Source organism: Metarhizium robertsii, assembly GCF_000187425.2.
Source record: "Metarhizium robertsii ARSEF 23 chromosome Unknown MAA_Scf_2, whole genome shotgun sequence".
NCBI lineage: Eukaryota > Fungi > Ascomycota > Sordariomycetes > Hypocreales > Clavicipitaceae > Metarhizium > Metarhizium robertsii.
In genome coordinates this window covers 554,420-622,330 of record NW_011942160.1, presented here as the reverse complement: position 1 = coordinate 622,330, position 67,911 = coordinate 554,420, and the positions used below count along the sequence as shown (strand labels likewise).

General features: G+C 51.4%; 19 protein-coding genes across 19 annotated transcripts in view; 9 read left to right on the top strand and 10 right to left on the bottom strand.

The window, feature by feature from the left end:
- Positions 1–276, top strand: part of MAA_07158 (haloacid dehalogenase) — a gene marked incomplete at both ends in the record, with an annotated part of 962 nt that extends 686 nt beyond the window's left edge. The window contains one exon of the mRNA XM_007825156.1: positions 1–276. This exon is cut by the window's left edge and continues 390 nt beyond it. Coding sequence (XP_007823347.1) covers positions 1–276 — 276 coding nt within the window.
- Positions 277–870: 594 nt separating this feature from the next.
- On the top strand, positions 871–1,902 carry MAA_07157 (thioredoxin reductase GliT; the record flags this gene model as incomplete). The annotated part of the gene is made up of 2 exons (XM_007825155.1): positions 871–1,271; positions 1,347–1,902. 2 exons carry the CDS (start codon positions 871–873, stop codon positions 1,900–1,902), a joined length of 957 nt encoding a protein of 318 aa, XP_007823346.1.
- A 379-nt stretch (positions 1,903–2,281) lies between these two features.
- MAA_07156 (Major facilitator superfamily domain, general substrate transporter) lies at positions 2,282–4,062 on the bottom strand (the record flags this gene model as incomplete). The annotated part of the gene is made up of 4 exons (XM_007825154.2): positions 2,282–3,198; positions 3,283–3,695; positions 3,752–3,813; positions 3,886–4,062. The coding sequence occupies 4 exons, from the start codon at positions 4,060–4,062 to the stop codon at positions 2,282–2,284; spliced, it is 1,569 nt and encodes a 522-aa protein (XP_007823345.2).
- Positions 4,063–9,390: 5,328 nt separating this feature from the next.
- MAA_07155 (catalytic protein) lies at positions 9,391–10,646 on the top strand (the record flags this gene model as incomplete). Its single annotated transcript, XM_007825153.1, has 3 exons — positions 9,391–9,591; positions 9,667–10,375; positions 10,432–10,646. 3 exons carry the CDS (start codon positions 9,391–9,393, stop codon positions 10,644–10,646), a joined length of 1,125 nt encoding a protein of 374 aa, XP_007823344.1.
- Positions 10,647–12,581: 1,935 nt separating this feature from the next.
- On the top strand, positions 12,582–13,122 carry MAA_07154 (DUF1348-domain-containing protein; the record flags this gene model as incomplete). Its single annotated transcript, XM_007825152.1, has 2 exons — positions 12,582–12,673; positions 12,750–13,122. The coding sequence occupies 2 exons, from the start codon at positions 12,582–12,584 to the stop codon at positions 13,120–13,122; spliced, it is 465 nt and encodes a 154-aa protein (XP_007823343.1).
- A 2,437-nt stretch (positions 13,123–15,559) lies between these two features.
- MAA_07153 (uncharacterized protein) lies at positions 15,560–16,564 on the bottom strand (the record flags this gene model as incomplete). Its single annotated transcript, XM_007825151.1, has 1 exon — positions 15,560–16,564. One exon carries the CDS (start codon positions 16,562–16,564, stop codon positions 15,560–15,562), a length of 1,005 nt encoding a protein of 334 aa, XP_007823342.1.
- Positions 16,565–19,278: 2,714 nt separating this feature from the next.
- MAA_07152 (isoflavone reductase) lies at positions 19,279–20,199 on the bottom strand (the record flags this gene model as incomplete). Its single annotated transcript, XM_007825150.2, has 1 exon — positions 19,279–20,199. The coding sequence occupies one exon, from the start codon at positions 20,197–20,199 to the stop codon at positions 19,279–19,281; it is 921 nt and encodes a 306-aa protein (XP_007823341.2).
- Positions 20,200–21,028: 829 nt separating this feature from the next.
- Positions 21,029–22,427, bottom strand: MAA_07151 (Peptidase A1; the record flags this gene model as incomplete). Its single annotated transcript, XM_007825149.1, has 3 exons — positions 21,029–21,899; positions 21,959–22,088; positions 22,151–22,427. The coding sequence occupies 3 exons, from the start codon at positions 22,425–22,427 to the stop codon at positions 21,029–21,031; spliced, it is 1,278 nt and encodes a 425-aa protein (XP_007823340.1).
- Positions 22,428–23,831: 1,404 nt separating this feature from the next.
- MAA_07150 (serine/threonine-protein kinase RIO1) lies at positions 23,832–25,569 on the top strand (the record flags this gene model as incomplete). Its single annotated transcript, XM_007825148.1, has 2 exons — positions 23,832–25,397; positions 25,462–25,569. 2 exons carry the CDS (start codon positions 23,832–23,834, stop codon positions 25,567–25,569), a joined length of 1,674 nt encoding a protein of 557 aa, XP_007823339.1.
- A 419-nt stretch (positions 25,570–25,988) lies between these two features.
- On the bottom strand, positions 25,989–28,651 carry MAA_07149 (Fungal specific transcription factor; the record flags this gene model as incomplete). Its single annotated transcript, XM_007825147.2, has 8 exons — positions 25,989–26,086; positions 26,136–26,248; positions 26,272–27,198; positions 27,253–27,504; positions 27,558–27,845; positions 27,898–28,147; positions 28,204–28,421; positions 28,548–28,651. The coding sequence occupies 8 exons, from the start codon at positions 28,649–28,651 to the stop codon at positions 25,989–25,991; spliced, it is 2,250 nt and encodes a 749-aa protein (XP_007823338.2).
- A 1,850-nt stretch (positions 28,652–30,501) lies between these two features.
- On the top strand, positions 30,502–32,796 carry MAA_10780 (rna-dependent rna polymerase; the record flags this gene model as incomplete). Its single annotated transcript, XM_011412699.1, has 2 exons — positions 30,502–30,592; positions 30,653–32,796. The coding sequence occupies 2 exons, from the start codon at positions 30,502–30,504 to the stop codon at positions 32,794–32,796; spliced, it is 2,235 nt and encodes a 744-aa protein (XP_011411001.1).
- A 446-nt stretch (positions 32,797–33,242) lies between these two features.
- On the bottom strand, positions 33,243–37,088 carry MAA_07148 (Acyl carrier protein-like protein; the record flags this gene model as incomplete). The annotated part of the gene is made up of 1 exon (XM_007825146.1): positions 33,243–37,088. One exon carries the CDS (start codon positions 37,086–37,088, stop codon positions 33,243–33,245), a length of 3,846 nt encoding a protein of 1,281 aa, XP_007823337.1.
- A 1,973-nt stretch (positions 37,089–39,061) lies between these two features.
- Positions 39,062–40,594, bottom strand: MAA_07147 (amino acid transporter; the record flags this gene model as incomplete). Its single annotated transcript, XM_007825145.1, has 1 exon — positions 39,062–40,594. One exon carries the CDS (start codon positions 40,592–40,594, stop codon positions 39,062–39,064), a length of 1,533 nt encoding a protein of 510 aa, XP_007823336.1.
- A 3,784-nt stretch (positions 40,595–44,378) lies between these two features.
- Positions 44,379–44,864, bottom strand: MAA_07146 (uncharacterized protein; the record flags this gene model as incomplete). Its single annotated transcript, XM_007825144.1, has 1 exon — positions 44,379–44,864. The coding sequence occupies one exon, from the start codon at positions 44,862–44,864 to the stop codon at positions 44,379–44,381; it is 486 nt and encodes a 161-aa protein (XP_007823335.1).
- Positions 44,865–46,117: 1,253 nt separating this feature from the next.
- On the top strand, positions 46,118–47,227 carry MAA_07145 (uncharacterized protein; the record flags this gene model as incomplete). Its single annotated transcript, XM_007825143.1, has 1 exon — positions 46,118–47,227. One exon carries the CDS (start codon positions 46,118–46,120, stop codon positions 47,225–47,227), a length of 1,110 nt encoding a protein of 369 aa, XP_007823334.1.
- Positions 47,228–48,899: 1,672 nt separating this feature from the next.
- Positions 48,900–50,743, top strand: MAA_07144 (Choline transporter-like protein; the record flags this gene model as incomplete). The annotated part of the gene is made up of 3 exons (XM_007825142.1): positions 48,900–49,253; positions 49,339–50,361; positions 50,423–50,743. The coding sequence occupies 3 exons, from the start codon at positions 48,900–48,902 to the stop codon at positions 50,741–50,743; spliced, it is 1,698 nt and encodes a 565-aa protein (XP_007823333.1).
- A 9,668-nt stretch (positions 50,744–60,411) lies between these two features.
- On the top strand, positions 60,412–61,617 carry MAA_07143 (DUF946 domain-containing protein; the record flags this gene model as incomplete). Its single annotated transcript, XM_007825141.1, has 1 exon — positions 60,412–61,617. One exon carries the CDS (start codon positions 60,412–60,414, stop codon positions 61,615–61,617), a length of 1,206 nt encoding a protein of 401 aa, XP_007823332.1.
- A 3,975-nt stretch (positions 61,618–65,592) lies between these two features.
- MAA_07142 (acetyltransferase) lies at positions 65,593–66,268 on the bottom strand (the record flags this gene model as incomplete). Its single annotated transcript, XM_007825140.2, has 2 exons — positions 65,593–65,701; positions 65,757–66,268. The coding sequence occupies 2 exons, from the start codon at positions 66,266–66,268 to the stop codon at positions 65,593–65,595; spliced, it is 621 nt and encodes a 206-aa protein (XP_007823331.2).
- Positions 66,269–67,114: 846 nt separating this feature from the next.
- The window catches only part of MAA_07141 (uncharacterized protein), a gene marked incomplete at both ends in the record, with an annotated part of 954 nt that continues 157 nt past the window's right edge, over positions 67,115–67,911 (bottom strand). Inside the window, one exon of the mRNA XM_007825139.1 lies at positions 67,115–67,911. This exon is cut by the window's right edge and continues 157 nt beyond it. Within this exon, the coding sequence (XP_007823330.1) occupies positions 67,115–67,911 (797 nt within the window).

Genomic DNA, 67,911 nt, shown 5'->3' with positions numbered 1-67,911 from the left:
CGTGTCATCGCCAGCCGGTCTGGGCGAGCCCCGACCTCCGCTGAGCTGGAGAGCTGGCAGAAAATCTACGTCGGTGACGAGTATGCCAGGGATGTTGTGGGCGCTACGAATGCAGGCTGGAATCCGGTACTGCTTGATGTCGAGGGGAGGGCCATGGAGATTCCCAAGTTGGAGGACTGCCCTGCCAAAAGCGTCAATGCCCTGTTTACCGAACTTGAGGTTGTCAGGGTGCGTTCGTTGCGAGACTTGGCCGCGTGGATGACGGGCGTGGAATGAGAGACGAAATGATGATTCATTGCATGTGCACTTATGAAGAGGGAGAGTTCATAGCCAGGGTGAGGATACAAGAGCGTTGCGACTTTGTCGATATTGCACGGCATGGCTTGCTGGCATACGGTCGGTAGGGTTGGGCAGGTGAACCCGTATCCTGAATCATACTAACTTCTGTTTTACGCACTAATCGCGTAAAATGCTTTTTTACTGGAGAACAGTGGAATATTCTTTAGATACGCGATGAGAAGCACCTCGACCAGCTGAAGCGCACTGACTGACGAAGCTGACAGAAGAGATTGTGTCATACTTCCGTTTGCCCTGTGACTCATCTGCGGTTACTCTTTGAGCCGCAATCAGATCTGATACGAGCGAGAAAAGCAACCTTGTCGGCCAGTCCAACGCGCCATGGCCTCGCCGGAGACTTGTCCCGGAGACTTTTAACAAGTGGCCCACATTTCCCGGTCCGGCGCGGAAAAAGAGGCCGAGAGGCTCCCGCCGCCGTCCTCGATAAAAGCCGCGCTTCACGGCTAGCAATGCAGGATTCTCCAAACTCGTTCTTCATACCTGACCACCAACTGCCACTCGTTTTTGCCAGAAATGAGCCCCAAGTTGTACGACGTTCTCATTATTGGCGGCGGCCCAGCCGGCCTATCCATGGCCATAGCTTTGGCGAGACAGGCCTACTCTGCGTTGGTTCTAGATTCTGGAGAGTACCGCAACGCAAGGGCAACACACATGCACAACGTGCCTGGCTTTGATCATGTGAATCCCGTCGATTTCAGGACAAAAGTCTGCGAGGACCTGAGGAAGAGATATGAGCATATCGAGTTCAAGGCGGCCACGATCAAGGAGGTGCGCAAGTTGGACAGCGGCATCTTCGAGGCAATTGACGACCAGGGAGACAAGTACACCGGAAAGAAACTCGGCTTGGGTACCGGAGTGAGGGATGTGCCCCCCACAGATATCGAGGGCTACGATGCCTGCTGGGCACGCGGCGTGTAAGGAACCCCCGTGTGGTTAAAACTCATTCGATACCCCGGTGTACTTGATACTGATTTCCGATTATTTGCCAGGTTTCACTGCTTGTTTTGCCACGGGTTCGAAGAACGTGGTGCCGAATCAGTCGGGGTTTTGGCATCGGGCATGCTGACGGCCGCGGAGATGATTGCGCACGCAACACTCATGGCTAAGCGCCTCGCCAAAAGCACCACGGTCTACACCAACGGGAATCCTTCTCTACTGGAGCAAGTCAGATCGATGCTGCACAGCAGCAAGATCACGTACGAGGACAGAAAAGTCGCAAGACTGGAACTGGAGAATGGTTCGGGACCGGGTGTGATTGTTCATTTTGCAGACGGTACCAGCAAGAGGGAGGGCTTTATTACAAACCATCCCCTGGTTGAACAGCAGTCGCCGTTTGCGGCGCAGTTGGGGTTGGAATGCGCGCCGACAGGGGATATTGTGGTTACGGCTCCGTTTAATGAGACGAGTGTGGAGGGATGCTTCGCCGCGGGAGATGCGGCCACCATGATGAAGAGCGCTGTACAGGCTATTCAGATGGGTATGTTTGCGGGTGTTGGATTGGTGTCTCAGTTGCACCATGATTTGGACGAGAAGGATGAGCTCTGATGGACTCGATGGAATGGATTTGTGTTGGGACATGTTTGAATAGGATGGCAAGGACAACTTGCCGGGCAAAGGTTATTGTAGACTCTTGTATGTCCATGTTTGTTATCTGCCTATGGAGACTCGCAGATGGCTGTTATCATGATTGCTTGCGTGATAGCATGTCACTTTGGTCTATATACATTGTATCCACTCCGTATACGATGTAAATGGAACTGGTTTCTCTACTATAAACAAGTGCGAGTAATCAAATCACCAGTACCCGGTTCATGGGGATATCAGTCTGCAATCTATTGACCATCTACAACTACCTAGGTATTCAGGGCAACAGCAGCCAAGCGTATCTTCGTTCAAGCCCCAATTTGAGGCCAAACACGCATCCTTAAGAAGCCCGCTTCCCATACGACTCAAAGGGCAGCAAGAATGCACATACCGCCAACCCCCCGTACAAGGCGGCACAAATAAAGACGGGCGCGACAGTCGCCGGGTTCGCATACGTCGCCACAACAGCAGACATGGCCCCAGTCAATCGACAAAAGGCGACGGCAATGCCATTCCCCGTAGCACGATGAGCAGAAGGCAGCGTCTCCGCCGTGTACCCATACAAGACGCCATAGTAAATCTCGAGCGTGAAGGAGATGACGCAGCTATACGCAACACTGGCCTCCTGAGACGCAACCTGCGAGTACGCAAAGAAGAAGGCCATTGTGGCCACGGCGCCAACCACCATGGTGTACCGGCGTCCCAAGACGCGGCAATTCGCCATGTGGCCGCCTAGCACGGGGCCAGGGATGCCGCATACCTGGACGAGAGCATAGTTGCGCCACGTCTGGTACGTGCCCGCGACGCCAAACTGCACGCCCCTGCTGGCGAGGTAGTAGGGCAGGAAGACGTTGAACAGGGGATACGCCAGGCCGATGATGGCCCACGACAGCCAGAGCAGCACGGTAGTCTGGGCCATCTTGCCGGTGGCGAACAGGGCGCGGGCGTGGATGGCAAACTCGCCCAGGGAGAAGCGGCTGCGGGCGTGGGCGAAGCCGACGGCGCCGCAGGCCTCGAGCTGCTCGACGCCGAGGGAGCAGGGCCGCCCGTACCGCGCCGCCAGCTCCCCGAGCACGCGGACCACCTCGGCGTCCTTGCCCTGTCCCAGGAGGAACTTGGGCGTTTCGCGGAGCCGGATCACGGTGACGCGGAGCGCGCTGAGGAGCAGGATGAGCCCGCCCATGGTGTACATGAGGTATCGCCACCCGCGGTTGTCCCCTCTCGCGCAGTCGCTTGCGGCCGCGCAGGAGAAGGCGGCTGTGTATCCAACCTCAAGGGCAAGGGTCAGAAAGGGGCCAAGGCAGAGAAAACATTAACGAGGGGGGGCTGCGGAACGCTCACGCATATAGCCCCAGGCGACTAGGCCGGCAATCGTGCATCCTACTCCCCACCAGGCCGACAGCCAGCTGACCGTCCACTGCTTGCTCGAGGGGAGGTGCTCGAGGAAGACGGCCGTGTCGAGAATCAGGTTGCCGCCGGCGCCGAAGGCGGCCGCGGCGATGAAGAAGCCGAGCGAGGCCCAGGTGGGCGCGGCGCCGGCGGCCACGGTGAAGACGGAGCAGATGAGGAGGGAGGTGTTGAAGGCCGTCTTGCGGCCGATGATGTCGGCGAAGAGGCCCCAGAAGAGGGCGCCGACGAGCATGCCCGTGTACAGGGCGATGGTGAGGCCCTTGGGGTAGGAGGGCTGGAACTCGAGCACGGCCTGGACGGATATGATGCCCTGGAGGCTGAGCTGGAGCGCGTCCACGGAGAAGCTGCGCGTCGTGAGGATTGGGGACTTGAGCTTGGGAGTCGAGGGGGCGTGACGTACCCGAAGCCGCTGAGGAAGAAGAGTTTCCAGTGGTAGTTTGTCCATCCGATCTCGTCGAGGGTCTTGTTGCGGATGGGTGCGTGAGCACACCGTGCCAGGTTTTAAGCTGTGGGATTATTTGGGGGGACACTCACATTGTTCACCAGGTGCATCTTCTTGTCCATTCCGGGATCCAAGTCCTGCCGCGCAAGAATATCCTCGGCCGACGCATCTCGTTTGTCGGATTCGTGGTGGTTGTTCTTGCTCGTTATTGGCGAGGCACTTCTCTCGGCGTCCGTCTCCGGGGTTGATTGATCTTGGAGGCATGCCATGCTGTCTTTTGGGTGTATGAGCCCACGATGGTCTGCTGTTGCCATTTGTCCAAGCCTTGGAGTATACCTTGATGCCGACGGGGAAAATAACGACTAAATGAAAGAGATACGTGAGGTTAAGTAGACAATCGATGGAGCCGGGGTTTCTCGATGGTGCAGATCAAGAGTCAAGACTCAAGACGCAAGAGGCTACTGGAGGCTAATTTTCCCCGAATGACAGACCTCCCAAGGTCTTACTTTGCAAGCGATGCACCTCGTCGATTTTTAGCAAATATATCGGTATCCACTTCCTTAGAAACTTTTAAACGAGTTGTCTTGGGAGCGAATTCTTCCCCCACAGCGACCGCTTGCTTTTATAGCAAAAGCAAGTAGTACGCCGCGAATACTGACGTGGCCAGTGAGACCGTGCGCTGAAAGACTCTACATACATATGTAATGATTATGCCGGTCGCCTAAAAGGCAGAAAGACACACTGAATGTTGCATGTACTCCGTATGGATATCCAATAACCGCTGCATCGGTTTGCGTTGGTGGCACAGGCCATCGACTGGCTTGATCAATGGCAGTCTGGTTCAATAATTCGGACCAAAGGAAGCTTCGCCTCCTAAGCCCGGGTTGCCATTTCAGTTTTCGGAAGATGAATATTTTGACCTCATCTTCTCACCCCGAGTGTTCCCATACCTAGGTAGATAGGTGTGTGACGTGTAGCCCGATCGCGAAACTTAAAGACAAACCCTCCATCTTTATATATTAGCAATACATTATGGATCGTGTTTTTGTCCAACGGTGCTGAGCAGAGTTGGGCTTTGGACCTGACAGCCGAACGTCAATGGTATTGACAATTTTCTAGTTTCCACCGCCAACAATGTCGTGCCAACTAACCATATCAAGGACGCAATCGACTGCGCTGTATGCCGATTCAGATAGCAGGACCCAGACAAGCCAGTCATTTTGGAACTATTGATATACGGCTCAACACGGCTCAACCCCAAGATCAAAACCCGCGTCATGAACATGATCCTCCACCATTGAACTTTGCCTGAGGAAATAGCCCAAGTCAACGTCATCCGTGGAGACACTCGCCGCGGCAGCAGACTTCCTCACCAGAAAGAAGATTGATATATCCAAGTGGACATCATCCCCTCCCATAACCAGACGATATGGCACATTCTCAACGCTACAGCCGCCCAAGTCAGAACGACACTGAGCATGGGAGGAGGCGCCATCACGGCAGCACGTACGGGCATCACAAGTTCACAGCGGTGACTGATTTTCGTATAAGCAAAGTTGCCGTCGGCCGTCACGTTTGCTTGGCAGGACATCGAGGCTATTGTTGGACGTCCAATTCTCGCACAGGATCGTTGAGACGCAGGGAGCGGATGCTCGGGAAATTGTCTCATGGCAACAACTACAGAGATCTCATCCACAGGGCGATGAGGTTTGGACCACCTGGTCAGAAACTGAGGCCCGCTGGGGCTTTAATGGACATTGTTGGCGGCGAGGTATTCCACAATAAATGTCACTTGGGGAATACAAGTGTCGCGGTGTGAGTACGCATTTCCAAGTTTCAGTCGGGGACATGCCGTGTTATTGGGTAAATGGGGGAAAATGACGGGACAAGTTGCTCCTATACACAATCATGGTGCAAGAAAGGCAGGCAAGAAAGGATTGCTGTCCCCTCGGCCACACACTATGAGAAGCAGGCCATCTTCCGACCCAAGCTCTAGAAACTGACGAGTAGTCTGCAGCGATGCACCAGCAGAGTGTTTCAGTCGTTGCTCGTCGTGAGCAATGGCATGAACGGTGCAATAATCCCACCCCGTTTCTTGACTTAGTTGGAAGGGCCCCAGGTGCGAATGAGGCCTGCCGCGATATCGGCAGCAAACACGGGCGCTGAAGGCGGCAGTTCGCCCAACGTCGCTGTGTGACAGTGGTCCGTAAACGCGTGCGAAATTGCCACGGCGTCAATGAAGGATTCCGGGCCCGAAGCCGGCCCTTGCTCCCTTCCAGACTGGATCAGATGGCGGCCGAGCCGGCGAGGGTTTGGCCCGAGCGGATGGTCATGGACTCATGGCCGTTGGCTTGCTGTGGGACGACTTTCAATGTCTCGAAGGGGTCTGGCAAGGACGTGCCACTGAGTACTGAACCACGGCGCGACATGACTGGTGCGGCGTCAGCTGAAGGAGCCATGTCGGCGATTTGAATCGTTGGCGGCGACGGACTGAGTGATGGTGGCGCCGTCGTGCATTTTGTCATATTTCTGCCGAGTGGTGGTTGCCTCGTCCGTTACGAAGTACTCGTTCACTGTTGACGGAATCTACTGACTAGAATTCAGGTTCAGGTTGGCAAACTAGTACCGGCTTGTTCTGGTCCTTTGCTGCAAGGAGTCGGAGCACCGTAGTCTAAGGGACAACCATTTCCTGCGCAGGACGCGCGAGACCCTTGGGGTTTCTAGAGCCCGTCCGCTTCTGTCAAATTCTGCCAGAGTTTTGTCATCAGATGGCATCTGGGTTTGTGGGTTCTCATCTGAGTTACACACGAGTTTGCATATGGAACTCTGCATATGCATGCATGGAACCCTGTAGGCTGATGATGGTTTCCGGTTCCGCTCAACAGGTCGTCAGGAGAGGGGTTCAATAGAATCAGACGAGACGACTGGGCCTTGCATGGTCAGAGAACGAGGGGAGACGAATGATTCCAATACAACGGTGAGAGAAAGAACCCTTGTGATGAATCAGACTATGCGACTGATGAAGTTGGTCCCTCTTCTTCAACCACAGCACAGCAGACATGACCCTTGTTACACGCCAGCCGCAGGAGCAGCACAAGGGCTGATGTGGTTCGGATGCCTTTTTCCGTTGTCTCAGTTGTTGAAAATAACGACAGAGTGCGGAGTAGCCCAACTACCTAGGTCCTCCGTATTGTACATCTTCCTTGTGCGAGGAGAAGAGAAAGCAACGGCTAGATGCCTGCAGATGGCGGCGACCCATTGAATACAATGTCATTGAACTGGATGATTGATCACAAATATCAATTGATCGTTGTGAGAACTAGTTGCAAGACTGAGAAGCTGGCAGTGTGCGATGTAGTGGGCATCGCGCGAGGCTAAAACCCGCATCACGTGACCACCCTTTACAGTCGGAGCTTCCTTCCTTCCAAGGTTCTTACGTGGTGGTTTCTTGTTCGTCTGCCTTGATTCCCACGCTCTTCGAATTGAGGGGAGAAAAAGCAAGATAATTCCGCGTCGGTGCAATTGAACACGGTAGCTGGCGAGACCACAGTTTATTCCGACTTCGTCATGATGAACGCATTCTCCCCCGATGCAAAAAATGTTGATTACTTTACAGGACACCATCCGGGTGCCGGATTTGTCTCCTGCCGGCGGACTATTCTGCAGGTTCCACCACCTCAGCCTTGTCTATGACCTCAGACGCGAATTTTGGCATATGTGCCCTGTACAATACTCTGTAGTTTTCGTCAACAGCGCACCATTCATTCGATGTTGCCCGCCAAGCTCTGTATTGCACTAGAACCTGTGCAATGCCGTGACCGGTGGCGTCAACATGCCAACGGCAGAGGAATCAGTACCGCTCTACCCATTCACGCCAGCACCAAGCCGGATGAAGCCATAGTCGCGCTTCTATGATGTCCTTTATCCAACAGCTATAGCTTTGTTTTGTCATCTCCAGGCCGGTATTCTGTTTTGCGGGAGCCCGGCAACAACGACAACGACACCGTCACCAGCGTCGTGGAGCAGCCTCGTTGGAGTCGTTAGCCATCCAAGGCACGACGACGACGATAAGATTTGGAATTCATTAGCGCACCTCGAAGCTTTGATCCGTGCGTGCGCCGTCCCCGAAGCAAAGACCAACTGCGAAGCAGCTGTGCAGTCGCGCTTTCAAGCTTTGCTCTGGGCCACCGCGCAGGCCTAGGCGATGAAGATGAAGTGCAGATCTTGATCTCGACAAGGCCGCAATTCGACCAAGTGAGACAACACTAATGCAGTCTGTTGACCACAGCGCTCGGAGCGCGCAGGACCCTGGTTCCCCAATCCCTTGTCCAACCGCTACCTGCTGGGTTCGTCGAATATTCGTCCGAGGGTCCCGCAACGCAAATTGCAAGGCTGGCAACTGTGAAGGTTCAAGCGCAGTTTCTAAGCAAGGAGAGGCACGTATTGTACGGATAGATGATGGACTCGCGGAGCTCATGGGCCGTTGGCGTGACGGCGCAAGGCGCTTGCGGCAAAACGGGACCTTGTTTACAACCAGGCGCAACCCCCATTTTGCAATTTTTCGTTTTAGCCCATAACTCGAGCGTCTTCCCCAGCTTTGGGCCCGACTTGACGTATCCGGGGCCTCGGCTGCTCTCCACCTTGTCGTCCGGGATCCACGGCTGTTGGCTCTGATCGTGATCTGCCGGGTACATGCCGATATTCAACCTGCAGTTCGCCCGATGGCTATGGGCGAGCTTGCATTTGTCATTATGAATTTATGACATCTCCATAGCAAGTCGGCCCGCGCAGCGTAGTGATCAGATGACGGGGCGGTATACTGTATGTATTACTCTAGTAACTACCGAGTATCAAAGTGCCAACGCAACACACAGACCTTTTCGTCGCGCAGACTGCAGACTGCAGCAATCTCCGGTTCAACTCGACAGGGGGGCCGCAGGGGACTGACTGCACAGAGCTCTTCACGAACAATAGCTTGGTACCCAGGCGGATGTTCTGGCCGGCGGGCAGGCACCTTGCTGGCCCCGTTTCGACAGGGTCAAGTCAAGACTTTCTTTGCCGAAGCTCTCTTCTCGATTCCATTATACCTGCCGAGTAGAGCGTCTAGCTTCTCGGAGCCTTCTCAGCCGGGTGTCCTGTACCCGTCGTTGACAAGCCCCAAGTTGTTGTGGAGTCTCGTGTCGTAGACATCGCAAGAAGGTGCAAACCACACGACGTCCAGGTGCATGTTGGGTCGCACTTTTCTGCTGCCAAGCGTGGTTCGGCGTTTGTCGTCGTGTCCACTTGGTGTAGATGATGGCAACAGGACGAACGGTTGACTCTTCATGGCCCCATCAGACCCGGCATGACTCTATGACGACTATATCAGATCCAAGTCACGGCAGCCACGACCATCGTTTACTAGTAGTATATATGAAGACCATGTCTGCAGCTTGATTCACACCCTTGTCCCAGATCTCATCCCCCTTTCCAGTTCTCCAGTACCATTAGTATATTTGTTTTTTTCTTGTTTTTTTGAGTCAGCTGCCACTCCGTACTGAGACTCAGAGCCGTCGTCTGGAAAAAATTCACCCAGTACACATACACACCACACAACCATGTTGAAGCCGGGACTGATCTTGATACTGGCCGCCGTGGCTTCGGCCCGTCAGTGCCAGAATATCACAGTCCCAGTCTCCATCAGCTCGCGCAATGGTGTTTTCGACATGGCCGCCCCTTCCACCGACATCGACGTCACCAACTTGTTCTTGAGAATGGCGTGGCCTGGGAACAACGGCACCGCCAACGTGCTGAAAGGAGTGAGAGCTACCAGTTGACATTTACAAGTCAAGTGCCCAACGCCCGTCGCCATCACTAACCAATGTCCGGTACAGTACCAGACGGTGTCGGGAAACTACACGCTCGCCGCCACGTATTGCGAGCCCGACAACGGCCCCGGCCACGCGCTCCAGATCCTCACGCACGGCGTTGGCTTCGACCGGAGCTACTGGGACTTTCCCTTTGCCAACTACAACTACAGCTACGTGAACCGGGCCCTCGACGCCGGCTACTCAACCCTCACCTGGGACCGCCTGGGCATCGGCCACTCCTCCCACGGCGATCCTGTCAACGAGATTCAAATCTTTCTCGAAATCGCGGCCCTCAAGGCCCTGACGGACACGGCGCGGGACGGACAGCTGAGCGGCATCGCGCACAAGTTCAACAAGACCGTCCACCTGGGACACTCGTTCGGCTCGGCCATGACCTACGCTCTCACGGCCCTGCACCCCGACATCACCGACGCCATCGTCCTCACCGGCTTCAGCCAGGTGCCCCAGTTCATGGCCTACTTTGCGCTCGGCGCAAACTTTGCCCCCGTCGCCGACAACCGCCTCCTCGCCAGGCAATACGCCGCCGGCTACATTGCGCCCAGGGACAGCATCGGCGTCCACATCAACTTCTTTGGCCCGGGCGACTTTGACCCCGAGGTGCTCAAGGTGGCTACCCAGACGGGCCAGCCCGCCGCCGTGGGAGAGCTGCTGACCGTCGGCTCCGTGCCCAAGTCGAGCGAGTTTCCCGGCCCCGTCATGATCATCACCGGTGGTAAGTGTTGATAGACTCTGTCCCCTGTACATTTCAGCAGCTGACACGTTTGGCAGATCGCGACATCCCCTTCTGCGGCGGCAACTGCATGAACACCATGGCCATCAACGGCTCTGCCCCCAACCTGGTCGAGTACTCCAGGGACAGCTTCAAAAAGGCGGCTGCCTTCCAGGCCACGGTGGTGCCCAATGCCGGCCACGGCCTGAATTACAACTACAACGCGCCGGATGTGTATAGGGCGATTACCGACTTTATCAAGGCCAGTGTCTAGACGTGACATTTGCGCCGGTTCTTTTGCGCTTCCCGTACAAAGTTTCGAGCGGTATTTACAACAGTCTCAGTCTCCTACAATGTAATTCTTTCTTCAACTAGCACATAGAATTGACTTGCAAAAAAAATTGAAATCAATACTCATGGCTCTTGACACCCCTTGAAGTGCTGGCACATCTCATCCCTTGGCAGGCTGCTTACTGCTGCTGAGCGCCACACGGGTCGGGTTGAGAGAGAAATCCTGCTCAAACAAAGCAATTGCAGATGAATGACACCATGTGCCGCCTGGATTGCTTTTGAGAGGCGAGACATGGACCGCCAAAAACCACCTTGCTTGCCGAAAGAAGAAACTTGCTCGAGACATGCAGCCGCAACGGCCACTTGGTTGTGTGGTTTGTCATGCCGGCCCACGGACTATCAGGCGGCGCGGTCGTAAAGAAGCAAGCATGTGTCTGTGCCATGTATGTATGTACGACCTGCGCTCGGGATTCTATTGAAATTGGTGTTTTTTTCCCGCGGTCGCACAGCGATGGGTATTTCGGCACCGGCTACATCGTCGCGCAAGGGTCAAGTTGTAATGGGGATGCTGCGATTGCCGAGCGTGACGTGCATGCCAGGACCGGTGAGGCGGCCTTGGTAATTTTTTTTTTTTAATTTTCATTTTTCGTGTGACGAGTCTTTCCAGGACGTATTTCCATTGTAAGCATCAATTTAGGGGAACGGAGTAGGCGCGTGTTGAACTTGGTACGGGAGCAGACGAGGCTGTTTCATTCCTTGACTCGCTTGGGACTCGCGTGCTTTGAACTTTTGGTCTCAGATAGATGGGTGCCCGTGGACAAAACACGTTGCCGTGCCTTTGCGACGAGGGCACGAGTCGCAAACTCAAGGGCCTCTGAATCCCGTACGAGGCGCAAAGTCTCTGAATCTTTGCCCTGTCCACGTGGCGCGCTCCTCGGCCGTTGGCCGGGTCTGGCTTTGCCTTGTGCGTCGCCGGGTCTCGTCTGTTTCGCGCGGCTGCCACGTCGTGCGAGCCCGAGACGTCGTTGACAAGGTGGTCAAGTGCGAGCAATGGGTGCGGTTTGCCGCGGTGAACCGGCCGGACGATGGAAGTGAATCCCAGGCTTGCCCCGGATCACGACGACATGGGACACGCGGCGTTGAAGGGAGACGCCCTCGTGATCGTCTGGCAGTTGGACGTGGCCGCCGTGTGAAACACAGACGACGTGGCTGCCCTCGTCGTCGGAAAGTGTTTTCAGTGCGAGCTTAGTCGTCTTTGCCCGTCTGGTTGGAGAACCTTGTCTGTTCGCAGGGCGAGGAAGCCCCCCTCGCTCCTGTGACCTGTCCGTCTATGAAGGTGACACGGTGAAGTCGGCGCTGGCCTCGATGTGTGTCTGCAGGGCGCGTCGGCGAGGGGAGGCGGCGAGGGGGGTCAATTGACCGTGATGGGGAAATTCTTGGCCGAGGGCGGCGTATTGAGCGACAACCTTGGCTGTCTGGTGAGTTCCGGGTCGACCAGGGCATCGGTATTTGGTAAAAACAATGATTCAAGGTTCAGCAACAAGAGCCACGCTTCCAACGGGAAACATGGCGGTGGCGAGAGGTGAGAGGTTGACAAGTCCGGTGAGTGAGATATGAGGCACATGTCCGGTGCCCCTCACTGGCACATACGCACTCGGCCTCCAAACTTAATTCCCTCATCATCGTCAACGGGCATGGTTGATGTGGCTCTTGATCTAGATCCAGAGCCCGACACGACATCACGCCCTTTTGTCAAACGCCGTCAAACACCGACAGGCAGTATAGTGGCAGTGGTGCACACTGCAAGGTATATAAGCAGCGTCATGCGCCATCCTCTTCGGCAAATCGCTCTCCAAATACACTGATTCCCATCTATAATTCTCGCCAAAGCACAAACTCCCCTCGCAGCAAGGTCAAGATGAGCCAACAAGGCAAGCCGCCCTATCCCCCGTTTACCGCCGAGACGGCCAGGATCAAGGTCAAGGCAGCACAGGATGCCTGGAACACAAAGTAAGTGGCGGCCGCCTGGTCCCTCGACCCGGGTCTATCAAGGCCTGCGGAAAAGACAAAAACTAAGGGCCAAAAGGGATCCTGATGTCATCAAGATGGCGTACACGCCCGACTCGATCTGGCGCAACCGCGACCAGTTTCTCGTCGGCCGCGATGCCATCAGGGAATTCCTCTCCAAGAAGTGGGACAAGGAGCAGGGATATCGCCTGCGCAAGGAGCTGTTTGCCTTCACCGACGACAAGATCGCCGTGCAGTTTTGGTACGAGTGGCACGATGAGTCGGGCCAGTGGTGGCGCACCTACGGACTCGAGGACTGGACGTTTGCCGACAATGGCTTGATGAGGAAGCGCCAGATGAGTGGAAACGACGTCAAGATTGCCGAGGAGGAGCGATGGTACAAGAATGGTGTCGACGTGAATAGCGTCGAAATATCGGAGAGGCATTGGTAGGAAGCGAGACTGTCCGCACCCAGAGCAGGCCTGGCAAGGTTGGCCTACTCGGAACAGTTACTCGTCTGCCCATAAAGTCTACATCGCTCGTATTCAATCCACATTTGTTTTGACTGTCCTTGAGTCCCTGGGAGGTGTAGCATCGGTGATATGCGAAATCTGGAAACATGCAAAGCTGGGGCTACCGGGGCAAATTATAAGCGAGCACTGAGGTGTGTGCTTAAGCCGGCCGACGCACATAGTATGTCCCAAGATGGCCTGATTTGCAACCACGAGACATGTATTTAGCCTTGTGGAAGGGCGCGACTTGACCTTTGGGCCTCCCTCATAATCCCAGCCATCAACTACACGAGTGCAGCCCGTGGCGACGGCAAGCAGTCCATGTCCCGAGTGTCTGGTCCTATCCAAAATAGGTACATATGTAGAGTAATTCAAAAGTGTACAAACGCTATATTCAGCCTAGTGCATCGGGGTTTGTTAGAAGAATTCAAATGTCCCTTCCCTCGGTGACTCCATCACCACTCCCCGAAGACATAGGACCTCGGCGGTGGGCATCGCAATGGTCGCCGTTTCACCTTATTAGTGGAGAATTGCGTGTCGTACTTCTTCATGCGTTGAATATGTTTCCATTCTCATCAGTACTCGTCATCAGTCGACTGACCAGAGTAAGCAGAAGCGCCGGCGGATCGTCATTGCCACACGATCTGCCATTCGCCGGTGACACATGCCATACCAGCAAAGGCATTCCCTCTAAACTTTGTTACGAATAAGCGAGTCTGGGAGAGAATGTATGCGAAATTACTAGTGTCCAGTGCCTTGTCGAGCTTTCCGGTCGGCAAACATACAACAACAGGGCAGGCAGATGGCGAAGTAGTGATATGACTTGATCCGTCTTGGCCAGGCCACGCATGATCTCGGGAGTAGTAGATAGCCAGCCATCTTGAAGTGGTTCCTTAATAAGTTTTCATCAAGATACACCTGAGTTAGAAATATGTAGTCACGTACGGCCGCCACCCTGGTGTCCTAGGAGTACGTGACTTCACTGAGAGATATCATGACTCGGCACAGAAATGACAGTGTACAAGTTATGTTTGTTGCATTCTTATAAAGAGATGACAGTCGCGAAAACACGACGAGACTCGAGTCGTATGTGAAAATACAGAAAAAAGCACGTGAATTCTCGCCAAAGGGTCCAATGATGATTTCCCCTTCATGTGGCGCCACGGGCCCGGATACGTCTAGTGAATAGTTTATATTCCTGGCGTTCATACTTAAGTACCTTTCCTCAGTGACGGCACCTGGGGTTCTTGTCCCAGCTCATATAACTTGTGAATACCCAGCAAGACCAACGACAAGGGCAAGAGAGTCTTGACGGCGTTCATCCTACACGGAACATGGCATTTCGGCATGTCACGGCGGCATTGCCACCCAACAGGGACCATAGAAAGACGTCTGGTCTAAATATTATTTATGTGTCCATCGCTCTCAGAGGAAGTATTTGTTCCAACCTCTCTGACCCGTCAACAACGCTCTGCTTGTAATTGGACATGGTCATTTGCAGCTCTTCGATGAACTAGATCCGCCGCTGGAACAGCTCATCCGCTCAAACCACTTTAAATGTTACTAATCGTTACCAACACCAGACTCCTTGCGTGAAAGAAGTACGGCTTGAAATAGAATGGCATGGAGTGCAGCAGGGACAGGTGCATCTACACCCAGACGTTTTGCGAGCAAGTACCCTACACTAAAAGCAGATTTCTTTTCCAGCACGCGTCCATTTCTACTTGTGCAATTGAACGCGCCTTCGTCTCAGCCCCAGAAAACGATGGACTTGGCGCGTGTGCCGAGAGACAAAGGTCTCACTCTACCAACAACCATTGGACGGTCTTAGCCCAGATCCAGCACACAATCGGACACATCCTGGGACGTTTGTTCCTTTTCGGGATTCGCCGCATCAATCACTCATGCATAAAGAAAAATTCACCAATGTAGCAAATGCATGCATTGTTAGGACTAATTTGGACCAAGAGCGACCGCGACACTCTATGTGTAAAGTTCTTTCCTTCAGACGGGCCAACTCGTACACGCAGACCAGGCTAGTATACAAGAAAGAAGAATCATGCTCATGACACGCTTGCTTCTGCAGCAGCAAGCACTCGATGCAACTTGTGGTAATACAGTTGCCAAGCAGGATTGCATTCCCATCTAAACCCATCCCCGTAGAAGTAAAAAATAAAAAAAAGAATACCAGACTCTCTTCTCGTTCCAAAGCCAGAATCTATCCTCCAGTAAACGTAGTCATATTAGGTTTTTGAGGACCAGTCCGAGGTGAGTCGTTCCCACCAAGAGCTTCATATCGCTATAAATCTCTCCATACAATATATGTACTGTTGCCGAAATCCCAGCGGCACACGGGGGGATCCCATCGGCGGACCTGTTACGAGTCGTCGCCCAGTATGACCCAAGAATCTGCAGGCGGATTGTCCGCATGCTCCTGCACCTCCCGCTGGGAAGGTGTGTCGTCTAGCTCGCCGTCCGAGAAGCAGTCGTAGTCTGACAGAGCGTCCAACACCAACTCCGGGGGTTGCGACGTATCGATATCGAAAGAAGGCTGTGAAGTTGAAAGTTCGTAAATAACACGCAGGGGAGGCTGCGACTCGGCCAGCTCCCGGGGCGCATGTTGAATCGCCTCGTCGGCATGCGGCCGAGTCCACGCCATGAGATACTGGGCAAGAACGTCGTCGTCGCCCAGGTCGGAAAAGGACAAGTTGAGGTGCAAGGCCTGGTCTGCGAAACCATCCTTGGCGGCCTTGTGCTTTCGCGTCCGCCTGGCCGGGCGGATTGGGTAGAGTGGCTCATCGTGCCTGATGCTGTTCAAGTTGAAGCTGTCGCCGCCGCCGCCGCGATCCTGCTCGTCATTATCGTAGAGCAGCCCCATGCGGTAGAGATCGGCGACCTGCTGGTCTTCGTTGGCGGTTTCGACGCGCCGGCGAATATGAATCTTGGACGTAGATGCATACCAGAAAGCATCCTCTCTCTCGAGGGTTGGTCTTCGAACAAGGCGGCTTCGATCTGAAGGCAGTTCAATGTCGCTGTATGCAAGATCTCGACCGTCGTCCTGGCCGTCTAGTTTGCGAGGTGTAGGGCCATTGTAATTAGGAATCTGGTCTCCTCGATAGGCTGACTTGCCAATGTTGAAGTAGTATTGACGTATGTCTTGCTGGATGTGGGATCGCAAACTGGCTTTATCAAGCTGGCTGTGATCTTGGTGACAGTCGGGAAAGATGTCGGTTTGGCCACTTTCGACAAGATGCTTTGCGCCAGCACGTACCAGACGGTTGAGAGAACGATACTGTGGCTTGACACCACGGCGATGATGCTGTCGCCTCTGTGCTAGATGGAGGCCATCCTCTCCGGAGAGGCTGTCGGGGATTGGACTCATTCCGTAGCGGGGGATGTTGTCGATTTTTATAAATGTATCAGAAATTGTTCCCGTGCAATACGTTATTGACAGCGTGTTGGGTAAAACTTGACGCCGTTCTTCTTTGGCCTGGGAAAGTGGTGGTCGGCTGTAGCTTGTCAACACCAGGGCGTTGTGGTTGTCAAGATGTCAAAGTGGAAGGTTCAGGAACAGAACACCACGCCTTCTATTTTCCGAAACGGCCGTGCTTTCGTTGGCCAAGGGCGAGTATCTGTCTAGGGATAGAGGTCGCAAGAGCCGAGTAGAAGCCGATGGACCTTGAGAGACTGATAATGGCCGATGACATGGTAGCCGTGGCGACAGCGACTTATATCGAGCTGGGTGCTTGCCTCACAGCCGATGCTGTGATTGGCCAGTGATGGAGTCATCTGGGCTGCGCCTTGCCCGGGCATCCCATTCAGCGATGTCAACACTGAACGCCATTTAGACACGAGTGACGTGTGAGTCATGGGACGTCTCGCCATGCACCCTACAACTTGGAACGGTGCCGATTGTCGATGAGCCGCTTCATGCGTCAGCCACTCGGAGTGCACATGTCACAGGCCGAACAGTAGACCCACTTGCGCAGCTCCTGCGGCGCCCCATTGGCCCAATCGGTCCCAGCGTGGACCCCGCCCTTTGGCACGTCCTCTGCTGCTGGGCGTGATGTCACCTGGAACAGGCTGGGTTCAGTGCCTGTTGGCCGGCGAAGGACTCAACAGCGCCAGCACTTGAGACGGCATCTGGCGGGGGAAACGACATGGATTGACCAGACCAGACATGGACCAGACTGGTCTTATCAGTCACTGATGTGGTGACGTGCTGGCCTGGCGCCAATCCTTCCATGTCCAAATACTGCATGTGGTTTGTCCAGTTGCTCCTCCAGTGCCTCTCCGACCAGACCTCGCCACCTCTCCAAGAGTCTCGACAAGTCCATCCCCAGGCTCCCCAGGCCGCAAGGCTGACAGTCAAATCGCATCGGTGGGAATGCATTCAGCTTCGAGTCTTATCGGGCCACAATCTGACCTGCCTGCAACATGTCCATCCGCCCTCCACCGCATGAGGCCCGAGCTGGGCAAACCTGGGTCCCATCACCAGTGCGTGAAACCGTCAATGCGAAGGGATGGGTATTCCTAACGTGACTAATCGACATATTACATGCCTAGGTACCTAATATATGGCAGGAGGGATGACTGGGCCGGATGTTCATGGGGAGTCTGTCGCTCTCTAGTGTGAATGGCATACGTGATGGTGGTATTTCTAGCTTTATGGCCCGAGCCTACACTTTAGCCTGAGAGAGCTAGAGCCAGAGGCTGGGATAGATTGACGCAACAAAGCAATGACTCTTAGCCCCAAGATCCCTTAGTAATTGACGTTATGTTGTATTTTGCAGTAGGTAGCGGTCTTTTAATATCCTTCTAAAGTTCACAAAGAGGTCAGTGGGTACAACTTGGAGTTCTGTTGTTTTGGTCCAAGCCTCTTGATGACGCAGGGTGCTCTCGTCTATCGTCCGTCACCATCCTGCACTATCCCGCTTTCGTCCATGTTCCAGAAAGGGCGAGTGAATATGTATCCGGTGCACCTCTACACGAGGGGCCTGTTCTTTTCTTTACACTCATGCATGGCAAGGGGCCAAAATGACGCACCGTGATTGCCTCGAGATGATACAGTACCGCGGATATCATCAACAGCAAGGCTTCCAGCACGGAAATGCAGGGGGAAATGACTAATGCGGCCATTTCGCCAACTTTACCATCGTCCCAATGCGACACGCCGCGTCAGTCAGCAACCGCTGGACATTCCTCCGAGAACCCAAGCTGCGGACAAATTTGAGTTGTTCCCACGACACTGCCAAGCGCGGCTGACTCTGCGATGCTTCCGAAAGTCCCGCGGACCTGCTGGCAGCCACAAATGCGTCCTCGGCTGGATGAGGCACTGCTATCCTTTGTGCCCAAGGCGGCACCGAGCCCTACTCTGACTGACGATCCGGGGAAACTCCCCGCTGGTGACGGGTTTGGCTTGAATGCCTGATACCAGACATGCTTCAATGTTCGAACGTTGTGTTTTGGGCCCCGACCGTCGCTAACATTGAGACCAGAGTCCTTACGAGGCTTGGTTTCGACAAGTGCATAGGAACTAGTGGACACATCTAGGTTGTCGCTAATTATAATGCTCTTATTTCTGACGCATATGGAGATCCTGTGCGGAAAACGATTTACTGTGAGATGATGCAGAAGAAAAACAAGAAAGCTGTGGGGTGGTAGTTGCATCGATACTTCTTCGTACACCTCATTGTATACCTCGGGGGCCAGTTTTGGCCAGTACTTCACCCAACTCTTTTGCCCGAGCAAAGGCTGGCGAGGAATTTGGGCATTCCCAGCCTGGATTGTTGGCCACAAACCTTGGAAGGGCCGTAAACAGCCCGAGGAGAAGAGCAGTTGGCCAGAAAGAACATATGCTGCTGCTCCATGTACCATGCTGTATTATACTCAAGTACATGGAATAATTATGTAACTCTGAGACTGGTAAATACATCCCACTCATAGACTGAAGCAAGCGGACACGAGGAAGCGAGCAGTTCAAGGTACAGTATTGAGATTTACATTATCATTACATATATCCACGCCGGCGTTTCGTTGTCCAAAGCGTCCAGCGCAACAAATTCCGTACCGCGATGCCTCCAGTCAGGTTGACGGCTACGCCTCGCCAACCTTGAAATTCACGCTGTCCAAATACCCCTTCACATCCAGCAGCTCCATCCCCCTCTCAAAGTTCAACGTCCTGTCCTTGTCCCACGACACACCCCTCCCGCGGGCAAAGACATCCCTATACTTGACCACGGCACTCGGGTCCTCGGCCATCTGCCCCCTCAGCGTGTCCACGTCCCACAGCTCCCTCGCGAACCTGGTGCCAAAGTGCTCGTCCAGCAGGTCCGCCAGCTGCCCGTAGGACACGGTATCGCCAGCCGTGAGAACAACCTCGTTGCCAACGCCCCTCGGGTCGAGCACCACCTCGGCCGCCACCCGCCCTATGTCCGGCGCCGCCGTCACCGTGATCCTGTTGTCCCAGCTCCCCAGCGCCCGGGCGACGCCGCGCCGCAGGTCGACGACCCCAAAGTCCTCGGCAAACAGGAAGCTCATAAACAGGCCCGTCGAGACAATCACCCACTGCGTCTCGCTCTGCGCCCGCAGCATCCGCCGCACGAGGAGCTGCTCGTCAAACAGGTCCTGCGAGCTGCCCTCCCCGATGACGTCGTACCGCATCCCGTACTGCCAGGGCAAGTACCGCCGCACTCTGGCCCGCAGCGCCGCCTCGGCCAGCTTCGTCTGCGTGCCGCCCGGCAGCTCCATCCCCGAGCAGGACACCACGGTGTGGTAGTTGGTGAAGATGCCCGCCAGCTCCTGCACGCCGGCTAGCACCACGTCTGCGGACTCGAAGTGGACGTTGAGGTTTTTGATCCTTTGCACGATTCGCTTCTTGGCGGGCGCGGCCGAATCCAGCGTGGCCTGTCTCATGAGCACTGATACCTTGACGTGGTGCCGCTTGGGGTGGGCGGCGAGGGCCTGGAGCACGCAGAGACCGAGCTCGCCCGCGCCGATGACGAGCACGCTGTCCATGGTTGGGGCTGTTGCTTGGCCTTGTTGGTGTAGACGGTTGAGGGCGGCGAGGTTGGCTTGCGAGAGTTGCATCTTTCTGGCCGCGACTGGTGCGTCTCTTTTACGTGTTGAGCTGGGCGGCTGGTGTGACGTATGAGCCGGTGCTAGTAGCGTGCCCATGTGCGCACATGTATTTTTGCTTTGGGTATCTTGGTTTTCCGCGGACGCTGGCTAAGTGGTAATTGCACCAGCGGAGTTGGTGGCTTTTGGGTGAAGGGCATCATTGATCGCCTTTTAAACTTAATGTCGGCGCATTTGTGGTGGCCGTCGAAGATGAGACCCCGCCACAGAGCCAAGACGGGCGGCGAGAAGTGGTGAGACTGGTGGTATGACATTTTGGGCCCCCCGCCCATGTTGGGCAAAAGGGCCCTCGAGGTCGTTCTATTTCAATGTTTCTTGATTTCTCAGATTGACTGCCTAGTGCATATTTTCATGGTTGAACCTTGGCCACGGGACCACCCGAAATATTGGCTTGCCGGGGCGTTGCGGGCTTCCGGGTGCCGAGTCCCGTTTTCGGAGACTTGTGTGATGCCCAACTGTATGTACTCATGTCTCGGATGGGAAACAAGTGTGCGTAAAAAACATGGTACCATTGCGAAGCCCTTCGCGTGGGCTTGCAAAACATGTGGATATTGCGAGCGAAATTATGATGCAGCGTAACTCCTGGCGACTGTGGCAGAATATAACCGTATCATCTCCCAACCCTCTTTGCATGCCTCATTAATAGTCTATCCATATAAACCCACAGTCTAAATCGACAGCACATCATACACTCCGAATCAAGTGTCGTTTATTCATACAGCTGCTTGTTTGCAAAACCAACACGTGCGTTCCCATAGTCAAACACCACAAACTGAGCTTTGAGGAAAACATCTCCTAGGACTGAAAACGGCAAATCACTTGATGATTGCATGCCTCCAAAGCAGCTGTTGCCGCTGATCCGCCCGTAATTCATATAACTGCCAGGCACTCGACCCCGATAGGAGCCGATATTGAGATAGAAGTCGGGCAGGTCGGCATTGCAGGGGACGATCCTCATGTGCAGCTGAGGATGGACGCTAGACCCCTTGACCTTTGCGTAGTAACTGGAAACAACAGTCTCAGGCAGCAGCAACAGCGAAGTACCAGTGTCAACAATGGAATCGATTCGTTCATTGTGAGAAGTCTTGGCAATTCTGTATCCCGTGGTGGAGATCATCCAGAGGGGAAACGTAGGCTCGACTGGCGTGTACGTAATGCTCCCCTTATATTGAGAGTCGTCAATATATCCAAAGTTGTAACTGCCGGGAGCCTGACGCTGCAAGTTTGCTGTGAATAGCGGCTGAGCTAGGTTGTCTTTGATGTTGTGGATGTAGGTTCGCTGGGGCGTAGGGCGGACGGTATTGGCAGCGCTATTGGCCATTCCCAAGATTCCAGACACAAAGTTGTCGCTTGAGAGATCCTTTGTCAGATTCACGGCAACTTGAACAGCCTGGGTATCGACATATGTTTCCCCAATCTGCACTCGATCGGTGTAGACATAGCCACTGGCCGACGCATTATCGCCGTACTTGATTTTCCACGATTCCCCGGTTAAGAAATGGCTTGTCATTGACTTGTCGGCGTCATAAAGCACTTGACGGTCCACCATGCTTGGGTTTGTATCGGTTGAAAATACCCAACTGTTTTTGGTGTCAGATATCAGGTATGGTGATGGCGGTGATAAGAGTAGTGCGCTTACAAGTCAGAAGACCCGGTGTCCAGGTTCAACCGAATATGCTGCGGCGGTGTACCGATGCCGATTTCGATGGCATATTGTGTGTCTACAAGCGGCGTAGGGTCTGCTAGAACAGTTCCTATTTGCCCATCTGCTATGATGCTCGTTAGTAAAAACCCGAGGCCTGCCGCAGCGTCACTTGTGGGAAACATTTACCTTGGGAACCCAGACCAAACTTGATGCGAAAGCTGGGATCGATTTCTACCAACTTGGACAGATAGTCTGGCAATTTCTTCGCATACTTGAAATGAGCGCGCAAGAAGGACATAGGTCCATCGTGACCTTGGAAGTCCTTGTTCTGAACTTGATTCAGTGTGAACGACCTGCCGTTGGTCCCTGGAGCTGGTGCTTGTGGCGCCGTGCCAACCCTTTCACGAACGACAGCCCCGTCTGCCAGAATAGCCAAAGCAATGGCCGCAATTGTTGCCTTCATGGTGATTATGCTGACTGAATACGACTTGCACTGTTGTCGTCACTTGAGTTGTGGAAAGGCGACTAGATGGCAACAGGAGCTCCCAAGACTCGCAACTCTTTACACGGCGAATAAAGTCCAATTCTTTCGTCACTGCAAAGAAAACCAAGTGGCCATTGCCTATTAATATCATCTAAGAACTTAAGGTTTGCGGATCAGTCTCACCGCGGAGAATACCATGAGTCTCAAAGGCGTGGCATATTGATTGCAGTTGAGCAAGTTGGAACGTGTGTTATGCTACTTCCTAGGGAGAACATATCTTGTAGAGTCTCCCTGAGCTATGCACTAATGCAAGAACGTTCCTCATGTGACTGCGACACATTCCCTCATGGGCTGCTGAACAGGGGAAAAAGCAAATATTGAGGGCATGCCGCGGCCCTGTAATGAGACATTGAAATTAAGGTCAGCCTCCCTTGTACAGAGAGAGCGTAAGGAGGCGTCAGCCGTGGCAGAACCATGACACCGTTCAGGGGAGGGAGTCAACGCTTGGAGATTGTGTCTGATGTCAAATGATTGTCCCGGGAGTTGAGAGTCGCGAATGTTTTGATGCTGATCCAATCGAGTGATCGTGACGCCTCCCGCCGGGGCTGGTGTCGACCACGTCTCGCTCATGGGCTGCGGCACAAGGTGGAACATGTTGCCGAAGAGCTCGGGAGCAGGATTCGGCTCGGAGATGACGGTGGGCAGAATAATGGTGGAGTTGACAATGGATAATTATGTCGACGAGGAGTCACAAGTCACACCAAGGCTCATCATGACTGGAAGTTGGTCGATATGAGAGGCACATCATCACAGTCCATTCAATGCCTAGCAGCACCAGCGCTCCACCAACTGCCACTAATTGGGCAGGTGCTCGTTGCTCCGTCTGGGAAGGAGCGCGTTACCAGGGACGCCAGGGCTGGGCGGCAGGCAATATTGGTTAGGCGGCGTTGGCACCATGTTCAGTGTCAGGCTCAGCTGCAGGCGGCTGCAGGCACCACCAGGGACCACCAGGGACCACTTTGACCAGCCCCCGCCCCAGCCAGCAGCGCCCCAGTGCCTGCACAACATTCAATGTTGAAGCCTAGCACGAGATCAATTGATGCAGCCAGGCCTGAGATGGCCCCGTTCATGAGTCACCGTTTTATCTGTTCGTTGGCAGTCATGAATGCCGCCACCACATGAGGGGCAAATTTTTGGCGGGGTCAATCGAAAAGGTGCCCTCCATGTCCCTCCATGTTGAAATTTTTAGATAAGATAAAGTAGCGGCCTCGATCATCACCTCAACGGCACAATCGCGACAAGCATTTTTCTTCTTTTTCTTCTTCTCCTCCTCCTGTTCCCCCCCTTTCCGCTCTACAACAAACAGCCCCAAAAGCAGAAATCATGCCAGAGGCAATCACTTCGACAGCCTCGCCGGCTGCTCCGCACGAGCCGCCATTCACCTACACCGCTAATAATGGCTACGTCGAGACATCCCAAGAAGTGCCTCCCGAAGTGCGCATGCCGCGCGGTGCCCCTCATCCAGAAGAGTACAACGAAGACGACGACAATGACTTTGACGACATCTTTGAAGACGACGACCTAGACGAGGAAGAATGGAGCGGGGACGCAAGAGACCTCACAAAGAACTATAATCGCCAGCGTCAGCTGCAGGACAATACCAACGGAGCGGCTGCTGCCCCGCGATCGAACCAACAAAAGCCCACAGCAAACACGTTTGCCAGTGTGGATGACCAGGTCTCCGCGCTGTCAAAACATGCTGCCAAGATCCGTCTAGATACCGTCAAGCAGAGCGATGAGAAGGACAAGGACAAGGCCGATCGTGCCACCAGCGATCAGGTGCTTGATCAACGGACTCGCATGATTTTGCTGCAAATGATTAACCGCGGCTTTGTCAGCGAGGTCCACGGTGCAATCAGCACCGGCAAGGAAGCCAATGTCTACGGAGCGATGCTCGTCGACGACAAGTCGGGCGACGCGGTCCACAGGGCCATCAAAGTATACAAGACGGCCATTCTAGTTTTCAAGGACCGAGAGAGGTATATTACTGGAGAACATAGATTCAAGGGTGGTTTTGACAAGGGAAACAACCGCAAGATGGTTAAGCTCTGGGCAGAAAAGGAGTATCGAAACTTGAGGAGAATCCACACCGCTGGCATTCCTTGCCCGGAACCCATCACACTGAAGCTGCATGTTCTTGTCATGGGCTTCTTAGGTGACAAGAAGGGCTGGGCGTACCCACGACTCCGGGATGCCACTCTCACTGGAGACGATGTCGACCAGCAGTGGAGAAGCCTATACATTCAACTTCTCGGTGTAATGCGCAAAATGTACCAAGTGTGTCGGCTCGTCCACGCCGATCTTAGCGAGTACAACATCTTGTACCACAATGGCCTTCTCTACATCATTGACGTATCCCAGAGTGTGGAGCCCGATCACCCTCGATCTCTGGAATTTCTGCGAATGGATATTAAAAACGTCGGTGACTTCTTCAGACGCAAGGGCGTAGATACACTCTCTGACAGAGCCATCTTCAACTTCATCACCGCCAGTACCGGACCTGTCGAGGAACCTGGTCTGGGTGAAACGATAGACAAGCTGTACGAGACGCGCGAATCCGCAGCAAACGAAGATGAGGCAGCCGCATTGGAAATCGACAATGAAGTTTTCCGCAACCAGTACATTCCGCAGACTCTAGAGCAGGTTTACGACATTGAGAAGGATGCGCAGATGCTCAGCAAGGGAGAGGGTGGTGACCTGGTCTACAAGAATCTTCTGGCAGACCAAGTGGTCCAGCCAAAGCAAAACGAGGGGGGAGAGGGCGAAGAAGGCTCAGAGGATGAGTCCGGCTCCGACGTCTCCCCATCCGACAGTGAATCCGACGATGAGGCTCTCTTCGACAAAGGTCGTCCTCGCGGTCGCAAGTTCGAGGACAAGGATGAAAAGAAGGTACGCCATCATGTTTTGGTTTCTAACTCGTACTGCTGCCGCCCAGTGCTGACTTTTTTCGTAGCAACATAAGCAAGCTGTCAAGGAGGCTAAGCGCGAAAAGAGGAAGGAAAAGATGCCCAAGCACCTAAAGAAGAAAATTGTGTCGAGTACTTCCCGACGCAAGAAGTAAACTATGCATTGAGTCAAAGGTGAAAAAAAGACAGCGAACCGGGTATATATACATCTATGAGTTATGCCGGAATGAATCGCAGCGAGGTTAACGATGGACGAATGCTTGGAGTACGGTCGGATGATGAGCCCTGATTGTTGGGGTGTGTTTATCGCCCGCAGGGCGTGTAACCTCCTCGATCTGACTCTTTACATACCCCGGTAGTAAAGGCAGTGAAGATCAAAGAGAGCGCTGACGACTGTTGGTTTTTATGAGTCAACATGTCTCCACTGATGTGTTTACTCTAAATAGCTGAAGGCACTGCACAATATACAATTTCGGTCTGTCGTAAGCGAACCGTTTCATTTCAAAATTATGACGTAACTCGTAACCCAATCGCTGCCACAACTCCATATCGCTACCGAATCCAAATTCACAACCTAGAAATAAAACTGCTGTTGCGGCTGCCCCGGTGGTGGCTGGGCCATAAAGTCAAAGTTCATGGCGTCTACGCCTGAGTTCCACGCGTCAGGCGATTCTGCAAATTGTCATTATTGGAGAGAAGTTTCGACAAAGGAGAAACTCACCACCCCATATGGAGTCGTACAGGTCCATTGGCGCCAATTGTGCCTGGTCGACCGATAGGCCGGGGAGGCCGTCGAGGCTCATATTCACCGGCAGCGGCTGGGAGAATGTGATCCTGCATCGCAGTTAGACATGTACTGATAGAAAAAAGGAGCCTGTCGTTTTGAAACTTGCCCTGCAAAATCCTGCAGCGACGCCCCGTTCTGCATCTCGGCCATGGCGAGCGCAGCGTCCTCGCGAGGGTCGCCCGCTGCTTGCGCGGCACGTAGCTGCGCACCTAGGCTTGCTGCGTTGGCGCTGCCCAGCATGAATGGCGGAAGAGGCGTTCTGGTGCCGCTCCCGCCGCCGGATGAATCCCCTTCGCGCTTGAGTAGCGTGCCGATGACCGTTCCGTGCTCGTAAATGTTCTTGAGGGCAGTGAGGGCCCGCCACAGGGGCCCGGAGAGCTCAATGTCCTTGTCGCTCACCGCGATATGGGGCTCGGGCGAGCTGGCCTCCTTTGCGGCAGTGGCCGAAAGCGCGGCAATCAGGTCTCCTTGAAGCTGGCGGATTTCCGGGTCCGCCTTGGTCTCGCACAGAATGCCGAGAAGGAGCGCAGACGACAGCCCGTGGTATGTGAATGCCCAAGTTCGAGTTGGAATCACGGAAAGTTGGTGCATTGCCAAAAACATCCGAACCGTTTGTGTGAGGTTATCTTTGCACCTATCTGCCAGCTCCTTCTTTTGCTTAGGGTCGAAATCACATGTGCGTTTGAGAGCAGGCCGACAAGCTACTGAGATGACGAAGGAGGTGTGTAGCCGGATTGCGTAGTATTGGAGACGGTGGAGTGCCGTCTTGCACTGCTCCTTGTCCTGCATATGTGGTAGTGAACGGCGGCGAAGGTTCTCCACTGCCTCGCAATTGTCCACAATTTGCGCGTAGGTTGATGTCGCGATTGCGTCGGGGTTCAGTCGTCGTGAAATAATCTCTATGAGATGATACATCATCTCTAGATATGTGAATTTACCGGGTGGTGTGTCAGAGCTAATAGGGATATCGCAGCTTGGGAAATTTGTCATGGGAGTTCTCCGGAGGACGTTAGCTCGGCAACATGGAGAATAGGACCGAGAAAATACATACCTGTCAAATGAAAGAGACGTCAGAGTATCGTGCCAAACGCATGTCCACCAAAGCTTCCGTCGCGTCATCTCCTTCACCTTGGCATCCGGTGGGACACTGTCACGGCCCTCCAAGCTAGAAGTGCGGTGAAGTCCTAGCGACTGTGCCAAGCGGCATGTGAGACCGGTCAATGCCCAGGAGGCTTCTGCCTTCATATCATTCAAAAGGACAAAACTTGTAAGCAATAAGGCCTGGATGGAGTCAAAAGATGGACTGGTAACGTTGTCAGTGTTGAGCACTTGGGCAGGTGGCGCCGAACAACATACCGCAGCAAAAAGTTACCCAATCGCAGAAAATGAAACGAAATCTGAATATATCTTTGAGAGTCGCGAGTGCGAATATGGTATGGGCTCTCATGATACTGAGAGCCAACAGCCAAGACGGCAAATAAAATGGCAAGCCAGGATGCTGCTACTGGTCTTGAAGATTTCATAGCAGTCGAGGCGTTGCGGGAACGGTCCTCAAGGTAGACCATGAGCTTTGATTCGAAATCATCAATATCACAAACGAATCCCCAGAAGGGTTGAGGAATTTCTTTGTATGTACGGAATAATCTAGAAGTTGTCAGCCATTGGTTGCTTTTACTGGGCGTGGCGATCCGCCTACTTCATGACCTCTCGGTCGGAGGGGAGCTCAGCCGAGATATCCTGGGCTAATCGATGGAGATGATGAGACGACATGAGAGGAAACGGGGCGGAAGTATCAAGGCCCAGTATAGACCGCATGTCGCCTCGGATATCCACGCTCACATTCTTTTCAATTGGCGAGGACTGCTCTCGGAGTAAGGCCGGAATGCTATTCTGGCCAAGGTAACGATCCCCCACAGACTCTGTATCATCTAGACTTGTTGATATACCTGGTTAATTTGGTTAGATGCAAGCTATATGACTGTAGTGGGTAGAGATGGGTTACCTATAGTTCGCGGCCAACTGTCGCCGCGCTCGGATTTTCGGCTTTCTTCGTGGGCATCTGAGAATGAGCGAGCACGTTTCTTGGCCTGACCATTTTGATGTGCAGAAGCATTCCTGGTGGCGGAAGAGCGGTTTGGTTTGTACGAGCACAGCTGAGGATGCTCCCGTTTGACGCAATTCTCACATGGCTGCTTGTTGTCACACTTGACCTTTCTTTGTCTGCATGGCCAACATGCGGTTCCTGGACGATGCATTAGCACCGGTTGGTCCCAAAAGAGTTGCAAACAATTGAACCCAACGGCAGCCGTGCGTAGGATCAAGGCCAACAACAACGTCAGGGATTACTTGCCATATCGCACTTTTCGGTGTGAGTGAATGATGCGGTTCGCTTCCTCGGGTGTCAGCTCCTCAATTGGGATCGCCTCCTCAGCTTCGGTAGTCTCGGTCATTATGCAGGAGTCAAGGACTGCTGCAGGGAATGTCAATTTTGCGTATATCGATAGACAGAAAATAGCAGACAATGTATCAATAACACAACCGACTTGCCTGAAAGATGGTCCCAGACACGTGTGCAGGAATGCCGAACCCCCGACGACCTTGCGGTGGATGGACGGCCGTTGTAGTTAGTGAGGCTACGAAGGTCACATGACACGACTTCTGAGCACTGTGCAGGCGTCCTTTTCCGTCGCATCCAGCACCGTGCAATTTACTTGTTATCACACGCCACGCCACAAATACTCCGTAGATACCAGACGTATCTCCCCTGACAGGTTCCCCGCTTCTTCATCGCCGTTTTTCGGCGCGCCTCAGTCCATCTGCCTCCAGCTCCAGGAACTTCCTGGACTTTCTCAGGCCCACACCACAAACTAGCGTCGGTAGATCCCGCACTAGTCTGGATTCCTTCACCTGTTCAATGTTCCATTGCGATCTGAGTGTTGGCATTTTGGGCTAGTTGCTCGGAACTCCTTCTGCTGACTGGTTAGGCATGATCAGTCGTTGACTTTACCTTTGCTATTGCTTTGCTGTTGCGTTTGCCGTTGCTTTTGCTCTTGCTTTGCTCCCGCCTTGCTCTTGCCTTGGCCCTTGCTTTGCTCAGTTGAAAGCAAACCAGCTATATTCGGGCTTTACATGTCATCACTTCTCGCGGCTCAACGATGCGAAAGAGGTTGTCAAGTGACAACTCTTCAATGTCGAAACGAGCCAAGAGCATAGAAGACAAACAGAAGGAACAGGTGAACAATGCCATCGATTCAATTCCTTTGAGATCGACCCCGAAAACTCAAGCCTCGAGCCCGGCGTCAGTGTTGGGGTCGTTCGGGACACAAAAAAAGTCGTTACCTTTCCCACGACCTGTTGGGATAGCCACATCATTTTCTGCGTACACTACATCCCAAAATACATCATTCTCAACGGCATCGGGGTGTAACTCGCCACTTGACGATAGCGGCTCCGATTACTTCACCAGTCAAGAGTCGCCATACGACTCGGAAAAAGAGGTCGCAGATGCGTATATCCCTCCCCAAACTTTGGGCACGAGGCTCAAAGGGGTTTGGCGTAAGTATATAACGAAATCTGCTCTGTTTGTTACCATTGCTAATTGGCTACAATTTTCGTAGCTGGGTTTCTGAATGAAACGTTCAATAGCGCGCCACTTGCCGTAATCTGGGAAATAACGCGTATTGCTCTTCACTGTGGAGTAGAATTGACTGATTGTGATGTGCGATACGACGATATATCTCAATGGAGCACCCAGTCTAACCTGCGTAATACGCTTTCGCAACTACCAGCATTCCACGCGAAGAGCATGCCACAACTCAGTAGCCATGATGCTTGGGATCTTGCCCTAAAAGGGTTTCAGTCAACAACTTATGCAGTAATGCTATCCGCAGAGCTAGTGTTGAATCGCAGCTCAACTGGTCCACTGTTCTCACTCAAGCTTCATCCATTACGTCTCGAGCAAAGCCACCGTTTGAGTCGTCGATTTGGAGCTGATAGGTTTCTGGAAATACTGATGCCGTATCCCGATCTCGTGCAAAAGGTCGCCAAGTCCAAAAATGACAACATCTCAACGGATGCAATTGTTAGTTGGTTAACAGAGAAGCATTATTTTCTCGGGCGGCGATGGACTGCATTCTGCTGTAGACCGGCAACAAGGAGGAAGGGGGTCCGCAAGGATGCTCCAGCTGTACCGCAGGCCAGGGTATTCTTTTTTGCTTCAGACGGGGATAGTTTCGAGGGATGCCCTGATGGCTCATTGCCGCCAATCGCGCAAGCCAATACTCCGGGTATAAGAACCAAAATGCCGGTTCACAAGTTAATGGACTGGGCAATTGGGGGTCTCAGCACGACAAACCAACAGGTCCCTAAACTGTTTTCCAGAATTACTCTAAGTAGGAGCCAACCGACTCATTTGACGCTCCTCGACTGTCACAAGCTGACAGCTATTCTAGGTCTTAGTCACACTCATGCCACCGTTGTCCTCGAAAAACATCAAATCCATAGCTTGGACTATGACATTGGGACTCATAGCACAATGAACGACGGCATAGGCAGGATATCGAAAGCGCTCGCGACCAAGATCGCCTCAAAACTGGGCCTCACAGACCTTCCATGTGCTTTCCAGGCACGGTTAGGCAGTGCAAAAGGAATGTGGATTATCGATAGCGATCCAACCCTCGGAGACGGAGACTGGATTGTGACGTATGCATCTCAAGTAAAATGGGATTGCGATCATGAGGACAGCCACCATCGCACTTTCGAGGTCAAGGAATGGCCAAAAGAGCCCAGGCCTGCGTCATTGAATCAACAGTTCATACCAGTCCTGGAGGCTCAGGCTATCAACCCAGCTAAGATGCGAAATTGTATTTCAGCCCATCTGCGTCGTGGGCTGTTAGAAGAACTTGCCGCACAAAAGATGGCCATTGAAGACCCCGCGGAGATGAGACTCTGGTTACAGCAAGGTGGCGGGTCAAAACCAGAAGGACCCGAGAATAGTATGGCTTTTCTCGGCGGTCTTCCGCGAGACCCGGAGAAAGCAATGGCTTTCCTATTAGATTCTGGTTTTCACCCGAAAAGTTGCAAGTATCTACAGGAGCTCTGTTGGCGTGCTGCACATAGACGAACAGAAGTCCTGAAAGCAAAGATGAATATTTGCGTTCCCTGTTCTGCCTACCTTCTCATGGTTGTTGACTTCTCATCAACACTAGAAGAGGATGAAGTTCATGTATCCTTTTCCACAAAATTCCAGGTCGATGGTTTCTGCGACACACTCTTGGAGGAAATGGATGTGCTTGTAGCCAGAGCGCCAAGCCACCTGCCCAGCGACATTCAACGGGTGAAAGTTGTCTCGAGACCCCAACTAAGACATTTGAAGAATGTTATTGTCTTCTCAACAAAGGGTCGGTCATCTCTTGCTGATAAACTGTCTGGTGGGGATTATGACGGAGATCGAGCCTGGGTCTGCTGGGACCAAGAGATTGTCCAAAATTTCTGGAATGCAGCTGTGCCAGATGACGACACAAATCCTGAGAAGTTGGGCTATTTAAGAAAACTGAACAGATCAATGGCTCAAATTCGTCGAGAAGAGACTGGTGACGAGGCCGTGTGCTCCAAGTTCCTTCACGAGTCGCTCGCTTTCAACATGCAACAATCTATCCTTGGAAAATGTACCGACTACAAAGAGCGCTATTGCTATCATACCAAGAGCATATCAAGCAAGAATATTGTCATATTGAGTAGGCTGTTGGGATGTCTCGTCGATCAGCCAAAACAAGGATATATTTTTACAAATTCTGATTGGCACCAATTCCGTCAGGACCTGCAGATACGGACGCTTGAACATGATCCAGAGTACAAGCGAGAACGCGCGTCTTATAATATTTCCAAGCAGGCGAACCCGCATATCCTTGATTATTTAAAGCACGTGGTTGCGGAAAGAACAGTTGCAGAGGCTCTTACGGAGTTGACAAAAACTCTTGAAGGCTTCGAAGCTTGCCATTATGATGAGCAGCTAACAAGAATGTTCAACTTCTATGATAATCACTATAAGAATAGTCACGATGAGAATAAGGCTACGTGGCGCAATGTTAAGAATGCGCTCAAGGAAGACATTGAGTCTGTTGCCAGGCTATGGACAAATACGATCACTAAAGATAAAGATTATGTTGCCAGTGTCGGGTCAATTTACCAGCAATGGCATCGAATTCAACCACTACCAACCGAGAGTTCCTCCGACTTGGTTAAGCTTCTACTTCAGCCTTACATGGCGGATCGCCAGTCAACCTTGTGGGAGCTACTCAAAGCCTCTTTTGCATTCAAAGAACTCTACAATCGTAAAACTGCTTTTCTTTGGCAAATGGCGGGGCGACAGCTTGCTATGCTGAAGCCAATGATGTCTCACAGCGCAGTCATGACTTCTTGTGTCCTTGTGGTGCCGGGACTATATGGTGTGCTAAAGCCAGATAAAAAATTAATCGCTACAAGACGAGTGCAGCGATTGGCAGAAACAGAGGGCATTTATAACTTGAGCGCGGGCGACTTGGAGGCGCTGGAGTGGCATGATGACGTGGACATGCATGAAGAAACGGATGATTAACAGGGCAAATTTCTCATTGGCTGTTTTACCGTGCTGCTCGATCTCTTCTAGATCTCTTTTCTGGACAGCAGGGCGTTTGAGTTTATTCATGGATACAGCTTCTCTTGCACAATAGGCGCCAATCGTAATGGCAATACCATTCCTTGAGGACTTGTGCATGGTGCAGAATCATGTGACGCGATATACTGACCAATTCCCACCCAAGCTGTCTGGGTTCAAGTGAGCCTACCCAAGAACTGTGGGCAGAGAAGGAAGGAGCGACGCAGATTGACATGTTTTACATTCAGTGTCCCATCAAAAAATGTTTTCCGTTGAGCACGGCACACATGACATTGAGCAGAAAACAACAAATACGTGTGAATTGATATTACAAGTGTCGTAATGTATAACATGGTTTCCCGAAATTCTTATCCTCCCTCATTCATCAAAATATGCTAATTACAGGATTAGATTGGCTCGTCTCTGGGCTCAATAAGCACCTCGTTCACGGCTACATTCTCCGGTTGAGTAACAGCATACAAAATAGCACCCGCGACATCCTCAGCATCCAGCACCTTGGCCCCGGTGGGCTCGCCATACTTCTTCAGAGCCTCGGCATCTGTAGAAATGTTCAACAAGCCAGTATCAACGTTCCCTGGCTGAATAGCGGTGACACGGAGGCCTGAGCCGACAGTCTCCAGACGCAGACTTTGCAGCGTAGCCTCAACAAAGAATTTACTGGCAGAATACACACCGAGACCAGGGAAGACCTTGCGGCCGGCATCCGATGAGATGGCAACAATGTGGCCACGCTTTCGCTCAAGGAAACCAGGGACTGTTGACGAAAGGCAGTGCAGCAGCCCCTTGCAGTTAATGTCGACGGTGCGTTCCCATTCCTCCGTCTGACAGTTGGCCATCATGGTGAAATACATGACACCAGCGCAGCTTACGAGAATGTCGATGGGCCCAAGCTTCTCTGTAGCGGTCTTCATGAGAGACTCGACTTGTGCCTTGCTGGTAACATCTGTCTTATGGACCAAAATCTTGCCACTACAAGTGGATAATTTGGTCTTGACCTTTTCGAGCTCATCGATTCGGCGAGCTGCGAGAGCAATGTGAGCGCCCTCGCCAGCCAGCTTAGCAGCAACAGCGGCACCAATACCTGAGGACGCTCCGGTAATAACGGCTACGCGGCCTGACAGGCGACCCTTCTTGGGATGAGGGTGCACACCATTTAGCTTCAGACGCAGTGGTGGTCGTGGGAGCCAGCCACGGGCAAAGAAGTGTCGCGCGTATGTTTCCCACAAATTTCTGTCGATCCTAGGTCGTGAAACGCCATACAGATCCAAAGCTGGCTGAGTAGCCCCGTCACTAAGTATAGTGACCAATTCGAGCGTGTCGACTGTAGGCATACCACCACGAAGAATGTCGACAGTAAAGGGATCATCGCCACCTCGTCCGGACCCACGCTTCTCCTTCCATAAGGCTACCCAGTCGTCCCAAGGAAGTCGTTTGGTAGGATATCCGAGGGCCTCAAGATCCTGGAATACATTTTCGGCAGTCACAGGATCGGGGTCACCCAAATGATACAGCTTCTGCTTTGTGCAAGGGTGATTAGCCAGGGTGACAATGGCCTGACTAACAAAGTCTACGGGTGTCATCTCTGCCAGCCAACCATCGACCTTGGGGGCGTATCCCAGATGCAAAGATTCAACAATCAACGCATTCAAAAGATCGTACGTGTTGGTCGCGCCAGTAAGGCTATGACCACTGATGGTACCAGGTCGATACACTTTGACATGCATGCCTCGTCGGCCAGCCTCGTACACCAACATCTCAGCAACCCATTTGGTTTGACCGTACCCATCAGGCAGTTTTGTCGGTACATCATCTATATCCAGCATGGCTTCCTCTGTCCAGGCAGTTTTCGAGGGCGGCAAGACTCCGTTGGTCGATACGTGGTGGACAGTGGCGCCACCACGAGAGGCAAGCCTTAAAACCTCGCGAGTGCCTCCAACATTGGCATTTCGCAGTGCGGCGTAGGGGTAAACCAAATTGACAGTGGCAGCTGCGTGGACAATAACATCAACGCGTGAAGCAAGGTCCTGGAAAGCTTCCGGGGAGAGACCAAGGCGGTTACGAGCCAAATTACCGGGTACAACTTCCATTCTCTCAAGCATAGCGTCATTCCATATTCCCTGATCAATCAAATTCTTTCGAATACGCGCAATTCCAGCTGGACGACAGTCGATGTTTGGGTCTGTGAAGCGAATGAGGCAAAGGATTTGAGCTGAGGTGCTTTCCAGAAGAGACTTCAGAAGGAAGGCGCCCAAATAACCCGTCGCACCAGTAAGAAGTATAGTCTCCGCATCACCAAGGCGGCACATAGGCTTGCCATTGGATTTGATGTCATCGGGCAGAGCCGAGTCGGCCAGTAGCACGGCGGGAAGGTCGGCTTGTACGGCAGCTGTATGGCCATCTCGCGCAGCTTGTACCGCTTCCATATGACCCTCTAGAGTTGGCGTACCGGCGAGGGGTGCAAGAGGAATTGGGAAACCAAATGTTCTCGTCAAACGGCCAGCCAAGTCAGCCAAAGTTAAAGAGTGGCCACCCAAGTCAAAAAATGTATGGCTCTGGGAAATGGCAGTTGCAGGAATGTTGAGAGACAACGCCCACATTTTGATGATGGTGTCCATTTTGATTCTCGTATCATGCTCCTTTTTAGCATTGATATTTGGGGTCTTTGGCGACGGTGGAGGAGGCAGGGCTTTGAGATCCGTCTTTCCTGAGACGCCATTCGTGGGTAGCGTCTCAAGTTCAACCCACAGAGTGGGAATCATGTAGTGAGCAAGATGGTCGGAAAGTGCTCGACGAGCGACAGGACTGTAACCGGACTCGTCCACCACCAAAACGGTTCGATTGCGAATCTCGCCCTTGTCGGGGACAACATAAGCCACCAATTGCTTGTCTAGGCCATCGCCACGAGCAACCACGGCGCAAGCTCGAACCGCCAAGTGCTTTACAATTGTTGTCTCAACGGCTCCAGGCTGGACGGTGTATCCTCGAGTCTTGATCATTCCACCTACTCTACCGGTAATTTCGAGGAGGCCAGAAGGGAGCATCCTGGCCATATCTCCGGTTCGATACATTCTGGCATCTAGACCGGTCGAGAATGGATCAATTTGGAAGGCTTTGGCTGTAGTCTCCGGAAGGTTGAGGTACCCTCTGGCTAGCATGTCGCCACCAACATACAATTCACCACTTGTACCTATATCGACCCTGTTGCCGGCGTCGTCGAGGATGTATATGGTCGAGGGATCCATTGGCGGACCGACAGGGCATACTCTTGCCTCGTAGTCAATAAAGGTTTTTATATCACCCGCCGCAACCTCGTGTGTCTCGCTGGCACTGTACACGTTGAGAAGTCGAACAGCGGGGAGCGCAGTGAAAGCCCGACGACAGAGGTCCGTCGTCACAACCTCACCATTGAGCCAGAGGGATTTCAGATGAGGAAGGGTATCGGCGAGGGATGAATGGTGCGTTAAAACTGTGGCAAGGAGGGTCGGGGTCATCAATGTGTCGGTGATTTTTCGAGCTGCGAGGAATTCTACCAGACCCTCTGGATCGTAGCTCACACTGTCTGGAACAGCGACTGTGGTCGCTCCGCGGAGGAGCGGCCGAAGCATTTCCCAGGTGAAGAAGACATTGCAGGCCACTCTGTCACCAGGTTTCAAATCGCTGAGACCAAATCTCAGGTTGTATGAGCAGACAGAGGCTCTATGCGGATTCGCAATGCCCTTGGGCTTGCCAGTCGTACCTGACGAGTATGATACAAATGCGAGCCGGTCAAGATCATCTTCTGCCGGCAATGGGGGCTTAGGCTCCACTAAGATGGGCTCATTTGCGCCAACTGTCATATCTGGCTGGTCAATGACAATGACAGGGATGTCGACATTAAGATTGCTGGCATGGGCCTTTTGCGTCACAATGACGGTTGGCATAGCGTCGTCAATGACATCGCGCAACAAGGCAGCAGGATACGCCAATTCAAGAACTAGATATGCACCACCAGCACGAAGCGCTGCCAGAGAGGCAACGACGTTGTCAGCGCTGCGATTCATGAGCACTCCAACTAAGCAATCTCGGCCGACGCCATATTGACGGAGGCGGTCCGCCAGCGCCCATGTTTCGCTATCGAGTTCTGCGTATGTGAGAGTCCGCTTTTCATCTTCGAGTGCGATCGCTTGGGGAGTAGCCTGGGCTTGCTGCTCAAAGAGCGCTGCCAGGTCCCTAGTGGTGTCGATGATGGACATTTCGAGGAATTGCCAACAAATGTTATTCGGTACCGACGAAAGGAAATGAGTGGCGAAACTGATTTCAGAATGAGAGGTTTTCGGCCCCAAAATTGATCCGAACTGCACTCTATGCCTGCCCTAGGTGTCTGTCTAGTTGGACATGTCAGTCGGTGCAAATACCGTTGGGAGTTGTTCAGGAGTAACACAGGTCACGACGGGGCAGTTTCTGGTGCTTCTCAGGGACAACACTCACGGTCGCAAGGATTGGGTCCTGTTCTGCAATGAGAGAATCAAAGCAGCACACAGTCTCATAAACAACCCCGTGGCTGACACGATGCATCACATTCGACAGAGACAGTGTCAAGAGTGGAGGGCAGACAGACCGTAGGTGGTAATGGGACACGCGACAGCTTTATACGAGCGGTGAAAACTACTACAGCCAACGCGACAGTCAGAAAACCATGTGAATATGACGAGGGGGGACACCGAAGAGCCTATCATGTCTAGGAGCGTTCGATTTGGGGTTCGGTCTGGCATGCGTCCACTTTTCCTAGTCTCATCAAGTCTAGACTTGCTGGTACGGGATGTCGGTCTGAAGCCGATTATGTCGAACTCAACAATGATTGCTGCCGCGCCACAAGACGAAAAGAGCAAGCGGTCACACGACGCCTCGCCCAATCAGGATGGCGGTGAAAGAATTATGGCTATCTGCCCCTTCCCCTTTGCCCTGGGACCCCTCGTAATTGGGGCATGGCTGACATTGCATGTCATGTTGCTCCCTTGCTGCTTGGTCGTAGTCTAGTGGCGTTTTTTGGGTACCCGCCACGAGTCGTCCTGTGTCAGCTTCCCCTCCCCATGGGGAGAAGATCTCAATGACAATTGCGACATGAAGTCTGAAACTTCTTGTCAGGGCGCATAGGTGTTTGAATGATTATTTCTGTTCAGTCTGCACTTTGGTCTGCATAGCCGACAGTTCTTCACCCCCGCGCTGCAAACGGTAATCGAGGGACTGGGTTGACATTTCGATGGCCCATTACCGCTTCTGGCTTAGCGTCTCTGAGAAGGCATGAACCCCCAACAAAAAACGAACCCCTGTCGACATTTGGAGATTGTTGGACATGAAGGAACACAGACACGTTTTGACATGTGAAAGTATTCGTGGCACAGAGAAGGGAACAGGCCTTTACTCCCTGGCCCATTAACAATTGGCAATGAAATTTCGACTAGGCAGCAAGTGCTGAGTGAAATTGAGCGTGGATACATCTTGTCCGGTCGGTGGACAGATTGCAGTAATTGCGATTTCATGAGTGCCAAGTGTACTCCGCGCGGAGTGCTTGTATTACAAGCAAGCTGGCTGACACCTGTGTGCCAGACGCCTTCGCTTCATCAAGGCAAAGAAATGACTACACGTCATGCATTATGGTCGAGTAATCAAGCCAACCGCGGAGACTTGAGCTTCCCCACGTTTTCGCCGGTCATTGACCCATGCCCGTGACTTTTCTCAGCACAAGTATTTTATCGCAGGACGCTTCGGCTTGAACGGTTATCTGAAGTCTTGGATTGGAGACTGATCTTAGGGACGTCGAGTTGTTCTGCGTTCACTTGGCGATAGGAGAGCTTGGGCATAAAATTTGCTCTAGGCAACAAGACCCTGCGCGATTTTGATGGCATCCCAGTGCCATCGTGGAGATGAATGGCGTAGACAATACCGCAAGTGTCTCGCTCAATAGCGGCCGACTGTCGTGCCTGTCGCATTTCTCGAGTCCCAAGGACGGTTCATTGAACCTAGAAATTAATCACGATTTCCCGCACATGATAGGATCATGACCAAGGTGGCCAGTCAGCTATTAGTCCATTGCTCCATAAACGGGTATCATTACTATATATAAGTCTGATTATGACTTGATGCTGATGAACTTTCACAAAACACAATCGCCATGCATGCATGCAAAAAAACGCCATCCACAAGAGGCCACCACAATACTCGCACCTTAAATCTCAGTACGTCCCATACTGAGGTCAATATCCTCAATCTTGATCATCTTGGTGCGGAACACAAGCTTGTGACCAATGTACAAGACAATGAAGAGCAGGATACTGACGTAATTGACAAAAAAGTCGCTCGTGTTCCACTTGATGAAGACGGTGAATCCACTGGTCAAGATGATCAAAACGTTGAAGAACAGACCGAACCAGGACAGATAAGGCTGGAATGGAGCAACATAGGGTAGCGACGAGCGAGGCTGTCCGCGACTTTGAAGAACCTTCATGAAACGCAAATGGCAGGTGTTGATGAGAGCCCATACAATAAAACCAGCAACAGCTGTGATGTTCAAGAGCCAGGTAAACACAGTCTCACCATTCTGCGACAAGTTGAGGAAGGCGAGCAAACCGAGCAGCGAGCAGAAGGCGACGGACCAGTACGGGGTGCCGTATCGGTTGGTCTTCTTGAAGACGGCCGGGGCCAGGCCTTCGTCAGCAAGGGCGTACAAAATGCGAGTGCTGGAATAAACGTCGGAGCTAGCGGCCGAAAGCACGGCAGTCAACAAGACGGCATTGATGATATCGGGAAGGACCTGGACGCCGGCAAGCTTGGCAACAATGACGAGAGGCGAGGCAGAGGCATTCTGAGCCGTGCTCTGCAAGTCGGCGTTGTCATAGGGAATGTTGATTCCGATGAAGAAGACGGTGCCAACGAAGAGGACGAAATTGCCCCAGAAAGTCCAGCGTATAGCCTGGGGAATGGCCTTGCGAGGATTCTCGGTCTCGCCAGCACCAATACCGACAAGCTCGGATCCCTGGTAGCTGAAGCCAGCCGTGATCAGGACGGACCAGAAGCCGACAAACTTGCCAGAGGCGCCTGACACGACGTACTCTGCAAAGGCACCAGGATACGTCCAGTACCTGAAGCCAATATAGCCCTGGTCTCCAGCGCCCGCATTAATACACATGCCGAAGATGATGAAGCCAATCACGGTCACGACCTTGATGCTAGAGAACCACATTTCCATCTCACCAAAGTACCTGACGGGGAAGAAGTTGACAGCAGTGAAGATGACCCAGAAGATGGCAATCCAGACACCAATGTTGACAGCCTGCGTCCAGTATTGGATGATGAGACCGGCAGCTGTAAGTTCGAGACCAAAGGTAATGGACCAGCTAAACCAGTAGATCCAGCCCATGGCAAAGCCCAAGGTAGGGTCAACAAAGCGGCTCGCATAGACGGTGAAGGCGCCAGCAACAGGCATGTAGGCAGCCATCTCACCGAGGGCAACCATGACGGAGTAAACGACGAGACCAATGAAGACGAAGCCGATGAGTAGCGAAGCCGGACCGGCCTTGGCTAGGGCAGCACCGGTTCCGAGGAACAAGCCAGTGCCAAAGGTAGCACCAATGGCGATGAACTGCAAATGACGACCCTGCAACGATCGCGTCAGGCCCGACTGGCCCGCCTCTACATCCTCTGCACCCTTCTTCTCCGTCGCCGGCTCATTGCTGGCTCGCGGGGTCTTTTCGTCGGCCATTGTCGTGGCCGGTGTCTACCTCGAAATCTGGTGAATCGATTCCAAGGGAGAATGGTATGCCTCGTATCTGTCTCTGCGTGTTCCACCGTCGACTTGCCAGGTAGGGGGCGGCGATGGGGAAAGAAATTACTCAGGTTAGCTGGGAGAGAGAAGAATTTTCGCCCGATGCCAAGCGGTGCGAAGGGAAGGCAATGGGCCGCGCCAGGATCGAGGCGCACGGGGGACCAGATTGGTAGGCAAGCAATTGACGACAGACGACCGACGACAGAGCAGCAGGCAGCACAAGAATGGACGACGGCGAATATCGACAATGGGAAGGGTGGGCGAATGTTGTGGTGTGGGCAGGTGAGTCCTCTCATGGACGGGTCATCGGTCTTATTATACAAACGGCGTGGCATGACTAGCACGAGACGAGGCAAGCAAAAAGTTACATATCAGCCACGCCCATGCCCATGCCAGCGACCCTTCTCTGATCCTAGCACAGTTGCAAAAGGAACAGCTTCCAGAGCACCGTCTATCAGCAACAGCCCCATCTGGCCCCATCCGATAGGCAAAATTTGTCCGTTTACGATGCAATTGACTAACAACTCCACGTGGGCAGCGTGGGCGGAAACAGCAGAGACATTGAGGCGCATGTCTGGGGCAGATAGTCAGAGTCACCTTTGCTGGCCGGCACCGGGCGCATTGTCTTGATGCACCGAGTCGAGGAGGATGAGGAATGTGCAAAGAAGGCTGCAGGGAAACTCGTTAGCGCCGCCACCCGCACCACCCATGCAGCCAAGCAGCCGATGGCCGGGTGCATCAGCACAATCTACAGGGGCCGAAGATGGTCAGGCGTCAGTGCTGGCTGGTTCAATCTTTGCAAAGTTCTGCTGTGTGGGCAGAATCGCCCGTGGCTCGGTGATGCCGGTCCGCTGAAGGCTGCCACACCACAGATCAATTGCCATGGCGGCGGCGTCGCTGCCGTGAGGCCTTGCCAATCAAAGCTCGCCCTTGCCTGAGGAAAGTGACTAGAAGGGAAAGCAGAAAATTTTGCGCTCGCATCATGAAGCACGCCAAGCGCCACATGGCCGAGAAGTGAAAAAAAAAAAAAGTTGGAAAGCAAATCTTTCTTGGTTCTGGTGGAAACCCGCAACAAGCCGTTCGAGGTGCAAAGCTCACTCGCGTCTCCATACTCGCGCATGTCTGCACCTTAATCCGTCGGACGACGAGATAAGACTCGGAAATTCGGGGCTCGATTCGATTATGGCCCTGCCCAGGTTTGCCCGCGCTTTTGTGGGTAAAAGCAGACCGAGCTGTTCCATCGTCGTCCGTTGCCGCGCAGTCGCAGATTCTGTGTGTCAGTCAGCCCAGCGACCAGGACGCTTGGGAGGCGAGTCATTCGATTTGTTGGTTGCGATAACATGCCTCCGCTTTTTTGTTCCTGCGCGTCTTCAAATCCGCCACCACTGCCGCCGCCAGATGTTTGATCCTTTAGCCATCAACCACACGCACGACCGCGTAGCCCTGGCCGCTCAATGCCATTGCGGGCGACACGCCAGCCCAAGATTGTTCACATCAACGAGGCATCGTCGACTGGTCCTCCAAGGGGGATCACGGTGGGCAGGTGGCAGGCAAACAAAGCCCCAGCCCGCGGCCCACGTCTCAGTCACGATGCACGATCTAGCCTGCAGAGTGATTATTATCGCCTAATGCAAACATGGGACTCTTCGTACTACCTGTGGAGAAACAAAGCTATCCAATTATCCTGTCATGCCATGCCGCAGCCAATCGCCCGACACCGGTCCTTGTCCATCCAGGCCAACTCTCAGATACCCCAGATATCCCCAGAACTTTGCTTCTGTAGCACCAAAACCGTCTGGTGCCAGAGGTTATTAAACGGGCTCATGGTTCAAAAGGCCATTGTCTCTGACGCAGCCGACACGCCGCATGACGTCAATTTATTTCCCTGTTGCATTCCAAAAGCCGCCGTGTTGCCAGCGCTCAACGGCTCGCAGAAACTTGGGCGCGCCGACACCCAGCCCATTGCCTCGTCGCGCATTCAAACGTCCGGCCCGATGCAATTCGCTTCAGCGCCAGCTTCAGGGGGGCCGGATATCAACGGGGAAGTAGAGTAGCAATGCCGGCCGGAAACTTCCCCGCGATTCGACATGCGCGGCACGGGCGACGGCTCCGCTCTTCCAACGCCGATGTGGTGTCCGCGGCAGATCTGTGGGATGGCGAAGACGAATGAATAAGCCTAGGGTGGTGGTGAATTAGTAGTTCCGGGCTTTGGTTGCGGGGAGTTGCATGGATATTGGTGTAAGATGACGGCGCCTAGTGTGTCTTGTTCCACCAGACGTCGACGGTGTCTTGCATGATGGAGATGGGTAGTTTGGCATGGCCCGCCTGTTGTGCAACCGAGCCGTTTCGACCCGGTTGCTCTTGTATGACGCGACGTTTAGTCACGTCTCGACCGCACATGGTTCTCTGGCCGTCACGGGCTTGTCAAGTCTACATATCTGTCGTCTTGGATTTGCTATGCGCGGGAGCTCGGGACACGTTGCGAGTGACGCTTCGCTTACGGTTCGGGACAACGACGACGGTACGTGTTGCATTGCATGATGCGATTTTCCTGGAACACCGTGGATCAGTGCCCGAGTTGATGGTTTTGTGATCCAAAATGGCTTACCCGGTATAGCAACTGGTACTTGCTATTCGCTCCGCAGTGGCTTAGGAAACGGCTGTTGCTGCATAAGAGACAGTTTTAGTTTCAGACAACGATCTGGCAATACGTCAAGTACTCTCTAAATAGTTGTGATGCCGCTTCGCTACCGTAGATGATGAACATGAGCACGTGTCTCAGTGGTAGGTTAAGAAAGTCTCGTGAAAGAAATTTAGGTGATCCGGGTCTGCTGAGCGGCGAACGAGTAGCCCGACCCCTGGTACCACGAATTTGTGTCCTAGAATAATGGATTAGTGATTTCTGGTCTTGTACAGCAGGCAGTACCCTGATGTCTGTACATACCAATTTGACTCTTTATCCGTGCTGTTGCTGTTGCTCCCGCCACGACATTGTCTTTTGATCGAAACGCAGCCAATTGCCATAGTAGGAGGCCTTGAAGGAAAGACGTGTGTGTTCATGATTATCGGGTAGGCATGTATCACTCTACACATATCGGAGCCCGATGCTAGTATTTGCTTGCCTTCTGTTTCGCGGTTTGTGTTTCTCAAATCACTTGTGTATCGTTGAGCTGACGGGATTATAGGAACACTATTTTTTCAGGAATTCTGTGAACATGCGCCGTGGGCTATCCTGGAAGCTCATGATTTTGCCCATTACTGGATATGTTGCGGCCCGAGTTTGGATGTATCTGGGAACTTTGGGTCTGGTGCTACAAACCGCACGTGAGCCAGAAAGGCCTAAAGAAGCAGTTTTAAAATTAGCTGCGCCTTTGTTGAGGCTTGTCGAGTCTATTTGGGGTTTGGCTCGTTCCCCGGACTGGAACGTTTCCATCAACGCTTATACGCCAGCGTCAGATGGTAGGTCGTTGGGCGTGAACATCACACGAGTGCAAAAGCCGGCTTCGGGCTACAGTAGGTTTCCAAGTTCTTCATTCAAGATACATTGAAATGAACCAATTAACTAAACGCGTTGCCATCTATCGATTGATATATTTTCCATTGCCAACAGTGCAGTGGCTCGGGCATCGGGGCACCAAAACCTCACCATACATGAGCTGTTGGCCGAGTTTACTCAAAATGGAACTCGAGTGCATCCTCCAGACTTTGTGGTTCTTCTTATCTACTGCTCGCCCTCGGGAGCCAACTCAATTTGGTCACCTCCCTCGTCGGCACCGAATGCTGCCTCGCAGTTATTTGCATCCCAGGCCTCTCCAAAAGTAGTCTTCACCGTCTTGCAAGCATCGCTTTCGTCCACCTCATTTGCTTCTTCGCAGTCGTTGACGAACATGGCCACGCCATAGTCCTCGCTAGCCTTCTTGCATGCGACAACTTGTTCGGGGCTTATCGTGCCACTAGGGCAAGGTGAATTCTGGTCCGTGATGCACGCCGGGTGCTCATCGCGAATGCAGTCTGCAATGACTTTGTCCTCGTCCATGCACATTCCAATGGCCCCCTTACACTCTGGCCTAGTGAAACCAATGCAAAAGTTGGCGCCAAGAGTCGAAATGGTATTAGTGTCGGCTGCGATTCCCGCCTCTTGACGGGAGGAAAGGGGCGTGGCTGTGGCTAGGATAGAGGGGACGGCGAGGATGGTGAAAACTTTCATGATGGCTACCAGGGCGTTTCTCGATATATAGTTGTGCTGTGTTTTGGATGCAATCAATAATGGGCAGAAGGGTATGTAGCCGAGGAGGTAGCTGGGATTTGATTGAAACCAAAGCAACCACACCTTGTAAAGTACATCTGGAGTTTATATACATGTAGAAAGATGGAAGGGAGAATAATAAATGCCATGCTATAGCAGCTCAGCTTTATCGGCCGCCGTTGGCACGTCGGAGTCGGCGCATAATTATGGCCACATGCAACTATACCTCCTGAGTCAAATGATTAACCTGGCGTTGACCCGAGCCGAGTCGGGAAGAAGCCACGTCACTCAAACATCTCCGATGGCGCTTTAAAATAATTTCATTTAAGCCCTGAATCATGGAATCATGCAAAGACGACTATGAGCCCAGGCAATACCGCGGGAATACATTAAACCAGGCCTATAACGATAATGTCTCTGAGGCATTTTTCAATATTATAACCCGACTACAGGGATTATATTATTAAGACGTGAATATTATTTTCAGAACCCACTTTTGACTAGTATTATAAGGCTGGTCAGAAATTTACCAAGAGAGTAAAGTGGCATATAATTATAGTTTTATATACAAAATGCCACTTATATATGATATATAAAAGAGAGAAGCGTGTACGCTAAATCGCTACAACACAGGATCGTTATAAACCTGCTTTACTGCACATTACAGACTCAAGTCTATGAAGCTGAAAGGTCGCGGCAAGCGAGTCATGGCAAGCTGGCAGATGCTTGTAGAACGGCGTCAGGTAGTATTACTGGCACTTGTAGTTCCACATGGTGGGAATGTGGGTTTCAAAGGCCCCAAGCCTGGTTGTTTATTACTATTATTAGCATGCCTATCTCGGGAGCCTAGCAAGCGAGATAACTACTTCATGCTACCAGAGGCTCATGAGCAGCATATCAATGCAAGTTAATTAATATACCTATAACTAGTTTATATTAACTCGGATTTATGAGATACTGCCGGTATACCTAAACATTTTGCCAACAAAGGCGCACAAGTATTATTAATCGTTGCGGAAATGCCTCGAGTCACGCTCAAGGCAAGTTCCGTCGTAAAGTTCCTGCTGCGTGGTGTGCACCTCGCCATAAAACGGCCATGGCAGCCTAAATAAACCAATACAAAGTCCCCTACTTGCTTCAACGTTCTATTATACTTCTACATCTTTGACAAGTCTTGGGTTCCTTGTCATCAACCTCCAGAATCGCACGCAAATATGAAGATTTCAATCACCCACCTTGCTCTTCTCGGGCTGAGTTGCGCACAACTACAAATAAGCGGCAGAGCGCCCCAGGGTCCAGAGCCGCCGAGCAAGCAAATTCTTGATGCCATAAAGGACGGCATCAAGGATTGGGGACCGGCCGGGTCGCTCAAGCCCCCCAAAGACGGACCCAAACCCCCCATCAAGAACATGATAGGCGGCTTGCCGGAACTTCACAAGCCCAAGCCAGGCAGTTCGGATTGGAGGGACGACACTCTAAAGGGGCCTAGAAAGAAGCCCGGCAAGACGTGCCCAAACAGCAACCCATGCCCGAAGCGTGATGTAGCATGCGACTTCGGCCCAAGCAGCTCAAACAGCCCCAGTGACAAGGGCAAAGTCAAGGGCAAGGGAAAAGTCGGAGCCGCAGTCATGAACATCCAGGGCGGCAAATTCCTCGACTTCTTCTCCGAGTTGGACCCGGAAGCCTTTGGTCCCCTTATCAAGGCAATCGAGGATGGCGAAATTACAGTTGCCGATATTGAATTGGCTCTGAAGCGTGCCATCTCGGAGACCATGAAGCAGCGCTGGGCTGATTTTGGAAGCGCCGAACAGGCGGCTGAGACTCTGAAGAATATTGCTTTTGATATCTTCGCGACGGCCCGTTACGCAACGCCGCCCGGGTTCTGGCACGACGTCGTCAAGAACCTACCTCCTATTGCCAAGGAAATTCACAACGCAAAAACTCCCGAGGAAAAGCTCAAAATCGCCAATAAGGATATTAATGAAGTCGTGACGATATGGTCATACACGCCAGTCGGCGCGTTTAATGAGAACATGATGAAAGAGGTAGCTAAGGGAACACCCACGGTTACGGCGGTCGCCGTGTCGGTCAACAAGTTGTGGTCATATACCCCTTTGGGCTGGCTCATTAATCAGATCGCGCCTATTGATAGTTGGATACGCGGTGACGACGGCGAGGTTGCGGAGCCGAAGCCGAAGAAGAGACCGGATCCGCCGAAGAAGAACCTCAAGCCTCCGGTTGCCACGTGGGGGAAGTGCAAGGTGAGTCTGAAGCACGTCGTGACCTCGGGCATGGCTGTTACAAAGCTGACATCGATACTCTAGTGCATCCTATCCAGGCCTCCTGCCAGGGGCGACAAGTGCGCAAACACCTGCAGGGCGGTGAGGGCCCTGGGCGGCTGGAAATAAACCGGTGACGGCTCATGTTGGCAGAGATTTCGGGGCGTTTAGTCTGACCTGTTGGGTGTCATGTCTGTGATGGGTCGTAGAGCGTAACCAGGTGATTGGGTCAAGAGCTAAAAGTGTCTGGTGCATTTGCGATCAATGTAGTGATTGTGAGATGAAGAGCTAAAAAGCTAGAGTCCATTTAAGAGAAGGAAGGGTCCTGTGCCTGTATGGCTTATGTTATTGGGGTACTGGATGAAATCGATTTACTGTTCTCTCCGGTCTTGTGTCGTTTAACGTGATCCAACGTCGAGAGCTTTCACCACTTACACCATCAACCGGCCCATCCCGTGACCTACCCTGCAGCCGGCAGACGGGCCAAAATCTAACAGGCACAAGCATTGGAGACCATTACTATCTAGCCCTTATTGTGATATCACAGCAGCCATGATGTCCTAGCGTTCATGACACCGTGAGAGAAGAGAGCAAGTGTTAAATGGATTCGCCATGTCTGTAACAGAAGCGGGTGACAAACCGAAAAATAGATTGCATTGCAGAGAAGAAGATTGAGAAGCTTACGCTGGTAATCTAACTGCGGGTGGTACGGGGCCGCAGGTCCCACGTGGTTTTATAGAAATGATTCGAATTTATCCAAGTCTAACAGTGGCTTATACCATGAGCCATCATGGACAAGTTGCATCAACGTTGAATTGATGTGTCGACTTCTCCACATGAGTATAAACTCGGCCGAGTGGGAGCGGGTGTGCCTTTTCCCTGGTGGCAGGCCATTGCGACGATCAAGTGCCACGGTCTTGGTAGCAAGAATACAATAATGGGTTGACAACGCCGGCGTATCATCTAGACGCTGCCGTTTCATCAAGGTAATTTGAGGTGCACAGCCGTCGGTCGGATATTGTCCGGACCTAGAAGCAGAAAAGTGGGCCAACAGCGTCCTGAGCAATCTTCTTCTTTGCAACAATGGAGCCAGCCCATGTTGTGCTGGGGCCCCTCCGTGTGTGGAGATTTTACAATTCCTGATTGGCCAGAAAGCTCTGCCGACCCAGCGTGGGCAGCCCCTTCCGATCGCCAGCCATGGATGGTTTGGAGAAAACAAAGGAGGGCCGCTGCACCTGAGTGCCGGGCCGAGGGCGATTGTGGTCGAAGCTCCAGGTGGACATCTGGAATCTCCAGCAGTTCAAGTTGGGCGCCGCGATGACGCAATGACCTCATCACTCGGACACGGTAAACCAGACGCGGATAGAGATTGCGGCCATTAGCGCCTGATGCAGGTCCAGTCTGGTCCAGTCTGATGCAAGTTGCCCAAGAGAGGGAAACAACGGGCCACTCGTCACTCCACCTGCCCAGACGCTTTTGCTTGGCATTCATTCCATCACTGCTCTCTAGCTCGTGCTACTTTGTGACAACAAATTACCAGCACCGCCCAGCTCGATTTGACTTTTTGAACTTTGCACGAAACAATCCCCCCCCTTCTCCCCCTTTCCCTCCCTCTTGTCCGTCAGGCCTGCTGCGCAATCGCTTCGCCCAACTTCTCAGTCGGAATCTTTTTTGCAGCAATTTCGTGTAGCTTGATCGGTCGTTGAACGTTGTTACCATGGGGGAGGCAGACAGCTACGCCAACGGTGGCAACGAACGAGGTCCACCGCAGCAATGGGGCCAGCAACAGTATGGCCAGCCCTACGGCCAACCGCAACAGTCCTACGGTCAGCAGCCATATCAACAACAGCAGTACCAGCAGCAATACCAGCAGCCGCCGCCTCAGGGCTATTACAACCAGTCGCAGGATCAGAATCAGAACGGTTATCACCAGCCGCCGCTGCCAGATCAGTACGGCGCGCCGCCGCCATACAGCTTCAACCCGCCCAAGGGCAATGACCCCAACTACTCCTTCGATCAGGCCTTCAAGGTCGAGAAACCAAAGTGGAATGATCTCTGGGCTGGAATCCTCGTGAGTATTGGCGCGCATTGACACGCCCCGACGCGTCCTCGCACGTTTTGACCACTTCCAAATCGCTAACTTGGCCGCTGCCCAGCTCATCCTCGTCTTTGCCGGCTTCGTCGCCGTCTCAATCATTTCCATTCGAGGCTATGTCACCGGCTCACGTGGCAACGGCATCTACGGCGGCGCCAATAATTTTTCTCTGAATAATAACACTATCATCCTTTTCGCCTTGGGCCTCGTCGTTGCCTTCGTCCTGTCCTGGGGCTACGTCGCCGTCGCGCGCATCTTCCCCAAGCAATTCATTTGGATCACGGGCATTCTGAACATTTGCTGGGCTATAGGAACCGCCATCTATTATCTCTATAAAAAGTACTGGTCCGCTGGCATTGTTTTCCTCATCTTTGGACTGTTTACGGCCTTTGCCTTCTACACCTGGATCTCTCGCATACCCTTTTCCGCCCTGATGCTCAAGACGAGCATCACTGTCAGCAAAAAATATGGCCATGTCTATCTTGTTTCCTTGATCGGTGGACTCTTGGCTACCGCATTTGCTGCCTGGTTCTCCGTCACCTTGACAGCCGTCTACGTGACGTATGAACCATCGGCTAATAACCCCAAGTGCGGCGCCGATGGCAAAGGCTGCAGCAAGGCCACAGTCATTGGCTTGGTCGTCTTTATCACTTTTGCCATGTATTGGATTTCTGAGTGGCTCAAGAACACGATTCACACCATCATCTCTGGTGTCTACGGCACCTGGTATTTCTGCGTGCACAACTTTCCCAAGGGTGCCACGCGCGGATCCGCCAAGCGTGCGCTTACCTACAGCTTCGGGTCCATCAGTTTGGGTAGCTTGCTCGTCGCTATTATTCAGTTCCTCCGTCAGTTGTGCTCCGTTGCCAGGCAGCAGGCCGGTGACCAAGGCGGTGTCGGCGGCATGATTGGATATGTCATTTTCTGCATTCTCGGCTGTCTGATTGCCCTGCTCGAATGGGCCCTGGAGTTCCTGAACAGATATGCTTTCTGCCATATTGCACTGTACGGCAAGGCCTACATCCCTGCGGCCAAGGACACTTGGAACATGATCAAGGATCGCGGCATTGACGCGCTGATCAACGTATGTGTTATTCCTACCTGTAGCTCGTCGTCATCCCGCTAACATGATGTGTGTTTGTTAGGAATGTCTTATTGGTCCCGTTCTTTCCTTTGGTGCCATGTTTATCGCCTTTGCTACTTCGCTGTTCGCCTATCTGTACCTGGAATTCACCAATCCAGCATACAACAGAGATGGGGGCTTTACAGCCGTTATTATGGCGTTTGCATTCCTCATTGGATTCCAAATTGCGCTTATTTTCACCACACCAATTTCGAGCGGCATTGATACAATATTTGTCGCGTCCGGTTGGGACCCGCAAGTCATGATTAATGACCACCCAGAACTGTACCAGGAGATGGTCAGGCTGTACCCCAAGGTGCAGCAGGCTATTCAGGTGCGATAATCAACCAGTAGTGGCCGCCAAATGGTGGCCTGAGGCAGGAGGATCGATGAGAATGATGGAGATTGGGAATGATACCATGGGTGACGGTGATTTGTAGTGACGTCTTTTCTCTGTGTAATTGTTTATTAATAGTCTAGAAGTAACTTTATGTCATTGTCCTTTGCGATGTAAAATGAAGGTACAGAGACACCGAATGTAGTATCTGGCCTGGTACTTGCTTTTAACACGGTAAGTGACCATGTATCGTGTATGGTTCGACGACATTCTCAAACTCCACGGGCACGGAATTTCCTTTGTGATACCCGGCACCAGGCTGCCATGTATCCAGCCAGCATCTAACCACATGTCTTTATCGGTCGCAAGGAACAACTGTACCGTTGGGTCTGTATGTACTTGGTATACAGCAACGAGACCCAGCGAGGGTTTGGCAATGTACGGCGGCTGCACGACTAGCCAATTGTTCAGGGGCAGATGAAATGAAACCATTGCGTACACTCAAGTCTCAATAATCGTTCGTGTTTAAAGGGGAACCAATACAGGAAAAAAACTCTACATAGCATTCTCCCGTTCAATGGGCCAGACTACGCCAGCGAGGCTGTGGACATGAATGGCCTGTGTGCCGAATGGTTGTGATGATGTGCATGAGTGGGACGTGGAGCAAGACTGGGAAATTATTACGTCGAGAAGGGGTTTGAGCTTGATGAAGACGAGGGACTTGAAGATGGGGTTGCTGGATTTATGTCTTGTCGCATGTCACATTTTGTCTTTCTGGTCGGTTTGAGTTGGATCGCTTATGTAAACCGAATGGCGAATGGCGAATGACTATTGCCGTGTGCGAGAGAAACATGGCGTCGGAAGTGGCTGGCTGTCACTTTGGACCAGGTGTGCTGGCTGTTGATCTGATGCTACCTCGACGGAAATGCTGCTGTTGTGCGATTTTATCTGCTTACTTGGTGTGTGAGAATTGGTGGTAAAGTTGTATTTGGCTGGTTTGTCTCGGTTGATGGACCGAACATGGATTGTCCGCGTGTCAGTGACGCCGTTGAAGGGTGATGAGGGGATGCTTGGAGAGTCACATGTGCCCTACTCTTATGAGAATGGGTGGAATTCGGATTGACAAGGGAGAAGACTAGCGCATGAGAGTTTCGTTTGACCAAGATGCGTCATGGCTCACCAGCTTGTCAGCCTTTCTCCTGCTCTGGATAATCAAAAGTACCGCTTAGCGTCTGACGATACTCGCATAGACTCTTACACGTGTGATGAGCTTACTAAGGCTTGTTGAGCGAGACAAGTAAGACAAGCCATTGACTCGTGACACATGCCGTATTGGACGTTTTCCCCGGGGGCTGAGCAATGTCTTGCACGTCCGTGTCGTACTGCAAAGTAGTACTCCGTATGTGATGCGTTTCTTTTCATGTCAAGTCTCGGGCAGATACCCGTTTATGGAGATCAGAAACTATCGCTTCAATGTGTACGGAGTACTTCAAGGGTAAAGAGTATACCCAGCTATAAATACAGCATGTTTTCCGTCGCTGTTGGGAATTCTTTGTCCATCCCAAACTGGTTACACACTCATCATCATTTCCCCCATTGCTTTTCTTAGCTAGCATCATGAGGCCATCAAACTACCTTCTTTGTGCGCTCAGTATAGTATACCCCCTGGCTGCGGCCAAGGACTATACTTGTACCATTAATACCCATGGCCTGGCATCCGAGGTCGACTGTCACGAGGAAGCGGATACCACCTCCAAAGTCGTGAAGGAATTTTATGAAAGTAGCCCAGTCGAAGTCGTGTGCAAGAAGACTGTAGACACGGGGTAGGTACCACGTACTCAGCGCCACCTTGGGAGATATTCTAACAGCAATTATAGCTCTGGGACTGCTGTTTATTTTCGCGCCGTAGAGGACTGCTACTTCGGCTACGGTTGGACAGCTGGATGTGATCCGAACGAAATACCCGAGTGTAGCGGATAAATCGCATCCAACTGCGTCTGAAATAGCCTCCTCCTGTGGGTATTGCTCCGACCGAGGTGACTGATCAAGTGATGACGGGAACACGGTGCAGCTATCGCGAACAATGATGTTGGTCGGGGCCAAGAAGTGAAAACGGACGGACTGACTGACTATGGGCAAAATCATGCCGAGGAAGCTATGAAGAGCAAAAGTAGGCAGCTATTTCTCTACATAACACATGAGAAAAATGTTTAAATTTGAATGACTAAATCAAAGACTCTTTCCTTGGTTTGTGGGAGTTGTATGTGTTGCTGCGTGGGGGACATGCTAATCCAAACAGTCAGTCTGGACATCTCAGACTGGGTTGTTGGTCGGTCTGCCAACGTCAGACTAGACTATTTGTCGGTCCGTCATTGCCAGACCAGACTGCAGTCTGGACTATTAGTCTAATACCAGTTGACATGACATACGACTTGTAACCTTTGCTATCTACCTCCAAGCTCCCTTATATCATCTCCATTATATCTGATCCCCCACTGCTCTCACCGCGCCTTAATGCATCAGAGGGGTTACACCCAGCCGTATTGACATAGCGGTACTGGAATCTATACTTAGTTGATAGTAGTCCTTACGAAGCAGAAAACTTATATCTGATGGCACTATCAGGGCGCTGCTGTCCCAGGAACGTAGGCATTCCACAAGGTTTAAAGTTTTGGCGTCTATAGCTCCTTACTGATTAGTTATTGTAAGTTTTGATTTTGAGAAGAGATACTCTGTGCTAGAAGACATAGCTATAATAGAAAGAATCTAATAACAGTCTTTGGTATCAAAGGTCCTTGGTTTTCCTCAAGGCCTCGTTGACCAAAGGGGTCTTTAAATACAAGAAGTCGGTGAGGGACTTTGCCCTAGTCTCGTGACCGTAGCCCTTGTGTAAACGGCCATTTCCGTGTGACAGATACCTTCAGAAGTTCAAAGCGCGAATCTGCGTTCAAGGTGATCTTCAGTACCTAGGGTCCAAGGATACCTACGCCGCCACCCTCGTAGGACGTTCTTTTCGAATCCTGATGGCAATCACCGCCGAATTTGACCTCAAAACGAGACAACTCGACGCGGTCAACCTATTCACAAATAGTGTACTCGACGAAAACGTATATGTCCAATTCCTAGATGGCTACCGTCGCAGAGGATAGGTCCTGAAACTGCTACGAGCATTATACAGACTAAGACGGTCACCACTGCTATGGCAGAAGGACCTGACCGCAGCTTTCGAAAACCTTGGCCTCAAACAGCCAACAGGAGCTATACCTCTCCAGAAACAGCTGGCTCATAGTTTTCTTCTTTGTTAACGACATCGTCCTGCTGTACCGTGTAAGACACCAAGACGCCGCAGACAAATTCATCGTCAAACTAAAAACCCAATATAAAATAAAGGACCTAGGGGAACTCAAGTAGTTCCTAGGCATTCATGTCCTAAGAGACAGAGTAGCTCGCAAGCTATAGCTCTGCCAGGACTTATATATCAAAAAGATTATAAGCCAATATAGGATTATTAAGCGTGACTAATTCAAAGGAAATCTATTCCCCACAAACAACTTACAACGTCGAAAAGACCAGGCAAGACCAGACCTTGTCCATCGATATCAGCAGAAGGTCGGCTCCGTCAACTATATCGCAGTCATACCGCGAGCCAACATCGCATAACCGATATCCAAGCTTGCAGAATTCCTGCTCAACCCATCAGACCGGCATGTCTACCTGGTGGATCGCATAATAGAATATCTCCAGCCCACTCGGTTCCTTGCCATTCAATTCAACGGAACAAGCTGCACAACGGAAATGATCAAGGTCAACCACTGCAGCATTCCACAAGAGCTCCACATCGCATCCGACAATACATTCGCCGACAATCCGGAGACACAAACATCATCGCAAGGATACATCATAATCCTATTCGGAGGACCTGTCAGTTAGAAAACAGGAAAGCAAATCACAGTCACAACCTCATCAACCAAGGCAGAACTGTTAGCGTTTACTCACACTGCCAAGAAGGCAATTACCACATAACGTCTGTTTCAACAGATTGATCTTTAACTAGACCATCTACTATAAGAAACTCTTTTACTGATAAAAACAACTCGAACTGAACTAAATGTTGTGTTGAACAACGATTTATCCATGCCAAGAGCGAATGATACACACCCAAAATACGACAGGAATTCGTTCCAATGCTAGCACGCCCCTCTATGAACGACTTCGGACCTTATTTCCAGCATTTTGGCCAGGTTAAACCACCGAACCACAATAGTAATTGAGTATGACCAATTGGGAAGTCGATAAAGTCACCCGTAACCTCACTACTGTCCAGATGCTTGCTCCAAAGCTTCAAATTCATCAGGGAACATGATGGGTTCATCCTTCTTCGAAGACTTATATGCGCACATAAAATATGTCTATGCTCGATTTACCTATTAGGAGAATTGGTACGAGTTTCTGAACTGTGGAAACTTACAGCGTCCTGGGGGCCATTTTTTATACGGCAGTACGTGCACTAGGATTGTGCACTTTATTAGTAACTTCTACGCTCCGTGTTCGTACATAATTTGTACTCACACCGCCATTTTTCTCACAGAGAGGACTAAGGCCGTCATTGGACTGTGGTGAAATAGTTGAATTAGTAAGCCGACGACAGCCTGAGCGCTTGGCACATGACGCAGAATCTGTTACCTTTTCTTTTATTCCCTGTAACCCATCGTTAAATCAGCTCACGACTAGAGTTGGTACAGAAGACAGCCTGGCGAGCACATACAAAGGATGGAATTGCAAACGAACAGGAAATCGTATTCTTTTAAACTGTATTAGCTACTAGAAATCTTGGCCAAGGGGTTCGTGCACTCAGCTACTTTTTCTTCTTCGTCGTCGCAAATAATGTTTCGGCCACGAAATTCTTCCAAAACTCGTTGCTGGGTCTATTAGATATCAAATCAGCTTTCTATCAATGCATTTGCCTGTTTTTCAATGACGTGACAGCAGAATCTGCGTACCATTACCCTCTTACCCGTCATTTCCTCCATGGTTAGACTCCTCTGCGGCACTGCGAAAGCCAGACCGGCAAAAGTCGCAAGTATAAGTTCAATATGCTTCATTATAGTTAGATCTGTTAAGGAACGAACAAAAGTCTATTTGGAATGATTAATCTGGAAGGTGCTTAAATTATCCTGAGCTTGGTATGTTATTGCCTTCGGACCCGACCTTTATATACAACGAACATTTCTGACCAGTTACTACATTTTATCTAATCAACTCGCCTGAGCCAGTTAGTTACCAAGGCTGACAGCAATTTGGTACAAATTCATGCATTAGACGATACACGTCATCTATTATGCATTATCATGCCAGGAATGGAGCTGGCTGAGGCTAGTCCATGACTAATACGCTCTTTAACTGTATTGCCAAGTAACATATAAAATATATTCCTCCTGTAATATTCGCTGCGGATCCTAAAATAAGACGGATATAACTGTTTACGTCTAACATTACTATTAGCTGGCCGTCAACGCTCGGGGTGTATATATCGATTCCTGGCAGCTCGTTTTGAAACAGTGCTGCTAGACCTTACTCGTGCCACGCCCCCACTTTTCAGGAGTAGACCTTGGTGCTCCCTTGTAACAAGGGCTTAGGTTTGGAGCAACATGACTCAATTTATCTAATAACAGTCTTTGGTATCAAAGGTTCTTGGATTTCCTTAAGGCCTTAAAAGTTAAAAATATTTTTAAATACAAGAAGTCGGTAAGGGCCTTCTGCCTTAATCCCGTAACTGTAGCTCTTGTGTAACTAATGCTATTTTCGTGTGATATCCCTCGTGAGTATAAGTCGTAGATGGAGTGCGAGTACAATTTTGAGCTCTTAATAATTAGTTATAACTAGTTAGTTATTTAAACGCATTAAATGCATGTGCTTAACCGTAGAAACATAAAAGCTTTTACATTGTATAACCATGCATGATTGCACTGGCGCTCTAGACGACTCCACCGCGACATGGATTATTGTCACAAATATTGCATGATATTTGATGAGCCACATGAAACAATATATTATCACGATAGCCAGAAGGCTGCTGCACGAATCATTCGTGTTCTTTTCGGTTCTTTAGCTTTTTAGGCCCCCCTAGACCTGGGCGGCAGATGATTCATGGCCTCACTACTCCGTGCAGTAAACGAGTAATAAGCCTTGTCAATATACCCCTGCTACTTTGAGACGCATTTGCATTTATTGCTGGATATGCAACGTTTATCTTGTAAGTTATGGCTTTGCATGAAATTTAAATGCATTAGCGAATCTAGCGAATTACTGTCAAACCCCTTAGGGAGTACTATAATAACATCGTAATCTCTACTTGACCGTATAAATGAGTATGAATCGCGTAGATTCATGCTACAAGGCAACTTGCTAAGGACCCATGTAGGCAGTGGAGGTTGTTACTACCACCTAGGCAGTAATACTTACGTGTTCTTGACAGAGGCAGCTTTGTGCTTGAATGAGCGACCTGATCTTGACAGAGTTTGTAGTTGGGGCTGTTTCGGTTATGCGTTACAGCTGTGGCTATTCAATGCAGATAACTGTCAGAAATACGGTGGCACAAAATCACGGAGAGAGTTTTATCTTCAAATGTAATTAAGTTGATTATTGTTGTTCTTCTCTTTCAAAGAGTATAGTAGAATAATGCAATTATAAATACTTCTGTTATACTGCTCCCTGGAAGGCAGCAGCATTCTGATTGAATCTTGCCAAACGTAGTAGCTGCACATAGTGCGGTTTATTACTGGCAGTGCTGCAATCTGACAGTTTCTTAGACTAGACAAATAATCTGGTTTAACTAAAATTCAGTTATCCTGATAATGAATGTTGCAGAAAATCTCACCGATACACGGTGCCAAGGGACGATTTCGCTGAGAGTACTACTCCGGACGGACATCTTTAGATTAGACTAATTATTTAATCTGCAGGACGTTCGATACCAGCCAATTGAAGTACCCCAGGTCCAGAGGCGCGATCCAAACTTTGAGGAACCTCGCCGTCCGTAGCAAGAGACCCGCGCCGAAGAGAACTGACGGAGAAGCTGCATGTGGTTTATCGCCCTATAAGGAGAGGTCCGGAACCCAGCCCACCAGACATCTCCAGAGAGGCTACAGCACACTCTTACAGCCAGGAAGTTATTCGGAGAGTCAATTAACCTGCCGGCCCAGCCCCAAATAGTGCTAGGGACGCCCATTCCACCAACCCAATAGAGCTCGCGGCTCTTCCGGGCTCTAGCTCCTTCACCTTCAGTGCAACCAACAGCACATTCAATCGCCTCATATCCCAATGCCTCTGCTGTCCCAAGCAGCAAAAATCGTCCAGATTACTCTTTCTTAGCTGCTAGGTTCCATAAGGGCAGGAAGGACTCATAAGATGATTCCTCTAAAGCCAGGGTAAGGGCCAAACTGGCCGCTATCCAGGGCGACCATTGCTTACAACGCTGTGCAGGGGCTATTATGTCGCTGACTCCCTTAATATCTTAACTTAGCGTTTTTGAAGTTCTTAATGGGCCTAGAGAAGGTATCCAGGTGCCGTGGCTCCGATAGTGTGTACAGGCTGAGCATGGAATTTAGCTGGGAGCCAGGATCAACTACCAAGTGGGTTTCTAGAGTAGGGTGGGATAAACAAGGAAGGGCACGACGAAGGACAGTTGTCCGAGTCTGATGTTGACGTCGAGGACTATTTCAACTTGCTACTTTCGCCTGCTCTACCACGGAGGTACCTTGAGCAATTAGGGGTAGAGTGTGATTCCAATCCAGGGGATAAAAAAATAACGACAATGATGATTCCATAAATAGAAGCCCTTACCGCCATCGTTTGCGGCGGCAGCATTACACACAGCCAAGGCGTGGTCACCGTGATCCTGCCCGTGGAGCAGGAGGGCGGCCAAGACAATCTCGAAGGTCAACTTGATCGTCAAGGCCGCCATGGCGGTACCGGAGTCCAGTGATGATTCTACCTGAAGAATCGGCTGTATTTGGCGCATAAGATCCGGTATAGAATGGTGACCTGGATGCTTGCGCCTTAACTTGTCGTGATAAAGCAATCCTCCGTGAGTTCTGGACAAAGCTTGACAATGATCAAATGCAACTTTGCTTAACACCATGCATGTTCGCTTTGGTTGTATCAGCACGACGCTTTCGAACAGCGCCAAGTTTGGCAAGTCGCGTACGCTTGGACCAATAGGACTCAGGGGAATGTTGAATACGTGATGATTTCTTTTTTACGGCCATGTTTGGTGTCGTTGATAGACGATGAAAAGAGTGCCTGGTAATTCATGTCTACAGCGGGCGACGTGGGTACGCTCTGGTCATACTTACATGTAACTTATCAATTGATACTACTTGACAGTACATGTGTACTTACTACCAGTTGACCCGTCAGCGACTGAGTGGCTAGCCCACTATGTTCAATGTTGCCAACGGGTCAAACTACATCCCAGCGTAATTAAGGCAAGCGCCGTGCTGTGGGTCCCCGACCGGCTGGGGCCGACCGAAGTCAGCCCCGGCGCTTTGCAAATTGTCCTCCAAAAGCGGCATCCCATCGTCCAAAAATTGATGCCGTGACCTCCATAATTGGAGGGACATTTGCGATGAACCTGTACTTTTGTCGTAATATCACGTCGAGTCGGACGGAGTGGCAAAATGGTCTAGAACGCACAGAGGACCGACTGGTATGCAAATGAAAGCTGCTTTCTGCCAATGTCGCATCCAGCTTCATGGTTGGGCATGTACAGCTTCTAGATCTGTGCCGAGGTGCTGCTCGATGCGTTTGCCGGCTCGCATCGACCCGTTCAGCATCACGCCGCAGCGGGAACTCGCACCCCATTGACGGCACGGCCTGCAAGCGCGGGCAGTGCGGGGACTGAATCGATAACGACGCTCATGTGATTTTTATGAATGCGCTGGCATCTCCTTGTTTCAAAAAAGTACATACATTAAACCAAGTTTAATGGAGGGCCGTGAATAAGCATACATGTAGGCTTTGGCTGTGGGCACAAGCTCGTCTTATACCAGGCCTTCTCGTTCCGGACTATAACGACCGGTTCTCTAGTATGTTGTATATCAACCCTGGCTCTGGTCAGGTTTGGCGTGGGAATTAGGATCGGATTATTGGCCATCCAATATCCTAGCGTTGGATGATGTGCGCCTTTTTTGGACCAACCGACGTTCATTTATTACGCCGCGGTAGTCTGAAACTTGTAGTCCAAGGGCAAAAATGCAATGTCTCCGTGGTAGGTGTGAATGTGGCTGGCTGAACCGGCAAAATACTACATAGAGGTGGCATGCCACATGTACTGTGATGGCCGAGGTCCATAACACACACTCAACATGCTGCCCAGGCCGCAATCCGATGGAAGCTCGCATGGCTATTGCATCGTACAGATCAATAGTTCCTGCTCATTGACTATCGAACCAATCATGTTTTGCCTACTCGTGTGAGGCTTGACCGTGAGCCATCATGTTGCGGGAAAACGCGCTTGATACGAGCGAAATGAGTAAAAAAGAAGCCCGTCAAATATAAATATGGTTTACGTCTCCTGATATTCTCGCACTTTATGCTTGGACACACACGACTAGTGATTTCACACACCTCATCTTTTGATCTACTTGTCTTCGCTTTTGCAAACAGCCGCCATCATGGCCAACAAGACCTTTGACTATGGTGATCTCCGAATCACCATGACCTCTGGCTATAGATGGGTTTGGGACGACACTGGCAGCGGTGCTCGCCGGAGCGTCTGCTTGTGGACTCCCAACGCCCAAGGGAATCTCTGCCCTGTCGGTGATTACGCCGCACCCGAAGGGTACTGGGAAATCAACGGCCACCGCGCTTCCCTCTTGGTGGGACAAAATCCCAACACGACTCCAAAGAAACCCGCCGTAGCCAGGCCTACCGGCTACACCAAGGTCTGGGGCGACTGGGGCAGCGGCGGGAAGCACGACGGAATCATCTGGCACCCTACTGCCCCGGCAGGATACGTCGCCCTCGGGGACGTTGGCACGTACGGCTACGACACCAAGCCCGATGTGAACAAGATATGGTGCGTCCGCGAAGACCTCGTCGGCTACGGCAAGTTCCTGGCCACCAGCACGTGGGACGATGGCGGTTCGGGCGCAGGTTCAGACTGCTCTCTGTGGGCAGTACAGCCCGGCGACGTCGGTGTTGATGGGGCGGAACGTCTCCCCGTGTTGGCCGATACGTTTGTTGCCCGAAGCAACTACGCACGTCCTGGCGGTGACCAAGCGCGTGTTCTCCTGCTTCCGATGCCCAAGAAGTACGACGAGTACGACGTTGCAGTGCCCAAGGTTGAGGCTCGTCATATCCCATCGAGAGGCGACCAGATCCAATCTACGGAGCAGTGCAAAGCGACGTTGCCGTTTCACTTCTTCTTTCCGCCCAACCATCAAGATAGCCTGGACAATATTCGCAATCCGTTCTTGACCGTAAGTCGGACCATTGCCTGGTACGTGGAAGGCGTATGGGTCAACGACGGCGAAGGCGACTATTCTCGCCAGCAGAGGATCTTGTATGGTGTCAGCAAGGAACAGCGTGAGGAGATGACGCACACGGTTGGCGTCGAGATATCCGCCACCTACGGTATCAAATTGTCCAGTGTGTCGGTGACACTCAATTACCAGTTTACCCACACCAGTTCGACGTCCCTCACAGAGTACTCTGAGAGAGAGGTAACCGAGACGATCAATGTGCCCAAGCATAGTGCGAGTGTCTTGTTCACCAAACACGTGTGGATCAAGGTGTATCGTTTGGATAGTCCTGTCGTTTTGCGACAGATGGAGATGACGGCCAATGATGACTTTAGGATGGGTAGTTGCACGCTATAACGTGATGATTGTATCGTATGCGTAGCGCATCAAGGCCACAGCGGGGTGGGCAGTTTGTTCTGAGGAATTGTGATTCAAAGGTTAGCATCAAGTAGTTGAAAGATGGCCATCTGGTCTTGGCAAGATGAATACTTGAGTTTTAAAAAGCGTCAATTATGCGATTGGAATCTCGGGTGCCTAAACCAGCCACTCCATACCTGCAGAAAATTAATCTCCAATCGACAGAGGGTCGCAGCTCATGTCCATTCCTCGGAGTGTACTCCGTGACCACAATAGCAAATCACTTCTCCCGAAACCGGAGAAGGCCACAGCGCGAAGCTTGGGTGAGCAATCATGCTTGACAACATCTGTGAGGGGTCACACAAGAGCCTGACGAAACCGACTTGACTGGCCCTCTCTTCTTGTCGAGAGGTTTCCTATTGCGTCGGAGAGGAGAGGCTGTTGGTGTGTTTGCAGCGACGCCATCGCCGCCACCATACTGCCGTTGGCTTCAATGTTGCCATGCCGCATTTCCCAGCACATTCTCTTGCCTGCGTGTGGCTATATAAGCTCAAAGACGACTATTGCGAGGTAGCGCTATTCCTTCCTGGTGTAGCTTATATCCGCGATTTAGTTTATCAAATTCCGAGCAGTCTCCTCTTTACAAATCTTAACTAGTTATTGTCAACTACCTACAAGTAAGTTGTGGTGTATCGACTAATTACCACGCTAATATTTCAAATAGGCAAAATGAGCGGTATCACTGTAACCAATCATACCGCGATGGAAATCTATGTCAGTATTACTGCAACGGGCGGTGACGCTGGTCAAGGGGGATCCGAGAAGTGGTACCCGCTCCATCGTGATGGAGGAAGCGGTACATGGAATTACAGGAAGGAGTGGCAAGTAATGAGATTAACTAGGAGCAAGAGCGTTGGAGCACTAGTCGAGACTGTCCTTGCCATACCGGGTGTCACTATAGATGTCAATTAGGACAAGTGTTTTATCACAATTGCCTAGCTCCAGGATAAATTCGATACAACATTACTATACTGTTTCCTGTATCTGTCCGCGATACCGTGCGATGGCTCGAGAGCACAGAGGCGCATGTCAGCGTACAAAGAGGCAGGAGGCTCAATGCCTCACTGGTACTGGGGACCAGAGGCCTGCAATGGACAGTTTGAGTATTCATTCACTTTTACGGTTCGGAGCAGTGACGAAGTGGTTAACGCCTGGGCACCGAAGGCCTGAGCTGTATGCTTAAGGAGGCTTGTGGACGTGAGAGAGTTGCGTAAACTGGGAGTATATCTAAGTGGGTAGATGCGCCGCAAGACTTTTCCAAACTCTGAGACCAACACTAGTAACGAATAGACTACAGGAGTGGCCTAGTGTTTCCAAAATGGCGTCATATCCAGTTTCTCAGCTTGTTATTTTCCCACGGAAGGGGATAGTGGCGGGGGAGCGGCTGTAACAAAAAAGAAATTTCTTGTAATTTACAGAGTATTGGATCTCGAACGTTTATATTTTAAAGTCTAAATGACCAGACTCCATAGTGACATGTTATTTACCCCGCACTTCAAGCTATGTAACTTTAACACATTTGCTAGAAATGACGAAATTGCAGAATATTTAAATTTTATAGACCCGGTGTAACAGTTACATATCTAGGAGGACGAAATGACTATTAAAGAGGGAAGGTAGTCTCTCCTTGACTCCTTGACATGTAAAAACTCTACAAAACTATTTTATATTTTATACTATTCGCAGCGTCTCCTCAGACTCGTGACTACTTCCTTCTCAGACTCGTAATCATGGTTTGCTACGCCTATGCTAAGAACGTGAGTACTTGGTCTACATTAGTCCCCAGTTTATGCTAATAGTGTTAATAGAGCAAGACCGATGACAATTGGAGATACCTTATTATTGCACCGAATTTCAAGATACTCGACCAATTCTATGAGGAAGCTAGAAAGCTTGTCGGAGTAAATACATTCTGGCGGGTGTCTGACGACTTTTATGTCTATAACCGAGACGAATTTAATCTTGGAAAATGCACCACCCAGAAACCACAATTAGAGCAGTTCAAGAATAAGTTGATTTTCACGCTACTCAACGATCAGGGGGGTAGAGTCGTGCCTACTTTTAATAATGGGAGCATCCATGGTGGAGCTACTGACTAACTATTGGTCCTTTCTTGCTTGAATGCCTATAGTTAAGAAGATAGGAGAGGCTAAACTACTGTTCAACATATGGTGCTGTACAATTGTCTCTCTCAACCTAAGGATGATGTTAAAATCATGCCGCTCGTTCACGGAGAACCTCTGTCATGGGACGGAAGTTATCTTTTCATAAAATGAAAACTAATTATACATTCTTTCAAGTATAGTAACAAGAGTCTTTTATTATGTCCAATCTATCTCAAACAATCGTGTTATGTGACAGAGGAATAAACGAGGTCTACTTCGAGGCTCGCTTCGAGCTCGCGAACATATGGCTGCTGCATAACAATGCAGCCCGTGGCACTCTCACGTTTAATTCCAATTACTATATGCTAGGGAAAACGAATAAGTAGGTCATATTCAGATTAGCATTACAGAGGCTTCAGTTCTAGAGGAAAAGGTCCGTATAACAGTTATTTCAGGTTAGAATTAGAAAGCTGCTTGGGCTAACTGAAATCTCAAGTATCCTTGCCTCTGTATTCGCATACCAGAGATGTAGGACAACCAACTAGGGAAAAACCTATAACAAGACAATCCCACGAGCACCATTGTCTTCAGCCGGTCCGTTCACACTTTCTCGAGGCCGCAGAGACACCTACTCTTTAGCACTAAGATACCTAAAATAGGTTGTAATGGTCGATGTCTAAGCACTCGGCACCATGCCCACCGAATGCGACTAGATTACCATTTCCAATATTAATACGTTAAGGTTGCGGTTGCCACCTTCATTCAGTCTTATCAATGTAGTTAACTCAGTTTCAAATCACGTGCAGCAAATTAGGGCTGACACGATATCAGTGACTGGGCATTTAAATGACAACATGGGCCGCATTGGTCACTGGCGCAGATACAACGAGCCAACATATGAGTTTGAGCCGAACAAACAGGGGTTTAATGCACTTGGACCGAAAACGGCTGAGAAAGGAAAGCCCGAGGACTATTAAAGGGCGGCCAAGTCTCTCAATGGCCGACAAAATGATGAAACCTTTACACCCATCACTGGCATAGTATCAAGTCAACTTTACTTCATTTTCAGATCCTGTTGTCAATATGCAACCCTCTACTCACTTTACCGTCCTCGCAATCTGTGTCGGTGCCAATGCCTTGGCTAACCCTCAGGTTGTTAAGATCCAAGACCTCAACGGACGTCAGGCCCCTACTCGTAAGTTCCAACCCAGGCCAAGCTGTAATGCAGACCCCTGTGCACATGATCTTAGCTCCCAACTCCCCCAAGATGGCCAACTTTGAGGACGAGTAAGGAAATCATGACCAAGGTCATCGGATACATGCTCAGCTATCTGCAGTTGAAGATTCGTTGGGCTGGTTTAACATCCAGAACTATTTGCAGATAGCGATAGTAGCTATAGATCCGTTTTAGCTTGGACCATAAATTGACACCAGACATTTCCAGCTTCATGCACTCGTCGGTAATGTACCATTCATAAAACAGTGCTCATGTTACACGGAAATGGCTGGTTACACAAGGACTACGGCCACGAGACCTAGGGCAAAGTCCCTCACTGACTTGTTGTATTTAAAGACGTCGTTGACCTTTAAGGTCTTAAGGAAAACCAAGGACCTTTGATACCAAAGACTGTTATGAGTTGAATTGAGCTATTGCTCCAAGCCCTCTATTGAGCCCCTGTCACATTGAGCGTCAAGGTTCAGACATTTCCTCCATACAAGCTCCTGCCAGACAACCAGTTTGAAGGGTTCGAATGATGTTCCTTTCGCGTCATCACACTCCCAAGGCACAATGTACGTCTACGTAGACATGTTACGGTCCAGAGAGACGCATGCGGAAGAGGGTGCCTGGCCAAAGCTCGCCACTTGCCCTGGCAAAGGAAAAGTCACCGACTCTCTCGAACCCCCGTCCTTCGTAATACCTACGAGTGTGTAAGCCAATCTGTATAGGTCCGGGCTCCGAGTGGAAAAGGTCACCTGTTCAACTTGCCGTCGTTGCCTGCCCAGCAGTCCACGTACAAGGCGTCCTTGTTCTTCTCCCGTCCGCGGCGCTTAGCAGCCTCGATCAATGCGGCGCCGACACCCTTGTGAAGAGGCGTTGTCCTGTAGTCTGAAATGAGGACTTCTAGGAAGATGAACTGCTTCGCCTGGTCGACCTCGGGCTTCATCTCCTCGCGCTCCGTGATGTACGCCGGCAACGAGTCTTCGCGTATCATGGCGAGCCCAACTCGGGTCGGAGGCCGCTGGCCCTGCTCGACTTCGGCGATTAAGATGTTCAGAGGGTCGTCTTCGCGCTCCGACTTGTGGACCGACTCTACCGTCTCCTGCTCGAAGCCGTCCTTTTCGGAGAAGGGCTTCTCCCCCCACATTCCCGCCGCGCCGATGGATCTCAGGTACGGGATGGTGGAGTCGAATGCCGCCATGATAAACTGCGCGTCGTCGCCGGCCGAGCGTGCGGGCCGGATGTGGAACTGGTTGGTCTGAGGCATGGTGCGCCGCCGTCGCCGTGGGGAAAGGTAGCGATTGCAAAGTCGGGGTTGGATTTGTGACACGGAAGATTGGATGGTCTGTTCGCCCCTCGGTCTGCCCGGCGTCAATATAGCGAATATAGGGCCGCCAATCTAGTATGATGAGAGTACTTGAACGTGGGGCAGAATTATCTGCCGTGATTTAGTGACTGTTCGCCATGTTACGAAGTCCCGTGTTAGTCGTATTCTCAAGGTAGACTTGGACTAAATGGTGCTTTGAAGGAATCATGTACCCAAGGAGAGTTTATAGCACGGGTGGTTCAAGCTACTAGATCTCTTGAAATAGGGACCATGTGTCAACAAGAACATGCATTATTTACGAGGTAATTATACCTCCTTGCAATACGTTACAGAAATGGACAATGTATGGCAATGCGCACAGTAGAAAAGGAAGCTGAATTTGACGACATTGATAATGTTGAATTGATCGTTGTCTTGAAATAACCCTGAAAATCCTCCCTTTACCCCTACTCAAAACCCCTGAAAATCCCTGTCGAGGTCCCTTTTGACCTGAACCTCACTTGAGCCCTAGAAAAGGCAACCGTCGCGACCGACAAGCTCGTAAGAGCCCTGTTTCCTCCAACAAGACAGGCCAAGGCCCAGTCTCCCTTATTTCCATCTGTGTAAAAGGCCAGATTGTGCAACGAGTTGCAGTCGAAGCCTGTGTTCTGGCCATCCGTAGCCCACTTCGGTGCAATATGTCCGTGGTCCTTCGTGACGTTACCGAAGTCTGTACACGGGGTTAGCATGTATCCATGGCATGATCCCAAGACGTTATACTGACCAGAGAAAAAAACACGCATCATTTCACTGCGAATTAGAGCGCTGATCAGACCGTCTTTGGTTGACCAGTTCTTCCAGTTCTTTGACGCGAAGAAGCGGTCTACCCCGATGGATGGCGGCAAGTGCGCCATTTCGGGAAAGCACTCGTTTGAAGAATATCGAGACATCGAGGTAAGCCTCGGCCAAAGAAAGAAGACCAGGTTGTTTCTTCAGCAAGTACTCGCATATTTCATTTGACGTGTTCAACTCCATAACCACCCTCCATAGGGCCATGTTTTTGGCTTCGTCTTCATCAACCATGGTTGCGAACAGGTCGTTTCGCATGAATCCATCCATTGCGGCCTTGGCGCTAAGATCGGAAAGAACAATGCTCTGGAACGTCAGGGCTTCCCTGTGCAAGCCATTCGTTATCAGATATTTGTACCAACAGCCAGAGCAAGGACATGGTATTGGAGGAAGTTGGAAGGGCACGCCGAAATATTTTTCTTTCACTTCCAGTTGGTTTGACCTGAGCGCAGCCGTGATGATACGCATATACACTTCGATTGCGTAAACCTGGATGATGCTGACCCCGCGATCAGAGTTGACGCTGTATGTTGATTCCATGGAGTGCCAGAATTCGAGAGCCTCGCTGAGCTTCTCCTGTGTTATTCCATCTAAAAGTGTCCCGGCCAAGGTTTTCATGAGTCGGACAAGATGCTCCAAATCCACCCGATCTGTGTCTCGGCATTGAGGAAGGGACTCGAGTTGAAACTTGTCGACAGTAGTCATGAACGTGGAGTACGATTCCTTCAGTAAAAGCATTTCCGTATACTCCATAA